Source organism: Protomyctophum parallelum, assembly GCF_964188405.1.
Source record: "Protomyctophum parallelum genome assembly, chromosome: 5".
In the NCBI taxonomy this organism is placed as follows: domain Eukaryota; kingdom Metazoa; phylum Chordata; class Actinopteri; order Myctophiformes; family Myctophidae; genus Protomyctophum; species Protomyctophum parallelum.
In genome coordinates this window covers 39009338-39069941 of record NC_139702.1, presented here as the reverse complement: position 1 = coordinate 39069941, position 60604 = coordinate 39009338, and the positions used below count along the sequence as shown (strand labels likewise).

The 60604-nt window shown below is 42.8% G+C and overlaps 5 protein-coding genes across 5 annotated transcripts in view; 4 read left to right on the top strand and 1 right to left on the bottom strand.

The window, feature by feature from the left end:
- Positions 1-1650: 1650 nt before the first annotated feature.
- On the top strand, positions 1651-2615 carry rhoh (ras homolog family member H; the record flags this gene model as incomplete). The annotated part of the gene is made up of 1 exon (XM_083765236.1): positions 1651-2615. The coding sequence occupies one exon, from the start codon at positions 1651-1653 to the stop codon at positions 2227-2229; it is 579 nt and encodes a 192-aa protein (XP_083621362.1). The 3' UTR covers positions 2230-2615.
- Positions 2616-10526: 7911 nt separating this feature from the next.
- Positions 10527-20997, top strand: chrna9a (cholinergic receptor, nicotinic, alpha 9a; the record flags this gene model as incomplete). The annotated part of the gene is made up of 8 exons (XM_083764471.1): positions 10527-10572; positions 10867-11012; positions 11519-11673; positions 14726-14906; positions 16746-17003; positions 17405-17498; positions 19574-20184; positions 20824-20997. 8 exons carry the CDS (start codon positions 10527-10529, stop codon positions 20995-20997), a joined length of 1665 nt encoding a protein of 554 aa, XP_083620597.1.
- Positions 20998-35693: 14696 nt separating this feature from the next.
- On the top strand, positions 35694-37106 carry LOC310858361 (D(1C) dopamine receptor-like; the record flags this gene model as incomplete). Its single annotated transcript, XM_083764470.1, has 2 exons — positions 35694-36398; positions 36531-37106. Exons 1-2 carry the CDS (start codon positions 35853-35855, stop codon positions 37104-37106), a joined length of 1122 nt encoding a protein of 373 aa, XP_083620596.1. The 5' UTR covers positions 35694-35852.
- Positions 37107-45563: 8457 nt separating this feature from the next.
- LOC310858360 (intelectin-like) lies at positions 45564-51193 on the top strand (the record flags this gene model as incomplete). Its single annotated transcript, XM_083764469.1, has 7 exons — positions 45564-45729; positions 48503-48655; positions 49039-49286; positions 49700-49858; positions 49975-50092; positions 50593-50696; positions 51050-51193. 7 exons carry the CDS (start codon positions 45564-45566, stop codon positions 51191-51193), a joined length of 1092 nt encoding a protein of 363 aa, XP_083620595.1.
- Positions 51194-56566: 5373 nt separating this feature from the next.
- slit2 (slit homolog 2) overlaps positions 56567-60604 on the bottom strand; it is a 100257-nt gene continuing 96219 nt past the window's right edge. Inside the window, exons 32-34 of the mRNA XM_083764468.1 lie at positions 60422-60604; positions 59751-59965; positions 56567-58715 (exon numbers count right to left, since the gene is read on the bottom strand). The exon at positions 60422-60604 is cut by the window's right edge and continues 142 nt beyond it. Of these exons, the coding sequence (XP_083620594.1) occupies positions 58441-58715; positions 59751-59965; positions 60422-60604 (673 nt within the window). The 3' untranslated portion in view covers positions 56567-58440. The remainder of the gene's footprint in view (positions 58716-59750; positions 59966-60421) is intronic.

The following is a 60604-nucleotide window of genomic DNA, read 5'->3' as shown; positions in this document are numbered from 1 at the left end:
GCAGGTGGTTTAGGGCAGTGGTTTTCAACCCTTTTCATATCAAGGCCCATTATTTGTCATTTGAGCCACGGCCCATGCACCATTTGATGACATTTAACCTCTCAAACCCAAAACTAAAGGATATAGTTGTCATAGGATAAGATTGTGGTACCATAGGAGAGATAACAGGCAAACATTGATCAAAATAATTATTTGGCATTCTCTAATTGTGTAGACTTCTTGAATTAAGTAATGCAGATGTTTAACATAAATGTAACTCTTACTCTTGAGAGCGTAAAACATTTTATACTCAAGAGTTAAAGATCTATAAGGGTCTATTTGGTTTCATTTTACATTCAAGAGTTAAAGATTTATAAGGGTCCATTTGGTTACCAGCTTTCCATCATTTTAGCTGGGGACCACGTGGAACCCTGTCAAGGACCACTGGTGGTCCCCGGACCACTGGTTAAAAACCACTGGTTTAGGTTTTTCACCATAAAGTGATTAAATTATATTTTTTATTTATTTTTCCTCAAATTCACCTTCTGTTCTTGTGATTACCGGTATATAGCTTGGGGAATCACATGTGATTTTCTGTCACAGTCATTGATTGAATACTTTATTTACAGTTTGCACAAAAAAAGCAGAGGAAAGTATTCAATAAAAGCTCTGCTAAGAGGATTTTAAACTCAAGAAAGCATATGGCTTGTTTCCATTTGGGTCCTTTTGTACTCTATTCATCAAATTCATAGATAAAGTTTTTTAAATTTATCGAATAGAGCTCTTTGTGAACTTCCGGATCAAATCTATACTTCATTATGGATTCAGCCCCGGCCCCCGGGTGGTGGGTGCCCTAACTCATTTTTGGATTCATGTCTTTGTGTTCCAACTTCTTTCAGAGAATTTAGTTACTTGGCAGTAAGTTGTGCAAAGTATCCATCTATATTATCTGATGACTACTTGAAAGTGAAAGGTATTTCTCAATTATAAAATAATCTTGTACAAACTAAGCGATGATGCAGTCTTCTTCCTCAATATGAGTTGTTTGGCAAACTGGTGAGGTGAGAGATGTAGGCCTAAGCAGAGTCTTGTTAAGTTTCTGGTCTGTACTCTGAAATAAATAAATCACCGTAAATACTATTTGTTATCTTCTCATCACTGTTGTGGGTCTCTTCTGTCTTCTCAGCAGATACTCGTCATCCAGCCTTGATGGGTCAGATATGACTCAACAAGACCAATCATATTTAAGGTAATCGCTGCCAAGACCAAAACCAATCGTCACAACAAGAGTCCGGCCCGAAACAAGGCGAGGGGAGACAAGGAAAGGAGAGGTTAAAACCTTTACGAAGCCGTGCTCGTCAATGTCAACTTCCTCAGTATATTTGAAATGAGCAATTGACTCAGAGGAGAGACTTAAACACAGTCTACATGGCTCAGTAGTACGTACCACAGAAGTAGATTGACCACTACATCTCTAGTCATGTCATTACCACATGGCTAAAAATCAACAGCTACAAAAAGGACCCCACACACACTCCACATCTCATAATCACATATGCACTGACCACCACAATGTAATGCCTCACGACTCCCTGAGCTGTATCCTATAGGAGAACTACACTGCAAGTATCACAAACCCAGCACAACCAAGACGAGAAGCAGCCAGCGACCATGAACGAACTGGAAGCGACTTCAGTGAAATGTGTGCTAGTGGGGGACAGCGCGGTGGGCAAGACATCCCTCTTGGTGCGATTCACGTCAGATACCTTCCCCGAAAACTACAAGCCCACGGTGTACGAGAACACAGGGGTCGACGTTTATATGGACGGGGTTCTGATCAGCCTGGGGCTGTGGGACACGGCGGGCGACGACACGTTCCGACAGATCAGACCTCTGTCCTACCAGCAGGCCGACGTGGTGCTCATCTGCTACTCGGTGGCCAACCCCAACTCCCTGGCCAGCGTGACACGCAAGTGGATCGGCGAGGTCCGGGAGAACCTGCCGTCACACACGCCGGTGCTGGTCGTGGCGATGCAGACGGACCTGCGCGAGACGGGACCACACCGTGCCACGTGCATCTCGGCGGAACAAGGGAAACGCGTGGCCCGAGACGTGCGGGCCAAAGGCTACGTGGAGTGCTCCTCCCTAAGTAACCGTGGCGTGCAGGAGGTGTTCGAGTCTGCTGTCCGGGCGGCCGTAAACCAGGCCAGGAAACGGGAAAGGAGGATTCATCAGTGTAACATGTTTTGACCAAGGACTTAAAAATGACTGGTGGATATGGGTTCTAATGGAATATTCACCAGAGTGATTTGTACAATAACGTTAACAAGTCCACATTCTGCATGGAGGTGGAGTGGTATAGTGTCAATGTTTAAAGGGATCCAGACGAAAGTTAATGGAAGATTTGCCACAGGTCATATTAGGCTGGCATGATCAAAGTGATTATAAAGTGGATCATCCATGTATCTCTGCTGGGTTGGACAGAAAAATATTGACATGCTTGTTAATAAGTTATTTAAGTTATTAACTGCCCTAAAAGGGATATAAAAAATGATAAAACAGACAATACAGCCAGAGACATAAACAATAGGCTAGGGTGTTACCACAGTTACCTCCACAACGTATAATATGGTCCAGCTAGCTCACACAAAGGTATTTATATGTCCATATTGTGTCATAACATTTATGACACAATATGGACATATAAAATACCTTTGTCTATAGTGCAAATAGATATAGCTGGATATCTCGGTGACTTCAGTCATTGACATAATGTTGGGGGAGAAGATTTTTTAATTTCAGTTGAACCATGCATTCATTGTCTTGCTTGTTAAAGGAGCATTCAGTCGTGATTTGAAAAAACCCCGGTCCGCCCCGGTAACAAGATGTGCACATGCACGAACAACAGTGGGGGGACACGCGACAGGCCAACTGCACACACACCAAGCCCCCCCCCCCCCCCCTCATGATTGGCGGAAGGACACTCTCTATCCTGATTGGATGAAGGCTGGGCCACCTGGACAAAAACGAAACCTACGTTTTTTGACCCCCAGGGGTTAACTGGGGACAGGGAGGAACTCTTTATATGGTCAGCACACTCTATATTAGGGAGGATTATCACAACAAAACAAAACAAATGTATTATTTGAATTAAGTGAAATCACTGAATATACCTTTAAATAATATATATGAGTTGTTTATTGATTAGTAGTAGAAACTATATGAAAAGAAAATCAATAAAATAGTAACTACTGTATTGTTTCATAATATATATTTTTGTCTGATACATAATATGAATGTCTCATAGGGAGTCAAGTGGAAAGTTTGTGCGTGTGTGGCCTTGCTCTGGATAGGACCCATTATAAATTGATAAAATAAATAAATCATATAGATATTATAGTAAACGTGAGGCATGAACAATAATTGAGCTACTCACCACGCCTTTAAAACAAAAGGTGTAGACTAGAGCCTCACCTTTACCTTTAGGTCCTACAGCAAGCTCTAGTTTGATGCGTGCATGTAGTAATTCATTGTCCAGAGTTGTTGTATCTTTTTGGATATGTCAGTCCTTATATTCACATTGAAGCCATTCACATGAATGTAAAACTCACTTGATATTACGTTGAACACTGCAGCAGTACACAGCATAATGGCACATGTGGCTTCTCCCATTGCACACCTGCAAGCCATCACACCCTGCCAGGTATAAGTGGTAACCATAGTAACCAACCACCCTGTCAATCAGTCCCATTCTAACTGATTGTTGACACATGACATAATTATTTAGGTAGGCAAAACACTATACAATAAACAAAACAAAATAAAACAGGAAGGCAATTTGGCTCCAAAAAAAGGTGTAAAAGTTCTGCTATAACTTATTTTTCATCTCTGTTGGTTGGAAAAAACCTCATATGTCCAAAACTTCATTCAAATAAAAAAATAGCAAAAGTAGCAGATCTACAAGCTCGAAACGCATGCTTCGTGCCTCATTTCTAAGCTTGTATGTATATCTTCTATTTTTGATACTTTTGTTTGACACTGTACAGTATGATACAAAAAAAACACAAAAATGTATGGCCAAGAGGTTTCTGCCCAACAGCAATGATATTTAATTGATCACTGCAGGTTCATATGTAGGCCTACCCGATTTATCTAATCTCTATTGACTTTCTGAATAAAGAATGCCAAATATCTTAAAAGTCAGAAGAAAGTGTGACTTCATCAGCAAATGGATCCCAGTCCAAACCATGCAAATATATATAAATAATATGAAACATCCAGACTTTCTTTATATAATTTTATTTTAGTAATTTCGTGAAGAAATCAAAGAAAAATCAATAAATTCCATGAATCAGAAAACAATATGTTTAAGAAGTAGTGAAAATAGCCCATCTCTTGTGAGCCAGTAGATCTGCTATATTTTCACTAGTTTGGGTCCCGGGAGAATGTTTAATTTCTCTTTTATTTTAACAGTTTGGCTCAGCACCAAGGATGGATGGAGGATGTGCGTTACATATACAGTATATATATTATTTTAAATGTCTCTTTTGGGTCACGGGCAAAAATGTTTGGGAACCACTACTCTAATGTTAGACAACTGGAAGCATTGGACCCATTACTGCCGGTATCCATGTGGTAGTGGAACAATACGAGTACTACTAGTTGGAGACATTTAAATAAATGATAAGATATAATTATAATTTAAATAAATTATAATTAAGAGTTACTTAGTTTTTATTGTTGGCTGCGACTGAAGGTAATATTGCTTACATACTGTAATTTGTTATTTTCTTTATTAACTGTTTAAACAAAATGTTTGTACATTATGGCCATGGAATTATGTATTTCTTCTTACAAATTTCTTACAAATGTAAAGAATGTAAATCAAGTGCAAATCGTCCAGGACAAAACCAAGTAAGTTTCCTATTATTATTTGAATTATTGGGGTTTCATTCATATCTTCATACGCCTTTCTAAAACATAGTTTTATGTTTAAAAATGGCTAAATCAACAGGAATCAACAGGATCAATGTATAATCGCTTAAATTGTACAATGAAAAGAACAAAAGAAGCTGAAACAAACAGCAGCTGGACAGTGGTGTTGCCTTTAGGTTGATTGGACTTTCAAATGATGACCTTTATACATTTCAAAGTAACGGCAATGTTTCTGTGCTTGCCTTGTACAGAAGTATTGGCATTAAATGTACTTAAAGTACCAAAAGTAGAAATTACCCATTGCAGAATGTCCCATTTCATGTTTTTAAGTGTATAAAAATCTTTTGAAAATAGCTGATCTTCAAAAAGAAACTAGTAACTAAAGTTTTCAAATAAATATAGTACAAAAAAGTACAATATTTGGATCCGTGTAGAGTAGAAGCAAAAGTATTGGAAATTGGAAATACTCCAGCAAAGTAAAAGTACCTCAATGCTGCTTAAGTACAGTATACGTAAGTAAATGTACTTAGTTACCTTTTACCCCTGCATATTGCTGATAACACACATTGTGGTCAGCGCTCTTGTCTCTAGTGTTACACTTCTAACAGTTGTAACCCACACTGACAGTATAGTACCTGCCTGTGTGTCTCTTCCTCTTTAGCCCACTCCCTCTGAACACCCACAACCCCCATCTCTCTCCCTCTTTGTCGTCTTTAACACTAAGCACCAGCAGAACACGCACGCACGCACGCACGCACACACACACACACACACACACACACACACACACACACACACACACACACACACACACACACACACACACACACACACACACAGGAAACACCTGTGAAGCTCAATACCACAGAAAGTTAGTGACACACTAAAGTCTCATTCACATTGCACAATACCTAAAAACACACGTCTCATTGTCATTGTTCGATAGAAAGGAAAGTTGACTGAATTGAATTTACTACAACTATTGGAAAATTGAATGTACAGACTAAATTCCATTAGAAAACTGTAGAAAAACACTCGTAATACAATTTAGCAAATGCTCTTCCCGGTAATCCAGAGCGATTTACAGTAAGCAAGAATACCAGTACCACATGATATTGTGGGGGGGGGGGGGGGGGTTGCTTTGTAGGCCAGCTTCAGTGTTTTGCACTCTGTGCGGGCACCGGGAGCCAATGGAGGGAGCGGAGAGAGTGAGAATTTTGGCTTGTTGAAGACCAAGCGTGCTGCCACATTCTGGATCAATTGGAGAGGCTTAACAGTATATACTGGTAGGCCAGTGAGGAGAGATTACAGTAGTCAAGTTTTGATATGACTGATGACATGCATAAGGAGCTGGGCCGACTCCTGGGTGAGGAAGGGTCTAATCTAGGTGATAGTAGACACCTTTTTGAACACATTTGTGAAGAAAGCTATTGGTAAGATTATTTTGCAGATTTATGACACATTTCGGCAACTTTCCCTAACAAACTGTGTGGGTACATTGTTTCCATTAAAACCCACCTCAGGTTCGCACACAATGTGAGGAACCCCCAGGAGCGAATCCTCCTTAAGAACCTGGCTGACGGAAGGTGAAGTTAAATCATGGTGGTGTCTTTGGCGGGTCTTTGCGCAACCACTGAGATATAGGGCTCCATTTTCGTTACCGCTAAACCCCTTATGCCTAAACTTCTTTGCCTTTTTTTTTTAGTAGTTAATAGTTCAACTAGCCAATCTACATTGACACGTTGTGAGCTTGTAGACTGGCCATTTTAACTATTCAAAAATGTTCTGCAAAATAGTAAAAAAAAAAAAAAAAAAGGCAAAGAAGTTTAGGGATAAGGGGTTTCTAACCTGACGAGTCTTGAGCTCCATTTACAATGCAGCTCATGAAGCGCATAAAAAGGCACAGAAGAAGGCTTGTGTTGCTCAATTCATCTTCACTTTATTGTGCAGGTGCAGGGAGCGGCTATTCTGTCTGGAGCCGGGGTGTGAAGAAGGGGATGAACGGCTGGACCATGACCACATGGTTTCGCACCATGGCTACCTGTTGGGCGTAAGTTGAAAAAACACACATTGTGGGAGTTCGTTTTATAGACATTTGTTTATTTTTCTATCTTTTGAGTCAACCGCCACAAGAGCCATGTTGTAAGTGTAAAGCCCTAACCACACCAAAGGGTCGACTCGAGACGGTTTTAGCGTTGTCCCAGCGGTGTGATATGTCCTGTTGCATGTCGTCCCAAGTTGTCCCAAGTGATTTGACGCATGGAATTCAATGGCCCAAACCACACCAAAGGGTCACCATGCAACCGTTTGGACCCAAGGAGTTGCATGGCATGAATGAATGAATGAATGAATGAATGAATGAATGAATGAAGAATGAATGCATGAATGAATGAATGAATGAATGAATGAATGAATGAATGAATGAATGAATGAATGAATGAATGAATGAATGGATGAATGGATGAATGGATGAATGAATGAATGAATGACTTTATTTAAGTGTCATGCCACGTCGTGGTCCATCCCTCATGGGATTATATGACACCTTTTCATACAGTTAAAATTATTCCGATTTTTGTATTAATCTCAAATGTCACTTTCTCTGATCCTCTCAGTATTGGGCAGTTGTCTCTCCTGATCATATACTGTAGTAGGCCTACAGCAAAATCCGGATTAAACTCTGAAACCTGTTAAGGGTACATTCCCATGAATATTTCCCCTCATTCTGTCGTGGGGTCAGCCATGCTCATTTTCCTGAGCGATGAGAGGCCTGAGAGGCCTGCCACGATCAATGCTCTCACAAAAGGTCCTGCTCTGCCTTCTTCTGGGCTATTTTAAGCACTGGCAGCATTAGTGCTGTATCTCCACGGCCACCACTGGCCTAAATTTAAGCTTCATACCAATCAGCCATTCTACTTAATCCGGGTTGTACAATATCACAAATCTTTTTTCTTTGTGGGAAAACTGTGGGGTCAGGAAAAACCCTAATTCCAAATATTCTGCAGTCTGTTTTGTCCGCCCGCTTCGAATGCCATCAATGCACTGAAAGGAACAAAATCACGTTTAATCAGAGCATTCAATGGTCTCAGTAACCGTCTACTGACCTATCAAGATCTCAGTAGCTCCATTCTGTGCATTGATCACAGATCATGGTTATGGTTTTTACAGCGCCGACGTGTGTTGTCCGACTTAACCTCAGTCTTAACCGGCCATGTACGTCCCATAACCTCATATCAGTCTTAACCGGCCACGTAAGTCAGTTTCGTTGCTGTCAAAACAGTAGCCGTGATCAACGCACAGAATGCAGCTATAGGTAGGTCAGTAGACAGCTATTGAGACCAAGACCATTCAATTCTCCGATTAGAATTATACATGTTTGTAGGTCTGCTATTCTTGAAAAATCGTTAAATGTGCCTCAAATCTTTCAGAAATCTTTCATGATTTAGAAGTTTTTTTTTTTAATTTCGACGTCAGGCCTGAATTGCAAACTCCTCAAGCAGCACCACGCAACTTTCCTCTTCCACGACGGATTTTAAAACGGTTTCCTGCGCAATTAAGTGCTGAAATGTTTACCATAGAGCCGGCCTCATAGAGCAGGGGGATACATTTACATGTAGGACACGCTCCAGTGATCGACAGTGGCCGACACCAAAGGTCCCCAAAGTAAACGCATAGCTGGAGAAAACAGCCTCCAGCTTTAATACCCCAAACACGTTTTAGTTGGAATGACCTACAGCTTAAAGATCTGTTCTTCCATAACATACGATCAGTTTCATAACATATGTTTGTTTTTGTTGTTTCAGCATTGACGTGAATATTGGTTTGAAAACTATGATGTATCTCAACGACACTGCAAACGAGGGCAACCTCAAAGTCTTTCGAGAATAAATAAAGGTTTAAATGAATGAACATTGAATCTTGACCAATTCAGGTCAGATCCTGTGTCAAGGTGACCTTTGACATGACCTTTGACACGATATAAATGTCTCAGGGAAACTAAATACAACCACCCCAATTGTATAAGTTATATTGTATTTCACAATTATATAAGTTATATTGTATTTCACTGCATAGTGCATATTGGACAACATTACATTTTATTCATAAAAACAGTTACATAGTGAGGCTTAATGTATCCATTTGTAGATTCAAATAAAATCTTAACCACTTAAGCCCTAATATTTTCTTATTTCATACTGTCGTAAAATGGTGTTTCACAGCAAAATTGTCAATCTACAACCTTACGGCGCGTCGCTTTACAACATTATTTTTGTCATTAAATGTGACATTCTTTCCGCCTATAAAGACCCGTAAACCCCCGAAATGCATAGAGAACCATGTCGTCATATCAGTTTATCTATATCTTCTCCTTCTTTGACCAACAGTAACCAAATTTCCATCAGCACCCTGTCGGTTAACAGCACTGATGGCAAACGGTGTTGCAGGTGGCTCTAAATGTCTCTTCAGATGCTGCTCACCCAATCAGAAATGATAAATGGTACAGATACTTTTGTGGTATTTTTTATATTTGCTAAAAAGACATTCCCCATAACGTTTGATTGGGTGGGCAGGACACAATTTTGGGTGGGCTAATAGTCCCCAATAGTCACACCGACAAAACAAATACAGATACCTTGTATCTATGTATTTTATATCAGCAATAACAGGTTTCCCTGTATTTCTTTTACAGTGTAGTGCAGGACATCCGGTTGAAAGTTGTTAAATGAAGCGTGATGATTTAACAATGCACGGCGGCTGACTCGATGGACCCGTAGGTTTACCGTCTGCTTGGCCTTGCTCTCTGGTTACTGACCTCTTATAAAACCAACAGACATGCAGTGACATGGAATGAAATCCACTCCAGGCACAGCATGGTCCACAGTCACAATAAGGCCCTTATTACCGCTACTGACCTTACCGCAAGCGTCCCTATTTACAGTGCAGAATCTGATTCTGAATCAGTGTGTATTTTGTTTCTGGCTGTGTAGCATGCATGTTCAGTGACACGCGTGCTGTTGCTAGCCTTGTTGACCTGCGTGAACCAAGGTTCACAGGCTCACAGCCCGCCTTTGGATATGTGACTGACAGCCGTCTAGTGGCTGTGTAACACAGTAAGGTGCTGTGTGTACTGTATGTGTGTGTGTGTGTGTGTGTGTGTGTGTGTGTGTGTGTGTGTGTGTGTGTGTGTGTGTGTGTGTGTGTGTGTGTGTATGTGCGTGTGTGAGTGCTTTTTATACTGTTAGTTCTAGTCATGTATACTGGGCTGCAGGAATCAAATTTCATCCAGCCCCTATATGTGTTATGTGATACTGAAGTGTACCTGTGTGTGTGCGCGTGCGTGTGTGTGTGTGTGTGTGTCTCAGGTCCAGTTCCAGGGCAGTGATCACACAGACAGTGACGGAGGGGAGCGGCGACTTAACGGCTACCGAGCGCTGTGTGTGACAGGATGTTAGTTTTGTAGAATCCTCCGCGGTCGTGGTAGCACGCAAAGTCCCCGGAGAACACGATGGGCCTCAGAGTGAAGTGACAGTGTGGATCGGTGACCCGGGGGCCGTCTTTCTTGGCTGGTTTATTGAATAATTGATCCGTGAGCTTGTGACGGCGGGTTGACAATGAGGAAGGCTGCTCTGATGCTGTGGATCAGCCTGTTTGTACAAGGTCAGTTCTCCATGTTGGATAGATTTGATGTGTAACTTATGTTATGTGAGCTGGCCTTTGAACGCCAACGCTGTCCTGGACTGACCCCTGACTTGCCTGTTTCCTATCGTACCTCTTGACTGATGTAATTCAACTTTCTCCACGGTTCCTGTCTAACAATTTTGATACTGATCGTCCCTCCCCCTTCCTTGTTATTTGTTATCTCTCCCCTCTCCTCTCTTTGATTTTCTTATCTACACTGCTCATTTTCTCTCCGTCTATCTGTCTCTCTCTTTCTTTCTGTCTCTCTCTCAGTGTCGCATGGTGCCAAGGGTCATTATGCCCATAAACTTTTGAGTGATCTGATGGATGGCTACGCTTCTGCTCTGAGACCTGTAGAAGACACAGACAAAACCCTGAACGTCACGCTGCAGATCACACTGTCACAGATCAAAGACATGGTGAGTAGAAGAGGACATCATTATGCAAACACTACATGTCCTGAGTGCCACTGAATGTCACAGACACAAAGGCCTAGAACGACAAAAGAGATACTGTGTATAGATAGTGAGTATCACAAGTAGCCCCATATAAAATACTGTTCTGAAAAGGTCAAATGATTTGTGCAGCCAACAGTAGGCAGTTAAGTTCCCCTTAAGACCACTAGAGGTCGCTGACGTCGCTGTAGATTTGAGGAAACAAGACTAAGAAGGATTTCCATTTGTAGGTCAGCATCAGTGTGCAACAGTTCCCAACCTTAGTTATGCAACTGGCAGGGAGCTGACTTGTGAATTTATTACACACACATGCACACCACACACACACACACACACACACACACACACACACACACACACACACACACACACACACACACACACACACACACACACACACGATATTTAAGATAGCAGCTGAGTCTGGACATGACACCATGTTGACCATATGTTTCTTTGTTGTGTGTTAGGATGAGAGGAACCAAGTGCTGACCACCTATCTGTGGATTAGACAGGTGTGGTACGATGCCTACCTGAGTTGGGACAAGGAGGAATATGACGGACTAGAGGTGATCCGCATCCCCAGTGAGATGGTCTGGAGGCCAGACATCGTCCTGTACAACAAGTCAGTAACAGAAAGACTGAGCAAGAGAGAGAAAGAACGTGTTAACTAGGCTAATACTGTTACCCTGGCGTCCCTATTGTGGGGACAAAAATTGTGTGACACCATTGGACGAGGTATCAAGTGATTAACCGCTTAAAACCCATTATGCTTCACTGACCCGAGTCCCTCAATGGAATACACTAGGCTGCAGGCATCATCCTTTTCCCCCTCTACACCAAATATCTTTGCAGAAAATAGTGGATCTACAAGTTCACAATACAATGCGATTCCAAGCACTGTTACCTTGTACATCAGCTAATTTAATTTGATGCAGCAGGCCACAGAGGCAGGACAGAATAGTGTACAAATGAAGAACCTATGTATACAACTCAAACATGAAGCAACTTAAATGGAGAGTCAACCTCTCCCCATGGCAGCTTACACTCCTACTAACCTCGCGTCACCAGGCTCTCCACCTCGGAGGAAAGCCTGGTCTGTGTTACTAAATGGCATATGAAGGAATGCTTCCCACAAGTCCCCAGGCTACATTCCTAGTTCTACTGAGCTGTATACTCTGCAGGTTCCACCCTTTGATTTCTAATCAACCAACCACAGAACAACAGCAACCCACCCATGGTGCACCCCATGTTCTAATCAATCAGCAAACTATACACAGCTAGTCTTCAACAGGCTGTTTCCCCGTAACCGATAAAAAAAAAACATATTAAAGAGATTCCAGTCATAACAGAATGTGCACCTTCTGTAGGACTGGGACTCTACGTAATCAAAGTTAAGCATGATAAGATGCATTTCAATTTGAAAGTGTTGGTTTAACTAGAATTAGGCTGTAAGAGGCTGCTCTGTGACACAATTGTCTTTATTATTAAAAAATCGCACCCGTGTGAAGTGAGTGGTGCAACTCTGTGTGGGTGTCTCCGGGGGGGCCCCGGAACATCCAGATCCCCAGGAACGCGCCCAGGGTGCCAGCCCAGTTCCGGTGAGCCACTCCGTGTCCGAAACAGTCGAGAAATGACATAGTTAGCGTGAGAGTGCCCAGGGGGTCGGGCTGGTTCCGGCGAGCCCCCCCGTGTCCGAAATGGTTTAGAAATGACAGAGTTAGAAATGACAGAGGTCAAAATCAATATTTAGACCCATAGCTATATGTGACAAAGTTTTGAGATACTAGATCTCGTTGTCTGACCCCCCCCCCCCCCCCCCCCCCCCCCCCTCCTCTTCTAGGGACCTAAACAAGGAAACAAGGATGATTGGCCTCTAGTACAAAATGAGCAGCAACTGGATATGTGTCATTGTTGCACCTTATTAAGGTGCTGCGGTGCTCAGCAATGCAGTGTAATTACACCCTTAATCAGGATCAGACGCTAGTATGCCGCAGGGACCAATTACCATTGGTGATGTGTGTTAATTTGCGTTGAGGGCATATAGCAGGAGGTGGTAAATCAGACCTAACCAGGTAGGTGGTATCTGTCTGTACTGTCTCAGGTTCTGACCGCGTGAGAATACACAAGGGGGGTTCCCAGGAGGCTTTGTGGGGTGACTGATCACACCTGAGAATATGCCAGTGTTTGTTCAGAATATGTTTACATTTTTCAGCAACAGGTGGAAAAGATAACTGGAGACCGACCCTTATTATCTGACCGTCAACAGAATAGCTCTGCTAAATACCTAAATTGTAAATGTCGTTGTGGTTCGTGGTTTTGAATTGATACATTGTACCCCCGTTCTTTAAATTTATGCTGCATGTCCAACAAGGTGACGGTTAAAGTCAGCTGGTTAGAGGGAGAGGGTACGGGTCGGTATAAAGGCTGTTATCATCAACTCATGGTTATCAACAAATTCGAAACGTTTGGAGAATGCAAGTCAAAGCTCATAGTAAATGTCAGGTGGTCTGAACATGTATTGACAAACAAGAAGATAACTGCAGTGTGTGTCTGTATATTTCCCTACCACTTACTTCTCATATGTGCACTTTTTACCATTACTACTTTGTAGTAATATATAATAGTAATTATATTATGTTGTAATTATGTTGACTGCTGGCATTTTATGTAAAAAAAATACCTTAGGTAGACTGACATAATAAATAATTTAAGAAATAAATGTTTAAAAAAAGTAGCAGTAATAGTCAAATGAATACATGTCTCCACATGTATGTTGCTGTGTGTTGTGTACAGAACCGATGAAGAGGCATCATGTATGTTGCTGTGTGTGTTGTGTACAGAGCAGATGAAGAGGCATCATGTACGTATGTTGCTGTGTGTTGTGTACAGAGCAGATGAAGAGGCATCATGTACGTATGTTGCTGTGTGTTGTGTACAGAACCGATGAAGAGGCATCATGTATGTTGCTGTGTGTGTTGTGTACAGAGCAGATGAAGAGGCATCATGTATGTTGCTGTGTGTTGTGTACAGAGCAGATGAAGAGGCATCATGTACGTATGTTGCTGTGTGTTGTGTACAGAGCAGATGAAGAGGCATCATGTATGTTGCTGTGTGTTGTGTACAGAGCAGATGAAGAGGCATCATGTACGTATGTTGCTGTGTGTTGTGTACAGAGCAGATGAAGAGGCATCATGTATGTTGCTGTGTGTTGTGTACAGAGCAGATGAAGAGGCATCATGTACGTATGTTGCTGTGTGTTGTGTACAGAGCAGATGAAGAGGCATCATGTATGTTGCTGTGTGTTGTGTACAGAGCAGATGAAGAGGCATCATGTATGTTGCTGTGTGTTGTGTACAGAGCAGATGAAGAGGCATCATGTATGTTGCTGTGTGTTGTGTACAGAGCAGATGAAGAGGCATCATGTATGTTGCTGTGTGTTGTGTACAGAGCAGATGAAGAGGCATCATGTATGTTGCTGTGTGTTGTGTACAGAGCAGATGAAGAGGCATCATGTATGTTGCTGTGTGTTGTGTACAGAGCAGATGAAGAGGCATCATGTATGTTGCTGTGTGTGTTGTGTACAGAGCAGATGAAGAGGCATCATGTATGTTGCTGTGTGTTGTGTACAGAGCCGATGAAGAGGCATCATGTATGTTGCTGTGTGTCGTGTACAGAGCTGATGAAGAGGCATCGGGGCCTGCCGAAACCAACGTGGTGCTGCGTTACAACGGGGAGATCACCTGGGACTCTCCAGCCATCACCAAAAGCTCCTGCGTGGTGGACGTGTCTTACTTCCCCTTTGACTATCAGTCGTGTAACCTCACCTTTGGCTCCTGGACTTACAACGGCAATCAGGTATGCGTATGCCAAGGACAATCTGGTGTTGCCATTATTGTGGGGTCGCTGCAAGCGACACCACTGTAATATCTTAAGACAGTTTCACTTAGAAACTCCATTCAAACTTACAGCTTACTGTGGAATCGTGTTGAATTTTGTTATTTTTCTCATTTGTACATTATGGTGTTAGTATTTGTTTGTTATGTTGATGAATTGAATACACTAGATCGGTGTCCATTGGAGCCTCTACGTCTACGGCAGTGCCCGTTCATGGGCACTGGCCTACTTGGAACGATGCAAGTTGGAAATGTATGAATGCCCCACCCAGATATTATGTCTGTCTCCCTTTTATGGGGATGCCCAAATATGGAGTCTATGCAGACTTCAGAATGATGTCAGTCAGTCAGTCAGTCAGTGACACACACACACACACACACACACACACACACACACACACACACACACACACACACACACACACACACACACACACACACACACACACACACACACACACACACACACACACACACACACACACACACACACACACACACACACACACACACACTCACTCACTCACCTGTGGAAGAGGAGTCGTACTCATTTCGATAGTAGCTGCCGGGTTCATTACAACACCACTTCCTGATTATCTGTCCCAAATGGACTCAATTATCCTGTTGGCAGCACACCTCGTGCCTGCCAGATAACGCTGAACGGCAGCCCAGTGCCCAGTTTGTTTTCCTGCCTGTGTGTCTGCCTGTTTGTTTGTTGTACTACTCCCCGGTCAACCGGGCTTACCTTTTGATTTGTCTTCTTACCTACATAAAGACTCTTTATGTCTGAAATGACCTTTTGTCTGTCGGCGACTGCCCATAAGTCCGACCTACATGGCCGGTTAAGACTGAGGTTAGTGCTAGCAACCTACGTGGCCGGTTAAGATTGAGGCCTGGCCGGTTAAGACTGAGGTTAGGGTTAGCGACCTGTACGTGGCCGGTTAAGACTGAGGTTAGGGTTAGCGACCTACGTGGCCGGTTAAGACTGAGGTTAGGGTTAGCGACCTACGTGGCCAGTTAAGACTGGGGTTAGGGCTAGGGTTTGGGATAGTGTTAGTAATCAAACAATGACATGTTGTCTGTCTGTCTGTCTGTCTGTCTGTGTCTCCCAATCAGTTAGTTCGTTTGCATTTGTTTACTAGTTTATCTTGTATGTTATCCTTAGTCCTTCTGTTGATCTGTTTTTGTGTGCTCTTGCCCCTTGTCTGTTATTGTCAGTCCTGTTGTTGGTGTGCCCCTGTCCTGCTTGTGCTCCTTGGGTTTTGTTTGGTCCTTCCCTGTCAGTTCTTAGTCTCGTCTCTCGTGCCCCTTGTCCTAAAGACATTTCACGAGTAACCTCTGCATCGTGATGCATTTGTGAGTGAATCAGGAAAGGCAGGCGGGACATAACCTTAGGAGGAATTTTATTTGAACGCTGAAAAGTGGATGTCATAGGAACATGGAGAATTATAATTAAAATTTGAAGATGGATGGCTGTTATATTATTGGTTGAAATTTGTTGGGTCAGGCCATGTTACATTTCTTTACATTATTATACAACATTATATGTTTTACATGTTTTAAATACTTAAAGGGCCACTTCACCCCTTTTGCAACCAGATCTTATTTTAATGATGTTTAGGCTTAAATGTCTTAATCTTGCTGCTTTATCGCACATTTATATATATATATTTATATGCGCCATCGTTTACTGCACGCGCGCGATGCATACACGACGTGGCGAGAATGCATCCGGGCGTGTCCCATTAGTACATTACGATATATCCCAGCATGCCGTTCTGCACGTCTCCGTGTCCCCCAGGTAGACATCTTGATGGACACCAACGAGGCCGACCTGTCCAGCTTCGTGGATAACGTGGAGTGGGAGTGCCTCGGCATGCCGGCGGTCAAGAACGTCATCATGTACGGCTGCTGCTCCGACCCGTACCCGGACATCACCTACACGCTGCTCCTGAAGCGCCGCTCCGCCTTCTACATCTTCAACCTGCTGCTGCCCTGCTTCCTCATCTCCTTCCTGGCGCCGCTGGGCTTCTACCTGCCGGCCAACTCCGGCGAGAAGGTGCACGGATTACAGTACACACACATCGCTCGCGGCAGGAGTCTCTCCGTGGTTTTTAGACAGCTGGTGGATGTAAATGAAGCTCCACCCATGTGGCAAAATTCTGCGTCGGGACAGAAAACCGGAAACGCTTTGCCCACGCGGCAAAATGCAGCGTGGGTGGAGTTTCATTTCATTTCCGAAAATAGCCGATCTACAAGCTTGTAGATCGGCTATTTTCGATTATTAGTTATTTTAAGATGAGAAGAGTATTTGAAGTGATCAAACTAGCAATAGAATACAAGTTTCTTCCAGAAACATGAATGGTCTCAGAAATGTCCTGATTTCTTCAGCTAGGCGGGCCTAAAACGTCATCATTCCATTTTCAGTCTTGAGAATTTATTTTGCTTTATTCCATGAAGGTGTCCCTGGGGGTGACCGTGCTGCTGGCCCTCACCGTGTTCCAGCTGATGGTGGCTGAGAGCATGCCGCCCTCCGAGAACGTGCCCTACATAGGTGAGCACCGTGAGCCAGTGGTGGAAAGAGTACTCAAATGTTTTACTCAAGTAAAAGTATAATGCTGCATTCACATGGAATCAGGCAAGCGGTAGACGGCAAACGGCAAAACCTGCTGGACGGCAGGGAACGGTAAAAAGATTAAATATTTTAACATTGATACCGTCTGCCGTTACCCTCGCCGGTTCTGGCTGCCGTCCTGTTCCGTTTACCGTCCTGCTCCCGTCCACTAAAATGACTTCCGGTTTGCCGTCTACCACTTGCCTGATTCCATGTGAATGCACCATAAGTATCAATATTGCAATGTATAAATTGCGGCGGTGGCTCAGGGGTAGAGTGCCTGGATGGTAACCGTAAGGTTGCCAGTTCGAACCCGGGCTCCCCCAGAGTTACTGTCGAAGTGTCCTTGAGCAAGACACTAAACCCCTAATTGCTCCCGATGTGCTAGTTGGTGCCTTGCATGGTTTCCGCTGCCATCGGTGTATGAATGTGTGTGTGAATGGGTGAATGTAATGCACAATCTCTGTAAAGCGCCTTGGATAAAGGCGCTATATAAATGCACCATTTACCATTTATAAATGCTTTTGTTACAAGTAAAAGTATACCGGAATTCAAAATGTACTCGAGGAAAAGTATTAGCATCAACATGTACAAGTACCAAAAGTAAAAGTACTAGTTTACAAATGTATACAAATCTTTTGAAAATAGCAGATCTTGTATATAGGGCTGAAGAGGTTCATGTATGTTTTGTAACAAATAATCAAAATCTATAAAGTAACTAGTAACTAAAGTTTTCAAATAGGCTAATTGTAGTGGAGTAAAAGTATAATATTTAGATCTGAGGTTTAGTGGAGTAGAAGTAAAAGTACTGACAATTGGAAATACTCCGGTAAAGTAATAATACCTCAAGATTTTACTTAAATAAATGTACAGTAAATGTACTTACCGGTAGGTAATTTTTCCACCACTGGTGATCACAAGCACCTTGTATCCTTCGGTAGGACTGCAATGATTATTTTCTTAGCAAGAAGTGTGTACTTAAAAGTTTGTTTTTACCAACGAATCGACTTCGAATTAGAATAGATGTTTTATATTCATATATATATATCGACTAAAGTGAGCCCTATTTCATACTTTGTACAACGCTGTTGTACAAACGTTGCAGAAATAGCAGATCTACAAGCTCAGCGACAAAAGAAGCTTGTGACTGTGAGCCTGTTTTTGAAAATATTTATTTATATAATCCATTAAATTGATTTGTTCCACTTACTGTTACACACCTTCTATGAATGTTGGTAATTTTAGAACAAGACGAAAAGAATACAATATTGCCTTGAAGAAATGGTGGCCTAAATCTTTGGAAATGTTTGGAGTTTATTGCAAGGAAACCTTACTGTGGCCGTGTGAATATACAGTATAGTATATGACGTTTACAGAGATGGACATGGTTATGTTTTCACCCCATTCTGTTTTTCTGTTCGCAAAATAACATGACCTTTTCAAGGGGACACGTCACATGCGTCAGTGTAATGTACAAGGATAAAATGACACAATCCGTCATACCTCAAGAAGAAACTTCTTGACAGTTGCATATTGTATAGTGTTGGTCATAGATACAGTATGCACTGAGTGCAATCTTTTTACTTTTTCCAATGACTCAAATATAAGGCAAATATAAGTATGTGTATGTACTGCATTTGATGCCCTATATCTCTGCTGTCGGGAAGAAACCACCTGAAGAAAACCTTATATTTTGAAAACAAATAATAGTGCCTCATCAAAGTTGGTCACTTTATATATTGTCAATTACTTGCATGAGAGGGGGAGAGGTGGTGGAGTTAGCTGTTTTAGCGGAGTTTGAGGGTCCAATGGAGTTAAGAGGTTTTGACTACTTTTCATTGGGTCAATATTTTTGAAACAACACACAGATGTAAAGGGTGTTCAATAGGACTGCCACTGATTTATGCAACAACAAAATATGTAAAACCTCAAAAATGTTGTTAGGTGGTTTCCTCCCGACAGCAACAAATGATCCATGTCCAGTATGTGACTCTTATCTTTCATCTGTGCTTCAGGGAAATATTACATCGCCACCATGACTATGATCACTGCCTCCACCTCTCTCACCATCTTCATCATGAACATCCATTTCTGTGGCGCCGAGGCCAAGCCGGTTCCTCACTGGGCCAAGGTCATCATCATAGGCTACCTGTCCAAGATCCTCCTTGTGTACGAGGTGGGGGAGAACTGCACCACGCCGGAGAGCGAGAAAGAGCCTCTCTACTGCGACGAGCCCATGGGTGTCAACAACGCTTATCATCACGCAGGCTTCCAGGACAACCTCTACCCTCAGGACAGCGACACGTACCAGTACAGCAACGGCCACGGCCCGCATCACCACCACGGAAACAAGCACAAGCACAATCACGACAACCGCCGCCAGGCAAACGGCCACGCTTACAGCGGCCAACACTACAACAACCACAACAACATCGGCACCGCCAGCGCTGAGGGCGGCGAGGAGAAGCACGAACCCCCGCGGAATTACCACCACAACATCGTACACGATGAGCTGACCTACCAGGCCCTGAAACTTCAGCACCTGAAGGAGCAGATGATGTATACGCCCGAGAAACAATACGTGCCTTCCTGCCCCTGCAGCTGCCCCTGCCCGCAACACAAAAAGGTTGAGTCCCCACTATTTGCTATATTCATCTTGCTAATTTATTCGTACAATATTCCTTTGACCACTTTCAACCTGGACACCCGATTTTGGGCATGTCATTGTGAGAATATCTGCAGGCTACGCTACTGTACAACAAATGATAAAATAGGGCTTACTGTAAGTGGTTAAGGCATTTTCTCACTTTGTCTTGGATCTGCTAGAGCAGTGGTGCGTGCCTAAACTAATGAAAATAGCAGATCTACAAGCTCACTTTGCACTGCATTGTGAGCTTGTAGATCGGCTATTTTCACTACTACTTAAACATTTGTTTTTCTAATTCATGAAATTATTTTGAAGAATCATTGAATTTGTTTTCAATTCCTGAAAAGGGTTGCATTCTTGGGGATTTCTCGTGAGCCATCAAAATGTGTCCACGACCCACTGTTTGGGAAACAGGGTTCTAGAGTCTAGATAGAACATTGTGCATTTTGCCTATAACCGTGACCAGAAATGAGTATTACACCCCTGTTCTAGGACCCAAAAGCTTGGCCAACAGTTTTTGAGGGCATGAGGGAGGGAGAAAAGCTACTGGTATTTAACTATAGTTGTCGTCTCAGCATTCACCAGAGCCTGTCATCTGTGTTTTTGTGTGCGCCACAGGTTGTGCAGAACATTCAGTACATCACCAACTGCTTCCGCGAACAGAGATCAACCAATGCCAAGAGTGCGGAGTGGAAGAAAGTTGCCAAGGTGATGGACAGGTTCTTCATGTGGATTTTCTTCTTCATGGTGTTCCTCATGAGCATCCTTATTATCGGCAAGGCAGTGGTCTGAGAGCCTTTGCAATGCCCTGATTTCCATGACAATGAGTCAATGGCAATATTGACATCATCACCTTTGTAATTGCCGTCAACATGCTCATAACCACCATCATCATCCTTACTAACACTGTTGTCACTTGGTGGGCTGCTATGTTACAACGATGACTTCACCAGCAGACCTTTTTACTACATAAAGACTCCATTCCAATGTGCTGTAATGTCACACAATCTTTGTATGTACAGCATAATGATGAATCTGAATAATCAAAGCGTTATGTACAAAGATTATCATTATTATTTATTTTGCCATTGCCAGAGTTTTACACTTGTGTGTGCACGTGGATGTGGAATATCTCAAAGCCTTTTGGAAATAATTTGTTAAATTGTTAATGTCAGGTGTTCCTTGAGCAGTAAGACAATCCTTATACATACATAGACTCAATTATTAACGGACCAACAGCCAGACATCCAGCTATAAGGATTACATTACAATGTATTTTAGGCATTTAACTAATGCACTCAGTTACAGTTAGATTATTTGATTTGCAAATATAAATTTGCCCCAAGAATACTTGTGTATAGTGTTTGGTAAAGCATTTGTTACTATTCGACCATAAAAACCTCACAAGACAATTCTGTTCAGGTTTTAGAATGTAATGGATCATTCCCAAACGTTATCATGTCAAGTACCCCCAAATTGACACTAATTAGCCCGCGGACCCCCATTTGAAAAGGTATGCCAGGGACCCCCATATAAGAGAAGAGTTTTACGGCTCTAGTAGTGATTGTCAACCCATTTAATTTCAAGGACCCCCAGTTTAACATGCATTAGTCTACGAACCCCCATTTAATGGCATTTCTATCTCTGGAACCCAGATTTATATTGTAAAATCAATGTTAATTTAACTCCGAGAGTGTACAAATGGAACCAAATGGACCCATCTGGTCCATTTGGTTCCATTTGTACACTCTCAGAGTTACAGACCCATAAGGGTCCATTTGGTTCCAAACTATGATGTAGCTGGGGACCCCCTGGAACTCCCTCAAGGACCCCTGGGCGTCCCAGGACCCCACTTTGGGAACATTTAAGGAAACACAACACTTGTACTACACTTGTAGTTTGGATCAGTGTTCGATCCGTGTTCGTTTACACGAGTGGTGCTTATCTAGGTTCTGATTAACTCAGTGTGATTGCAGCTGTGTGTTGTGTTGATGCAAACAGGTATGCAGTGGTGGAAAAGTAACTAATAAGTACAATTACTTAAGTACTGTACTTCAGTACAAATTTGGTGTTTTTATTTCCAATAATTTATACTTCTACTCTTCTACTCCACTACATCTGGGATCCAAATATTGTACATTTACTCCACTACATTTATTTGATAACTTTAGTTACTAGTTAACGGTACTTTGTAGATTTGTATTATTATTACAAAACATACAGTAACCACTAAGCTCACAATGCGTCTCAATGAAGGTTTGAATATAACTTGTGAAATGGGACACTCTGCATAATGAGTACTTTTGCTTTTGGTAAATTTTGATACCTTTACTTTTGTACTTTCACTCAAGTACATTTTGAATTCTGGACTTTCATATCTACATTGCAGTATTGATACTTTTACATAAGAAAAAAAAAGTGAATTATTTTTCCACCAGTGCAAGTATGAGGAAAATGTTATTTATTTATTTTGTTTTCTTTTTTTGTACAGAAATCGATCACTTTTGCTTTAAACAGACTTTTAGTCACTCACTAATGATGATTGGTTTATCTGCAAATATATGCAGGCCTGCCGTCTGTCTCATTGATCAGCTGATAAGATCACTCTGAACAACAATTACACTTCAGCACACAGCAATAAAAGGAATGGACCTTGATCACGACGACAATTCAGAACTGACTTTCCTCATTATTTGCCTGATAAGCTTTTTGTTCCCTCCACTGGACCACTGACCATCGCTCCATGGTGTGTACTCATGATAGGACAATGGCGCTGAGAGTTTGAGAGACCAGATTATTGGACAACTGTTTTTCCAGACTGATGTTGAACACAGTGATGATGTCGACATCATCAAGGTCAGAGTTCAGGAAAGGAGGGCCTCCCGGACTGCAAACAGTCACTCCCACAACTCTTGAAGAGAGATATACACTGTGTTTTAACCTCAGAAGAGACTATAGCAAGGAGAAGCAATATGTCTTCCCTCAGCAGGCAGTCTTCAGTCACCTCTATAGCTGAAGGTCAGTCACGTTATTTTTCCTTTTCTTTCCTTCACTCGTGTTTTTATGTGCGGTACACTCATTTTGTTTATTCTGTCCATCAGGTAGGAAGGAGCCTTCCTCCGTCTCTTCCAGTGAAGTCAGGTTGGTGCTGCTGGGCAAGACGACGACCGGGAAAAGCTCCGCCGCCAACTCCATCCTTGGTCGCAGGGCCTTCAAGTCAAAGTCCAGCGGTTTCTCTGTCAACCAACAGTGCCGTAGAGCGTGCAGCGATTTCCATGGCAGACACATCTGTCTCATGGACACGCCGTCCTCGGTGGACAGACAGCAGACCTCCAGGGAGGTGCAGAGGGAGCTGAGGAGGTGCGTCACTCTCCTCTTTCCGGGCGTGCACGCCTTCCTCCTGGTGCTCCAGATTGGGAGGTTCACCCAGGAGGAGAGGGACGCGGTGAGGCTTATTCAACAGGCACTGGGACCCCGGGCTCTGGAGTACTCCGTGGTGGTGTTCACCCCTGGAGACGGCCCGGACGAGGGGACGTCTGCGAGGGATTGCCCTGTGCAGCGCTGTGAGGGCCTGTCTGAGTTGGTGGACAAGTGTGGAGGGAGGTACTGCACCTTCAGCAACCACACCTCAAAGACCAATAAGGACCAGGTGGCAGTGCTCCTCCACCTGGTGGACAGCATATCGGAGGCCAACGGAGGAAGACTCTACACCTGCAAAACGCTCCGAGAGCTGTGCGACGACGAGGCAGAAGAGGCCCAAGTGGCACAGCAGGAAAGGAGGCTGCAAAGGGCGAAAGAAGAGCTTCAGAAGGGGGAAGGGGAAATGAAGGAGGCAATGAGAGAGTGGTACCAAAGAGAACTGGAGAAGATTCAGCAGCAGAGCACCAGGCAGATGGAGGATCTGAAGAGAAAGCAACAGATGGAACGTGAGATGGAGAGACAACTGTGCAGAGAGAGGGAGGAGGCAGCCGGAAGAGAGAGGATGGAAGACGATGACAAGATGGAAAAGGAGCGTCAGATCCGGGATATGGCGAGAGTCACGGAGATAAGGAAGGAGGAGGAGACAAAGAGGGAGGCATTGCAAGAGCGACTTGAAGGAGTCATCAAAACACTCCAAGAGCAGCGAGACATGGAGGGGAGCATGAGGAGAGAGGTGGGGAATATCATCCAGAGACACAGAGTAGAAAATGAAAAGAAAGAGAGACAATGGCAAGTTCAGCAGCTCGAGAGGGAGCAGACCATCAGGCAGGGAGAGGAGACGAAGAGAGAAGCTCTGCAAAATGAACTGGATCGACTCACCCAGCTCATCGAGGAGCAGAGCAGCAGGGAGGAGAAGAGTGCGAGGCAAAGGCAGGAGCTGATCAGGAGCGAAAGTGAGAAGAGCCAAAGGGAGAAGGAGAGGGCGCTGGAAAACCAGAAAGAGGAGATGAAGAAAAGGGAGAGCCTTCAGCAGCACTTCAGGCTCGTCACCATGAAGGCGGAGGCCCTCCAGCGTCAGCTGAGGACGTCCACGCTGAAGGTGGAGGAACACAAAGCAAAGGAAGCGACGTTGAAGAGAGAGCTGAAGGAGAGCAGAATGCAGAGGGAGAGATGGGTGTGTGAAATGTGCGCGCTGAGGGAAGAGCGCAACGGAGGCCGTTCAGAGCACTTTGACGAGGTCATCCTAAAGTGGCCCGTGGTGGAAGGTAGCAGCGTAGAAGCATTTGTCAGACCTGTCTCCGGGTATCCCAGGGAGATGGGACTGGTTGTGCTGAATGCAGCTCTGGCGACCATTGGTGCTCCCTGCTGTATACAGTGACTAATTAAATGACACCTTACTGACATTCGGTATTTTTTGCACTGTATAATGTGTGTCAGGACTCAAGATAAACACAGTAATACAAATGAAGAAGTAGCCAGCACACAAAGAATGTCCTTTTCACATGAGTGTTGCGGGCCTTCTGCAGATATCTATTTTACGTAAGACAAACACAATAGCCTACAACTGAAAACTCAATTTGTGTGACACGTCTAGTCGTCTACCCTCAAACTAAAAATACACAATCTTGTTTATATAGTGACTTGATGTGCTGATATTTGGAGATTATTTTTACATTTTGATTATTATTATTTTTAATGGAAATAATTGCAATGTGCCCTAAATAAGCCAATGAATGCGCAGTAAAAGTTCTAAAAATAAATAATGTAATATATGGGATAATCTGACTAATGTATGTTCCTCTGCCCCTCACCCAAACGTTACTGTCCTAATAAAGACGATCAAGTGTTATTAAAGAGCATTCCAGTGTTTTTCCACTGATACTGTGAGTCTGTGACCTCAGCTCTGCCCTAAAGCCAAATGCGGCCTTTATCCACAGCTGTAGCCATTTGATCTGAAGAACGGGGCCCACTGTGGTTGATTATGAAAATCAGAGTGGATTGGCATTGGAGTTAAAAGATCAGACTGGCTGATATTCCCAGAGGCTAGCAGGTAGTGCAGAACAGCGAGTGTAATAAAGAGAATCTAAACGCAAAGGATTAGTTTTACTGTGGGAATAATCCCTTCATTTTGAGTAATGTAAGGAATCAAGGATATAGGAATAATCATTTTCAAGGTAGACCAGCTACACATGTTTTTGTCATGTCTTGGAGTGAATACACCAAAATACAAGTACTCTCTCATATCTGTGTTCTGTTTTAAAAGCACTCACATTTTGTAGGCTACTTGAGTAAAGTTATCAATACTGCAATATAGAAATACTCTGTTGACTGTTACAAGTAAAAGTCCGGAATTCAAAATTTACAAAAAAAAGTACCCAAAGTAGAAAGTACTATTTATGCAGAATACCTCATTTCAAGTTTTCAAATGTATACAAATATTTTGAAAATAGCCAATCTACATCGGCTACTTTCAAATGGCCAAAATGTATAGGGCTGAATTGGTTAATGTACGTTTTGTAATATAATCAAAATCTACAAAGTAACTGGTAACTAAAGCTGTCAAATAAATGTAGTGGAGTAAAAGTAGCTCTGATTCATACCCTTCCTGATACGATTCTGCGAATTTCTGCCCTCCAGTAAGGCTATGGGGCAAATGGGGTTAAATCTCAAATCGAAATCAGACCAGCCTGTCCTCTTTAGTGGAAATCTCACGAACGTTTGACCTACTCACCAATACAAACACGGGTTGTGTCAATAGAAAGCCTATTTTCCTTAGTGGAAGCACTCTGAGCCCCCCACCACACGTATAAACGGTACTTTTTGGCCAGAAAGGGATTTCTTTCCACCGGAGGAAAAATATTCTCTATGAGGCAGTTCTCTGGGCAATATCAGTAGAGGGCGCAGCGGAGTAACTAATTTTTTTTTTTTTTTCCGGTGGAAACAAAATCCCCTTTTGGCCAAAAAGTACAGTTTATACGTGTGGTGGGGGGCTCAGAGTGCGTCCACTAAGGAAAGTAGGCTTTCTATTGACACAACCCGTGTTTGTATTGGTGAGTAGGTCAAACGTTTGTGAGATTTCCACTAAAGAGGAGAGGCTGGTCTGATTTCGATTTGAGATTTAACCCCGTTTGCCCCATAGCCTTACTGGAGGGCAGAAATTTGCAGAATCGTATCAGGAAGGGTATGAATCAGAGCTAGAGTAAAAGTACAATATTGGATCTGAGATGTAGTGGAGTAGAAGTAAAAGTGTTGGATATTGGAAATACTCAAGTAAAGTACAAATACCTCAAAACTGTAATACTTAAGTAAACATACTACCGGTAGTTATTTTCGAACCACTGCTATCTGCTTTGTCTGCAAGCCTTGGATATTCACGGTGGCCATGCCCATGCAGGCAGCACTATCTGTCTCTTCCTGGAGACAGCTAATATATACTGTATTCCAGGTGACCTACATTTGGATTGATGCTACATTTGAAAATAGTCATGGCCGAAAGAATAAGGTCTCGAATACAAAATGAGTTTTCTTCGACGGGTGGCTGGCATCTCCCTTAGAGATAGGGTGAGAAGTTCAGTCACGCGAGAGAGACTCAGAGTAGAGTCACTGCTTCTTCGCCTGGAAAGGAGCCAGCTTAGGTGGTTCGGGCATCTGGTTAGGATGCCTCTCGGGCGTCTCCCTAGGGAGGTCCTCGAGGCACGTCCCACTGGGAGGAGACCCCGGGGCAGACCAAGGCGCTGTTGGAGGAAACACATCGACTCACTGGCCTTGGAACGTCTCGGGATGGATGGATGGGTGGATTTGAAAATAGTCAATCTTGTGTTCTGGAATAATCTGGGGGTCCCCGGCACAAAATATTGATCAATTTGGTTGTCCTTGACATGAAAACGTTTGATACCACTGGTGAAAACACTACACAATCAAAGGGCTGTGCTTGTTCCAGGCATACCGTGTGCCTGGAGTGTCCTCCGCCTTCCACGGAGGTCGAGCGACGGGACCAGTAAGAGTGGGCATATGGAAAATGGTCTCAACTCTTTCTGTGCCTTATTTAAACAGTTTTTTCCACCTACCTTTGAAAAATCACAGAATACTTTGCGTTGCTCCATTCCGCACACGGAATCATGGTCGATATAAGTGTCAATCCGTTTATAATATTGGCTGTGATTGAGGGCCTACTCTAGTCAGCGCGCAGTTGTCCCATTGGAATAAATTATAGTGGTGTTTTTGACCGATTCCCCATGTGATCAACGTGTTTCGAAGGCTCACAAGAATCATCGAAACCATGGATGTGTCAGGTTAGCGCACAGCGCCCTCCAGTGGAAAACACGTATAGGGCACAGAATTAAGTAATGTGAAGTATACATGATTAGAACATGATTGAACATTTGACAATTAAGGTCTAATATTTCTACAATTGCTACGAAACCTGTACATCATTTGGAGCATAAAGAAGTTGAAAAGGGGCCTGGGTGGCTGGCGTAGCCGTCAGGCTGGTAAGCCTGACAGCATGTCATGGGTTCGACTCCCGATCCCGACGACCTTTGCTGCGTGTCACCCCCCATCTCTCTCCCCATTTCCTGTCAGCCAGCTTTCAATCTATCAATACTTATCAGTCCAATGCAATCGAGCCAGCAGGCTCGCCTGAGCCGACTAGCTTTGATTAGGAAACGCGGAGGTGTCCGACATTGGTTGTCTGACTATTACTAACCCATAACCCTAACTCTAACCCTAACCCTAACCTCAGTTTTAACCGGCCCGTAAGTCCCCTAACCTCATATCAGTCTTAACCAATGTAAGTCAGTTTCACAATGTTTTAGCTTCAGTGGCAGTAATTTAATTTCCGTGCAGTAGCCTTCGCTCCAGGGGAGCCTACTGGCTCAATTGTATTCGAATGATAAGTAACCTACTGGTGATTGTCGGTTGATAACATTCAAAGCGGGTGGAAATAGGCCCCCCCAAAATAAAATAAATAAATAAAAAGCACCGTTCGACACGGCAACTCGCGTGATTTTGTGGTGTCTCTCATGGCTCAAGTTTGCTAGAGCTGACTCTGCCCCGTATGAGTTGCAACCCGAATAGTACAGAATAGTACATTATTACCCCCCCAAGGCAATGCCAACACCGAGCAATATTCCCCACAACGGAGCACAGCCAGGCAGTGCTGTCCTCCTGGAATAGAGGCACAGAAGGGGAGTTGCCCCTCACTGGTGAAATTTCCGGGAGATAAAGCGGGGGTCGCGTTAGGGAGAGGACCAATGGGCCAAAGTCCAATATACAGTAGCTGCTGACTGCTGTGCATAGAGCCTATTTGATTCACATTGAAAATTGCATAGCCTACTTACCAACCACACTGAAACATGGGGTGTCAGCAAGTGGGGCAGTCATCTGTACCACGGCTGGTGTACTGCAATCCTTAAAAAAGCACAGCAAACGGATTAGGTGTTATACCTTATGCATGCTGATTGACAATGAACTTGAATCTTTGAATAATGTGAAAGAAAGAAAGCACATGTCTAACTATATTGTTTAATTAACACATATACTGTAACAACTTGTATGATGTTTGAAGCACTCACACGACAATTGCTACTACTACTAATAATAATAGATTGCATTTTTATAGCACTTGCACAGAGTGCATACTCAAAGCACTTACAATGGTCCATTCATTCATACATTGGCAGGTGAAGCGGCCAACAGTCAACGCCTCACTTCCCACATTCATACTCACACCAATGGTGGCAACTTGCAAGCGAGCATGCAGGGCACCGGCCGACTCATTGGGCCAATTTGGAGGCAATGTGGTGTTCAGTTAGCCTAGCCCCAGCCCTGAATCGCGAGGGTCAGGCTAGGGTCAGGCTAGGGTTCAGTGTCTTGCCCATGGACACCTCCTCCACAGGAGGAGCCGGGATTCAAACCGCAGACCACGGCCACACCCACAGACTATCTCCCGAGCTACAGCCTACCTCCTGTACAATATTAACAGTGAATTTAGAGCAAGGCTAAAGGCCTATTCAAGTATTCATGTCATTGTCCAGTTTTCGGTGAAGAGGTGACCACCAAAAACTGCAACATGACGTCACGCCGCAGTGGTCAATGGTCACTGCTCACACAACACATCTCTCTGTTTTACTAACCACCGTTTCGGTTGTCACCTCTTCACCAAAAACTGGACCATGAATATAGCCTTAAGCCTATGGAACAGCTTTAGGGACAACAGTGATTATTTTTGCAATTGTGGAAAACACAAAACACTAATAGGTTAGAATTACTACATTAGTGTAGTGTAGATACATTGTACATTGTCTTAAGTCGCAACAGCAGCAACAGTGTTGCTGACATACTAATTCTAGTCAGCTAGAAAGCAAATATGAAGCATTTCCTTGACATGGTTGATACTTCAGGCGCTGCATAGCTAATAAAAATGGAGATTGTCATGTACAGTATACTGTATTATTTACACAGAATAATACTGTCCAGATTTTGCTGTACAGCACAGATTTACAGAGCACTCTTCATTTAATGCTGTGTAAAAAAAGACACCAGAAAAACACCTTTTTGTCTAATAAAAAGTATCATTCACAGTCGATTCAAAGGTGCAGTAAATTATATTATTTTGTTTGTTAAATAGCTCTATATTATATTCTGATCATTGCTATAGTGTGTTTGTTCAGTAACAGGTCATGGTGGTGTCTCCTTGACTCTCCAGGTCAGGATAATATTAATTATATGATATACTACATTTAATAAATACCCTTTATATAGCGGTTTTCTTTTTTTTTCTTTCTTCACAGAATCAAAGGTGTTCACCAGGATCCTGGGTAGCTGGATTCTAGGCTTAAAATAATTTATATAAATTGTTGTTTTTGGGGGGAAAATGAATTTTCAGTGGGTCTACTGTATGCTCTATAATATTGAAGCCGATACATTTGCACTCTCAGAGCTGGAGAGATAGGGAGACCCCTGCTATAAAAAACAAACACTAGCTGTTATTATCAAATTCAGAATATAGAGCCTTAACCTGTTTGTCATGGTTTGAGGACTTTGTAATTATTTTTGGGACTTTTTGGTTACTCTCTGGTGGCCATTTTGGACATTCTTTTGCCTTTCATGTTTGTATTGTTTTCACTGCCTCCTTGTTACCCTCCACACACCCTTGTTAACCACCTCAAATGACATTTCTAATTGTAAGACCAGTGGCATCAATGCTGAGGCAAAACCCTCCTGCTGTACCCATTTCACAGTGGAACACCTGGCATGTATCAAAAAAAAATGTACAGATATCTGCAGTGATGGTGAGCTTTAAAATAGAAAAAGTAAGGGATGTCCGCACACTGAATTGTAGCTCCCAGGATTTTATTTTATTTGTAACAACGTTTCGACCACTGTGGGTCTTCGTCAGGTACCTGACGAAACGTTGTTATAAATAAATAATTTTCCTGGGAGTGGGAGCTACAATTCAGTGTGCGGACATCCCTTCCTTTTTCATTGTAAGTTTTTTTGACCAGCACCTGTAGAATTTCTGGAGATGTGCGTGCTTCCTGTCGTATCCGTGCTTTAAAATAGGACAATACAATTGCCAAAACTGTCCAGAGATGATAAATCCTATAACCATCTGCTACTCCAAGCAGGCTGAAACAGATCAACAGTGATCAGCAACGTCTGGCAAAAAAAAAACACAATTATAAAAAAGAAAATACTGACATTCTAGAATGTTATAATTATAGTATCAACATCTCCGATATAATTAATAATGGCATGAATGTGTTTCATTTCATGCTTGACTTGCACAAGTCCACATGATTTGCTGGGATTAAAAGATTACCATGCATGCCTAAATGCATGATGGTGTGGTATTATCCTTTGATTCCCACTGTGACCTGGCTCCCTATCACCGTTGAGTATACCTGATCGGTGGGAGCTCCAAGGGTGTCGCTGAGAAGGACTGCACGGAGGACCACTGGTGGAAGCCAGCTACATTCTGCATCATGTGGCGACTTGTTGAGGAGTCGTTGCCAGCCAACTTTAGCGACGAGAAGTCAAAGGGGAACTGAGGAAAGTACACATGAACGTACGCATGCACGCTGCACTCTCTCCCTTCTTGGCAGTTACATATCATGTGCTTGACGCACATAGTAGCACTCATGCTGAGGGCTTATAAACAGTGAAATTCAGCCCCGTTCCTTGAGGGAGCTACAGATCCACACGGTGGCATGCCGCATGGACACCATATGTCGCCTCCTCGCCGGGCACTTATACAGCCTCCAGTATACATTCCCATAGCAGCAGTGGCCATTGTGACGTCAGCGAAGCTAGAGGGCCTGTTTGTACTTGAAGGACAGACATCCTGCTGTCATCTGTGACCCCTGTGCTGTGATGATGGCAGTGGCTGAAACTTGCCTTCAGGGAATCACTGGGGAAGGTGACAGGGACAGCATGAGACGAGAGGCCAGGGTTATAGCATTGCCACATATATTTGATTGCATGCAGCCTAGCATCTGCTTGACTTCATCTGTATTGAATCTCTTGAACATTGTTACCTAATAATACTGGGTCAAAATGAGCCTTAAAAAAACTCCCTTCTCTCTTTTTCCAATCAGGAAAACAATATTTTGCCTCAATTGCCTGTCAAAGTGGCATGTTTTGTGTAGTTAGTCTTTACGTTTTTTATTATTATAATTATTACCTATGCTGCTGCATTGTCTGATGGAAGTCGAACAAAAATAAGTTTTACTGTGTACCTGTACACAAGATATCACAATAAAGCACAACCTTGAACCTTCATCCAACTCAATGAAAGGCTGTCACTTTATAAATGCTCTTCTGTTTCAATAGTATACTCCTTTTTGCTTCAATTGATAGCCTACTATATATGGCATGAAGAGAGCCAAAAATAAAATAAATCTGTACTGTTGGCTATACAGTATATACTGGAGATATATTTTTCCAAACTAGCTTTATTCAGTACACATAGACGGAATGTAGGTCTATCTAATTGCACATTCCATTCTATTATGATGACCTATATTCCCCATCTTACACAAAGACATACAGTACACAGAGATAGAAACAGGAAAAAGACTCTTTGGATTATGTATTTTCTTTTGTGATGGGTTTCTTCTCTTGATTCAAACATATTTATGTACTTCGGTGAAACACTCTCACAAATTCCATTTGCATGAAAGCACTTCAGTAAGAGAATATACATGTGAGCTGTTGGCCTGGTGCTGCCAAAAATATGAATCTTATTACGTGAAAGCTTGGGACATTGAAGATGTGAGACTCTTGCTCACAGTTGCTAAAACAAGCATTATTTACTTAATACATACATACATAAACATGTTTGGCCCAATACAAGGCCATTCATCGCCAGAATGTAAAGTGTCTGAGTGGACAGACGATAGTGTATCCTCTGGGTAAGGTAGGCAAGACATTCAGGCACTTAGGATATCTTGCAATAGTTCTTGCAGTGCAGTTTTTTCGCCCCAGTAGTCAATAGTCACACAATCCATTTCAAGTGAAGGCTGGCATAAACTAAAGATAATAAATTTTAAATGTCAAACTGCATAGGGCTATCCTTGTCTAATCTAAGGCTCTTTTCAACAAAGAAACTGGCATGGCTGTCTGCTAAGGCCTTATCCAATCTATTCACTGACCTTGCTATAGCTCCTCAAAAAAATTGAATATTGTGCAAAAGATCATTTTCTTCTGTAATATAGTTCAAAAAGTGAACTGACAGTGAAAACTTCACACTGAAGTCAACACAGCCATCTATCAGGATATTTTAGAGCACTTTGTGCTTTAGTATGTTGACAAGCTTTGTGGAGATGTTGACTTTCCTTTCCAGTTGGATTTGGCTCCTGCCCACAGAGGCAAAACTACTAGTAATAGATGTACTGGCCATGGGTTTACTGTGCTTAACTGATCAGGCACCTGACCTATATATTGTATTGTCAAGAGGAAGGTGTGAGACATTAAGACTCAACAATACCAGTAAGACGCCCTGAGGGCTAGAAGCGACCTTGCCCGTGACGGCAGACTGCTGGGCGAGTGCTGGCGCTTTGGTATGGGGGGTCAGATCAACATATGGAATGAATTCTGTACTGGCCATATATGGCGTGTGTCTTGAGTGTACAGGGTTTGATGAGGTCAGATCAATATCAAATCATATGGACTGTCAGAACAGGAAGGACGGGTGGGGAAGGATCAACATTATGGAAGCATCAGAATCAGAATCACTTCATTTGTCATTTTCCCCATGTACTTGCATACATAAAGATAATAAAATCCCGTTTCTCCACAGTTACTTGCAGTGGAACATAAAACATAGAACCTATTTAATAAACATACAAGCTATATATGGAGATTTAAGGGTTTGAGGTCAGATGTAGAGTTGCTGGCAGGCTCCATATGCAGATATGGAGATCTAAGGGTCTCCATGATCATGTCACAAGATGTCACAAAGCATGACCTATATAGAGGCATGAATCGCATGATGCCACGAGGCGTGACCATATATGGAGACGTGATGTGACAGGCTTGACCATATATGGAGGCGTGGGTGACTAACTAACTAACGGGAGATGCAGGTTTTCATAGTAAATGCGACCGACGGTCGCAACAAATGAATTTACGGCTGTTATCAAAGCAAACCTGGGCTTCCATAACACCTCAACACACTGATGAAATGTTCAAAAGTAGCCCAGACCAAGTATTGACTGCATACATTAATACACTTTTCAGATGGTCGACATTTCTTTATTTTGTTTGTAATTTGTAATATTCTAATATTATGAACTGTATGGCATAATGATCGAGATTAAAACAAAAAAAGTTTTAAATACTTCACTTTATGCAAAATAAATCGAGAATATATATAAAGTTTCATTTTTTGAATTATATTACTGATGAAAATGAACTTTTGCACAATATTCAGTTATTTTAAGGAGCTGTATAGGTTCCTTAATAAATAATAATAATAACAATAATCCTTTGTAAATAATAATAATAAAAGATATCTACTGTATATTTAAATATAATAATTGCTATAGACTCTTGTATTTCAGTTAAAACAAAAAAAATCAGGTAATTGGGATACGCATTTTATCCATTCAGGAGAGAACTGTACAAACACTTGAAATGGGAAGAGATTAAAAAAGAAAAAATGTTTTAACTGAAACTCTATCAAATTGAAGGATGTTCTTGTGGGGCTTCTCCTGATTGGATTATTGGATACAACTGGTATCAGCTGGGACCTGTGGCCTATATCTGTGTGTTTCCTAAAAGAGCTTAGAGAGCTAACTCCTTTTATTTCTGTCGATTAATCCGAATACAGCAGGGTACAAGCTTTAGTCTGACACTGTGCATAACAGAACACAGAATGAGAATCATGGACAAACTCGGTTAAAAGCCTAGCTATTCTTTCATCTGTGATGCGTTTTTTCCTCGTTTCAATTAGCCATGTATGATGTATAAAAGGTCCCTGCACTGCACACTGCTGCGTTTTTCGAAAAAACGCGTCCAGTCTAGCAATTTACTCCGTAAAATAACTCAACTCTCAGAATCCAATTGGATGCAATGCAATCACAATTTACGAACAAAATATGACCTGATTTGACGTGGATTGTCAATCAACTTGAACTATCTATATACCCTCCTCATCATCACCAACCTCTTTCTTTCCCCAGATGGTTGTGAGAGACTAGAGAGCCTCGGAGCAGTTCTTTGGCAGCAGTGGACCAGCTGCTGGTGCAGCACGTGGTCTCCAGACTCCAGTGAACAGCTGTTCGCTCAGAAGAGCATCACAGATTAGTTTAACCACAGGACGACACAACACGCACAGCGACGCGAGATCTGCATGCATGGCCGCCCGGGCGACACATTATTGGCCACCGATTTTACGCACGACTGGGAGCTTGCCTCTTTTTTTGTTTTGTTGATAATAATGAATGGAATGCTTAAGTTTACGCCTCTAGTTTTGAGATGATGGCCGTACAAAAGAGCGGGCAATGAATAATAACACGACCATCTCTGCAGGGAGTGGAATCGAGGAGCACTCGGCGACACGCGCTCTCATAGGGTCCATCCTCAGCCTGCTCATTGTCTGGACGCTACTCGGCAACCTGACGGTGTGCGTGGCCGTATTCAGGTACAGGCACCTGCGGCACAAGGTGACCAACATCTTCATCGTGTCCCTCGCCCTGTCGGACCTGCTCGTCGCCGTGCTGGTGATGCCGTGGCGGGCCGTGACGGAGGTCGCCGGCTTCTGGCCGTTCGGCGCGTTCTGCAACACCTGGGTGGCGTGCGACATCATGTGCTCCACGGCGTCCATCCTGAACCTGTGCATGATCAGCGTGGACCGCTACTGGGCCATCTCGAGCCCCTTCAGCTACGAGAGGAGCATGAACCGGAGGGTGGCCGCGATCATGATCGCCGTGACGTGGACGGTGTCCGTGGTCATCTCCTTTGTCCCCGTGCAGCTCAACTGGCACCGGCGGGCGGACATCATACGAGACCTGACGGGTCATCACAATAATAACCTGACACTCGATGATGATGATGATGGCGACCTGATGCTGCTCGTGAACTGTGATACGAGACTGAGTCGAACGTACGCCATCTCCTCCTCCCTGGTCAGCTTCTACATTCCCGTGGCGATCATGATCGTCACGTACACGCGGATCTACGGGATAGCCCAGCTGCAGATTCGGAGGATCTCGTCCCTGGAGCGCGCCGCGGAACACGCACAGAACTGCCGCTCGGGCTCGGACGCATCGGCACGCTCCCCCGATGACCTGCTGTCCCCACCACCACAACTCAATGCAAATAATCATCATCACCACCACCATCATCATCCTCGACATCGCTCTCATTCTCACCCACACTCCTACCCCCACCCCACCCCGCAGTCCCACCGCGCTCTGAAAGTCTCCATCAGGAAAGAGACAAAAGTTTTAAAGACCCTGAGCATCATCATGGGTGTGTTCGTGTTCTGCTGGTTCCCTTTCTTCGTGCTCAACTGCGCCCTGCCGTTCTGTCCCGGCGAGGAGTCGCCCGACGACGCGCAACGCGCCGCCGGACCCCACTGCGTCAGCGAGACGACCTTCGACATTTTCATGTGGTTCGGCTGGAGCAACTCCTCGCTCAACCCCATCATTTACGCGTTCAACGCGGACTTCCGCGACGCGTTCCTGCGCCTGCTGGGCTGCCGTAGGGGGGGCAAAGGGGCGCGCTGGGTGAGCGGCGCGGCTGCGGAGGGGGGGACCGCGGTGGCAAGCAACGATAAACATCACAACGGCTCACTGCACAGTACGGATCCCAGTGGCGTGGCTTGCTGTGTCAACACCAGAGGGAGCAGGGGCAGCAGTGGAACCATCACAGTCTCTTTGTTTTATAACAACAGCAGAGATCAGGTGATGATGGACACAGTGGACAAAGCTAACGGGACTGGCACAGACAAGCAGACAGAGTTACCCGTATCATGAACAAACGGAACAAATCAAGGATGTAACCTCATTATTGAGGGGGGAAAAGCACAAGAGATTCAGCAGGCAGGGCCTGCATGGATGGAACGGATATATAAAAAACTGAAATAACAAAACACTGCATGCTAGGGCCTTAATTACTTTTATTTCGAGCTCTATGGATTACTTTTTAACTCTCTTCATTCCGAAATCCATTCCAAAAGCATTATTATAATAGAGATGATAACATCATTTAGGATTAGTCAGGTTTTTCGGGGGAATGGGATTATATAACTGCACTGGCCGCCCTTTCTTTTTGAGCGCCTCATCTTTTGAACGCTCTATATAGGCCCTCATTTCTCCCTGCACCTCCTGGGAAGAAAAAAAATAAAACATTAATAATTTGTGTAGGAGTTCATGTGGAAGATGCCCCGGCCTGATTTTGTGCATGCCAGTGTGAGAAACAACAGTTCTTCTTTCCAGTATGCTTACCCTAGCCAACAAAAATGGTGGTGTCGTGGACTAGTGCTGTCTGGTCAGAGTGGTAATGAGGTTGATGCATTACTGGGGTCGAAGAATAGTTCAAGGCATGCAGTTTCACAAATCCCATATTTTGCCTGTGCTGTGAGTGTTCCGTGTCCCTGTGCCTCAAATCTATGACTGAAACAAACCACAGCAGGTGAAAAGGAGGGAGGGAGACGAGGATTTCTTTCCCCCTGCTATTTCCGTCACCACATCTGGTCACAGAGTCATCAATAATAATAATGCATTTTTGTTTACCGAGATGATAAATATGTAAGACTATAATCCTAATGGATGTGGGCCTTAATGGACCTATAGTGGTGTAAGTCTTCCCTACAGCGTAATACTACATTTGTTCCATTTTACACAGTTTTATCACTTGGTCATGAAAAGTACTACACTGTATACAAAATATATCATATCATATCATATAATTGTTAAATGATGAAATGAGATCAATCGGTCAAAATGAATCGTCCGAGTAAAGATGCGACAGGGCTGTGCGTGTTTTGTGTCCTGTGGGTCTAAAATGAAAATGTAGATCGATGTGAACAAGTTTGTCATTTGCATACAATTACACATTTTTACTAATACAATCAGCAGTATATCCAATGTCATCTCCAAGTGATAAAACGCATCAATGTGTCCATTAATTATTGAGGTCTGTGAAGCACATTGTACGTAATGTACTGTACTGTAACTGTGCTTACCAAAGGAGAAGTACATGTGGTTTGGAGTCGACAGCCTTATGGCGTTCATTGTGTAATGGGCTTTTAACCTACATACCACCCACATGTGCTGGGGGCCTATCCCACTGTATGTAAAAATAGTCACAATGCCAAAGAGGATTAATAAAACAAATGTCAAATGAATAAAATAAAATAAACATATGGTCCTATAGTAACTTACATTACATGTGAGTTAATTTACTCACCACATTTGGTTACCCATTTAAATTAAGAAATTATTTGCTTACTTGACAGCTTTCCTAGATATATAGAACTGGAATCAAACGTATAATATTTGTCTTTGAGATACAGTGGAGTGTCAAGTACAGAATTACTTAAAAATGTACAGTATTCAAGTGAATTACTACATTGCGGTGTCCACCACTGTATCACAATTAGAATATCCCCAAATCCCAGACAACATATCTATATATTTAACCACTTTAATCCTATTGTATTCTTGAGCTATTCAAAAGTAGCACTCTACCAGCTTGTAGATCGGCTCGAAACATTTGGAAAAAATCTTGAAGAATTGTGAAACGTTGGGAATAAATTAGAACATGTGTAACAACACAAATAGTCTCTCACAGGGTCAATATTCTTTTAAGAAGGGGGTTGTGGCCATGTACATTGAAATTTGGGGGTCCTTCACATGAAAATGTTTGAGAACCACTGCTTTATACCATATGTAAATGCTGTACAACATCTGTATCTAATATTTTAGTACAGAGAAATAAGATGCTTTCTCTCAGGAATTATTAAAAATGATTACAACTATAAATATTGACAGACTAACAACTGCCCATATTTTATGTCTTGATTCAATCCTCACCCAAATGACTTCACACCATTACTGTGTTTCTCCCCTGACCAGGAAAACTATTAAGGCCTTAAGGCTACAGACAGTACAGACATAATAATAATAATAATAATACAACTTTATTTGTATAGCACCTTTCATGACATGAAATGCAGCTCAAAGTGCTTTACAGAACAATGGAGAATAAAAGAAAAGCAAGGCAACGACAGTAATGCAATACAGTGAGGACATGAATAACAAAAACTAAAATAAAAACAACTAAAAGATAAATTAAAAGCAATGTTGTAGAAGTGGGTCTTGAGCTGAGCTTTAAAAATGTCTACAGAGGCTGCCTGACGAAGGTACAGAGGGAGCTTGTTCCATGCCGACGGCCCGTAGAAGCAAAAAGCTGCTTCCCCATATTTTTTTGTTGCCATTTTTTTAGGCAAAGCGAGCAGGCCAGCAGTGGAAGACCTTAGCGGGCGGTTTGGGACATATTTAGGCAGGCAGTCATGTAGGTAGGAAGGTGCGAGACCATTGAGAGCTTTATAGACAAGTAAAATAATTTTAAAATCAATCCTAAAAACAACTGGAAGCCAGTGCAGTGATGCCACATAGATGCAGAGGGAACTGTTAATCAATTTGTGTGCTTGAGGCGAGTGACCTGATCTTATGGGATTGCTTGCTAAATAGAAAAGTAAGTACTGAGCTGAGAATCACGCCACAGTGTTGGTATAAACTCAATATTGTCCTGCAGGTTTGGGTAAAGATATTTTGCTCATCTTTTTAAATGTATGTTACTTTGTGGATGTATAATTTATGTTCATTATGCATCTGTTTTTTACATGCCATTAGCCACGCAAGGCATTTACAGCAACTTAAACGTGTCAATTGTGCAACAAAGTATAAATTGCGTGTTACACTTGAGTTTGGGAATGTATGTACACATTATTGTTGAGTAAAGCAGCGCTGTTCCCTCTAATCCGATATGTGAACTGATATTATCCAGTAAGACGTTATAATCCCCTTTCGGTCCTTTGGTAATGCTACAGTAGTTATATCCCTACATTGTATTCTCAATAATCTATAGAACCCAGGGGGAGGGGGGGTCTTTCATGTCAGTGATATTACAGATGGATATACACAGGAAAATCCTTAAGTGTTAATTTAAGAGGGGGGAGGGGGGGGGGGGGGGGTTGAGTAAACAACAGAATGTGTTTGCATTTGTGGGGCTGACTGGAGCCATTAAGGCTGACTGGAGCCAGTACAACTTAATTAGAACGATTTATATAAGCAGTGCCAAACATGATTAAGATGAAAGTAGGGGCTGAAAGTAGTGGCTCATGGGGAGAGAGAGAGGTTGGTGAAAAGGGTACTGCTATACAACTTGGGGATAAGTATAGTGTATTTGAATATGAGGAAAAGGGAGAGTGCGCAGAAAAGGGAGGGGTAAGGAAGAGAGCAACTGCATTGTTACAGTCACATCCATTTGATTCCTGAAATGAGTTATCATCTTAACATGAATATTTCCAGAGGAGGCAGGCAGGCTGTCACCACTAGTCGGAGCAGTGGTGCACACCAAATGGGTTGCCAGTTCTAATTGCTGCTGCTGAATGAAGCAGTTAATTATTAGTGCCAGCCACCACTGAAAAACCTGCCACCGCTACTCCCACAATGTCCCAACAACAAACTAAAAATAGATGGGTCATGGAACTCAGAGCAGCACAGCAGAGGGAGATAAATTTAACATCATGAAGAGAGATGGAGAAATAAGATGTTGCATTTGGCTTTGTTTGTGCAAGTGTGTGGTGCTGGTGCAAATTTTTAGTTTTGTTTGTGTTAGTGTCTGTAGCCTATAAGTGAGCCACTTTAAATCAAAGCTCAAATAATTTTCAAAATCCTTTTGCAAAAGTGTTTCAGCGAAAACTGTTGTGAGCTTGTAGTAGATCTGCTGTTTTTGATGTGAGAGACAATCTGCAACCAGATGTTGCAATCTGAAACTTCAAATTTACCCTGCTCTGTAACCAACAAAAGCGTGTTCTTACATCCTCCATTTCAGCACTCGGTGAGTAATTGCTGAATGTTGATATGAAAGTTTTCTTTCACATTCTGCACTGCAGCACATGTGATGCTGCTGCAGTGAGCTTGTATACAGTAGATACATATTTGGCTAAAGTAACGTATAGAACGGTTAGAACCGTGACAAATGGTCCAAATTATGGAACCGATTTTCACCAGAAAACCGGCCATGGCTGATAAAGCCTAGTTTCGCCACTGACTGAATTATACCATGAACCATAGACATATATAGGCCTACAGGCATATTGATGGAAATAACAAGCATGCACGTTAGCTATAACAATCAGAACCATAAAATTGTATGTATGTATGAGTTATATTATAACAAATTATTATTATTATTATATATAAGAACTAATACCTGTACCTAATAATTTATACTGTAACTAGCAGCAATTTGCAACACTAGTGGTGGGTTTTTATGAAACAAATGCTTTGCAGATTGAAAGAGCATAGTTCAATGTCAATGGAGGGTATTGCAACTCTAGACTGTATTGCAGACCAAAATGAAAACACAAAGCTGTTACTTTTGAAATTAATTAATTGCAATATTTTCATCTGATTTAAACTTGATCAAACAAAACAATAATTCAATTCAATTGAATCATTAGGTTTCAAAATACAAATTAAATGTTCAAACATGATGGTCCTTTAAATGTCTCCAATGAATAAAGTTCACAAAAAGTAATCCAAAAGTAATCAAACCAATATTTGTAGATCTTCTATTTTCCAAAAATCAAGTAGTCCAATGTCAGAAAATAAAAAAGCAATGCATTGCTCAAAAAGGGGAAAAAGTATATTTCAACCAACCTTAAAGTCAGGAGGCCAGAGGGTTCCCCTTTGTCCAAAAGGCATTTTGGGCGGAAAACCCTTTTGGTGTTTTAAGCATTAGGTTATACTTTAGCTAAGTAGCAGATCTACAAGGTCATAGCACGGTTAGACAGGCTGAGGAATATATCCCACCCTTTTCACATTGGCCTGTTATAGCGCCACCAACAGGTGGATCTTTTAGCAAAACACATTTTTGGAACAAAATGCCTCAAATCATCCAATTATCATCCAAGGCTAAGAAGAAATGGCATCCTTTTCACATTGGCTTATCATAGGACCACCAGGAGGCTACAACCTGACCTGTCCTGGTGGAGACATGGGGCACTTTTTCTAGTTCCGATTCTGGTTTAGTATTGTCTTAAAAGAGTCACCGCCACCAAACCCTCCTTTTGATGCCTAAAATGTAACTCCCAGTCGCCTCACTTCCTGGTACCTCCTGGAACTATTGCTAACATGTTCTTTTCCCCACAGCTCCCCCTACAGTATGAACAAACCTTGTCAACAGAAAATGAATGACCATCAACTACACAAAACAATGTTTTTGTCCGTACACTACATTTCGTGGTTAAATATTCAACCATATTTTAACCAATATATTCCCTTATTATCACCCAGTAGGTTATGTTTCAATGTCATTCAATACTTCTACTAGGACAGGAGAATGTAGTTAATTTCAGTGAAGAGAGACTGGCTCACGAGGCTAGGTAGGTAATTAGGTTTCATCCTAAAGTGGACTGTGTTGATGGGAGTGCAGCTCTCCTCTAGCATGACACCCTGCAGGGCACAAGTGGTCACTGAATAGCTCACCCCATTGTTTAGGTTCAAGAAGTCTTTCATTCACCCATCAAATCAAATCATCTCAAATGTATTTATAAAGCACATTTAAAAACAACTCCCTCGTTGACCAAAGTGCTGTACAGAACAAGGGGTAAAGATAAAGTGCCAATCGGCACAGGTCTCCACCAGGATTCTTCCTCAGCCTAGTGGGAATATGCATGCACTGTTTCATTGCAATCGGACGCTGCGTTGAGGAGTTGTGGCCATTTGCTACTCCTGAAAACTGTAGGAGCCAATCGTGGCCAATCAGGATGGAATATGAGAAATCAAACAAACCTGTCTTGATCACATGACTATGGAGATGATGTGTACCGATTTGCGTGAAATTTGGATAAAATCTGAAGGAGTAATAATAGAAAATGTGTTTTACATATGTCGGCCTCCTGGTGGTGCTATAAAGAGCAGATGTGAAAAATTCCAGACAAAGGTTTTTCCTTGGCCTCTAGGGAGTTGGCATACAAAGTTATCCACAGATCCGTGCAGTTAGAGGTAAAAACACTTTTTGGCCAGTTATAGCGCCACCTTGAGGCTGAGTTGAAATTGTTCATGTGGCATTTTGTCCTCGGCCTAGTGGGAATGTGGGTGCACAATTTCACGGAAATCATGTGTTCAATGTGTTCATGATTTGCAGCATTTTGTTTGAAACGGAGCACTCCTGTGAACTTTGGAAGCCAATCTTAACCAATCAGGATGGAGTGTGAGAAATCTGAAAGACCGGTTTCGTTGAATGGCTGTAGAGAGACTGTGTACCAATTTGCGTGATGTTTGGACAAAATCTGTAGGTGTACTGTGCAAAAACTTGTTTTGCACAAAGCGGCCTCCTGGTGGCGCTATAACAGGCCGTTCTGGAAAGTTTGGGGCAGAGGTTCATCGTTGGCATCCAGGGAGTGTGTGTGCAAAATGTGGCATCGACGGGGTTAACGGTGGCCGAGATTAGCTGCTAACGGACGGACGGACGGACGGACGGACACACGGACGGACGGACGGAGTGCAAAACATACTCTCCCCACATGCCTTCGGCCTGGTGGAGACAATAACCATAAACAAGACAAGACCTACAATGCAGAGGTACAAAAAAAATCAAACAATCAGCAATAAAACACATATAAACCATTGTAAAAATATAAATAAATATGTTTTGCAAAAGTCGGTCTCATGGTGGCGCTATAACTATTAGCTGGCAACGGACGGACACAGCCTTCGGCCTTGTGGAGACAAAAAAAAATCAAAATGAACCAGGGGGACAGGGGGATTCAAATGTTAGTGAATTATAGAGGGGTTTAAGCAAATTAAGCCTGTATGATTCAATGGAGGGCCCAGATATGATAGGGAGGGGAGGGCTGTGACAGCCAGCGGTCAGCCGGTCACTGCTGGAACTGCTATAGAGGGCTGTGACAGCCAGAGGTCAGCCGGTCACTGTTGGAACTGCTAGTAGCCCCAATTCAGCTGACATGACCTGGCTGGAAGGAGAGAGATTATATAAGGTCAGCTTTATGACACATCGATTCTGACACTATTAATTATGTTTTTTTAATTGCCGTGTAGATAATAGCGCTTTCACCCACTTGGACCACTTGAGTAGAGTAAATCATCGCGGAGTAATGAGTATTGGCAGAACAACAGACTCCCACAACACCTCATTGTGAATTCATAGTCACGTGCTTACTTGGTTTTGTTGTTTGTCTCCAGTGCTCAAATATTTTACTGCAATATAGAAATACTTTGTTACAAGTAAAAGTCTGGAATTCAAAATGTACGTAAGTAAAAGTACAAAAGTATTAGCATCGAAATGTACGGTACTTTAAGTACCAAAAGTAGAAAGTATATAGGTCTTTAAAGTAACTAACGTTTTCAAATAAATGAAGTAAAAGCACAATATTTGGATCTGAGATGTAGTGGAGTAGAACTTGGAAATTGGAAATACTCAGGTAAAGTATACAAATACCTCATACAGTAAGTACAGACAGTACTTAAGTAAACTCCCTGTGCTCAGAGCTTTGTCTTCTCTTCCACTCACACGCACACACGCAGCCTCGTGAGCCTGCTCAAACATAACTTATGATTTGTTTGATTCTTTTCTTCTTTTTCAGAGAAGGCATTCCCTGTTGTAAACTCTAAGTACTGGACCCTCGTCTGGTTTGACAGACAGGTAGTGTGTGCAGGCTGGGTGGTGTGTGATAATCCGGTTGAAGTATTCCTTCGTTAACCCATTGATGCCTGAGGCCGAATCTGGGAACGCCTTCTAGGGCCTGACCTAAGGTTTCTGAAAACCTTCAAATTCTGATGATTTTCTTTTAAATAGTTATGTTGCTACATGTATAGCAATAGCTGATGAGACACAGAGAGCGCGCCGGCATCAAGGGTAGAACAACGTATACGTTGCACCAGGCGTCAATGGGTTAAGGCGACTGCGGCGGCGGGCCCGGGAGAACAATAACGTGACACGAGACAGTATCACGCAAAAGGTTCACAAAGTTTAAGGAACATATATAGTGCTGGATCCTAATGACGTGTCAACAAGATTATGAGACATAATAACGTGCCTACTGCAGCAAGGCTGACCTTGCTGTCTGAGATGTCTCTCATAGCCTAACTAAAGTATGCTACAGTTCAGGCAGTAGGCCTACACAATACATATAAGTACACTGTGTCTCACGTTCAAGTACACAGACATGGGCGATCATGATTGTAACATTCCCTACAGGAGTTTCGAGGGATGCAGACGAGATATTCTCAACATCCGATGGGACAAACTTTGAACTTCTTGTGAAGATTAGGAACAGGGTGAGATATTTTGCCAGAAGTTTTAAGGAGCGCAATGAGTATGACAGATGTGATCAACAGGAAGGTAAGGGACTGTACATGAGACATGATAAAAAAGAAGATACTTCACCTCAATATACAGGCAACAGAACAGTATATACTTAAAAATGTACTCAAAAGACAGGATGTTCATCATAAATCGAAACACGATTTAGCATACCGGTATAGTAGGTCTACGTTAACAACTTGTCTATTGTTTAGTCCTTCTATATCTGTGTGAATGACCTACAGCTGTGTTTCTCGATGGGGACTACCACACCATTGCTCCGATCCGCATCAAACTTACCACAAACACTGTTCGGGGGTCTGCCATGACAATAGCCGCACCATGTAGCCCCAAAGGGCCATGGCCCAACCATTGCTCCAATCCGCACTAAACTTGGCACAAACACTGTTCAGGGGACTGACATGAGAATAGTCTAGAATAGAGATGACCTAAAACTGCATGAAAGTGAAAGTGAGGTGCGGTTTGTGATGGCCATTCCGTGTCGAGTGCATGGATGTATGTTTGAATGGACTTTTGTACAAGTAGAAGAATGTCTAGGACAGCTAATGTATACTCTGCACGTCTGCAGTACGCCGGTGTCGCCAAAAAGAACACATCTACAAGCTATCTATGTGACAAGATGCAACAACTTGTGTTGGCTTATATGGGAACAATCGATCTCGACAGCAAATGCACTGTGTTTGAAGTGTTATTGTTGATTTTGTGTTTCTGATTTAAGAATACGACCAACAGTTCACAGACAATCCCTTCACACCCGTGTGAAGGGCTCGGATCAATTATTGACCATACCAACCTTGAAACATACCTTAGTTACGTCACCAAGAATGGTGGTCTTTTATTGGCCAAGGGTTTCCACCGACATAACGACAGCTCCTATAAACAGCCTGTTTATAGGCCTGTTTTAGGGGTGCTAGCCCCTCCTATAAACAGCCTGTTTATAGGAGGGGCTAGCACCCCTAAAAAAAAAGGTCATACCCAGGATGGATTATTTTTCTCCAATGTTTCTGTCCATGTTGGAACAAAATGTATCCAGCAATGAATGCATAATGAATACTTTTACTTTTGGTACTTTAAGTACAATTTTGATACCAATACCTTTGCAGTTTTACTCAAGTACATTATGAATTCCGATACCTTTAAGTAAGTAAAACATGCAAGTAGCCTACTTTTTCCAAACCTCATGAAATCAGTAAACATTTCTCTGCACTAGAAATGTGATCAAGAACTATTTTTCTATTCCATTCTTAATTGGCTACGATAGCTTCCAAAGTTAAAAACAAATTTGTGCCCGATTCCCACAAAATGTCATAATCATAAACAGTAAACAGCATCACATTGCTGTGAACTGCCACGATACATTTTAAATCGGCCTCATGGTGGCACTATAACAGTTTTGCAAGTTGCAACACTGCTCTGGGTAGGCAACCTGGCCTGGCAGGGATCTGGTTCTGAGGAGAACACATTTCTAGTTTCAATGGTAATGGAAGGGGTCTTCTCCAGGATGACAATGTCTCCACCTGCAGGACACACACGTAGCCTACACCCTGGGCCAGAACAGGGCCTCGGATCACTCCCTTCACAGAAATGTATGTCAGTGCCAAATGTATGTCAGTGCCACAACCAGAGCTGAGAGCCAACCTATACCAACCTTTGACATGCTCTCGCATACCACACGTTGAATGTGCACACACTCTACGCAACTGTCTATTTGGAAACCATAGGAAACCAACACAATGTAGAATTGATATGCCTGAAGAGCTAAACAGCTCTCAAAGGATTTACAAAACTCAAATCATTTGCAATGGGATTACCCTTATATGGCTTATGGAATAATGAAAAACACACTAATGTAAAGGACCATCTCACCTTATTGTAAAGGGCAAAATGTCTTCAACAAGCATGCAGTATAAAACGTCTTGTAAATTCAGAAATTGGTTAGGCTCTGTAACAGTCTGCACAATTTTATAGAGGTGCCCACCTGGCCTCTGGACCCCTGGACCATTCTTAATTGGCTACGATAGCTTCCAAAGTTAAAAACAAATTTGTGCCCGATTCCCACAAAATGTCATAATCATAATCATAATCATAATCATAATCATAATCATCAGCTTGCATCATTGACTTTTGGACTTTGACCCACTTGGACCACTTATATAAAGTAAATTATTGCTGAGTACTGACAGTGACAGAACAGCCCTGAAGACTCCACAAAACTTGCAACTTAAAATCGGGTACAGGTAATATTGAATTATATTTTTTACTCTTTCACTTGCCATCAGACTACAAAACCTTATTATATTGTATTGCTGTCTGTGTAATGCATTGTCTGTATGTGTAAAAGAAAAAAACACTGAATATAGTAGATAAGTAGTATAGCTACTGTGTACATATAGCCTACTGTAGGCCTACAGACCTATACTGTATACTTTTATTTCTTTCCACAGAGATGTATAATTTCCTTCTGCTGATGATCCCTTTGGCATTGGGTAGCCATGTGTCTTCTGAAGTGGTTGCACAGTCTCCCTCAGGTGATACTGTATATTCAACTCTATTCTCAAAGCTACAATGTATTCTTCTACTGCCTACGCTGAGCCCCCCCCCCCCCCCCCCACACACACACACACACACACACACACACACACACACACACACACACACACACACACACACACACACACACACACACACACACACACACACACACACACACACACACACACACACACACACACACACACACACACACACACACACATGCATTATGATGATGAATTTATTCCTACTTTTTCAGAGGAGGAATTCCCTACAGTAGTTACCAGGGATGCAGAGATATACTCAAAATCCAACGAGACGAACTTTGAACAACTGTCGATGTTGAACAACAGGGTGACATTGGTTGCCAGGAGCTGTAAGGAGCTCAGGGACAGATATGAGCAACATGAAGGTAAGGGACTGTACATGAGCTTACTGACATGATTTAAAAAAAAAAAAGATTTATACTTCACCCCCCACACACACACACTCTTACAATCTCACAAGCATTACAAACATAAACAATCATAACATAAACTAACCTGCCTAAAATATACTATAATCACTTGTCAATTGTTTAGTCCTTCTATAGCTGTGTGAATCATCTACTGTAGAGAATAAAATCTGTATTTCATTTCTGGTGGTGAAGCTACCCTCTTTTGCTAACGTTTGTTTCACTGAATTGGTCTTTAACTACCTTAAAAAAATCATATTCTTGACATCCATATAACCTTTTAAAAAGAGAGAAAGTAGACAAGACAGTTTGTGACCTTCTTGTGATTTTCTCTTTTTCAGATGGTCTATATTACTTGACCACTACTCATGGCACAACGTACCAGACCTTCTGTGACATGACGACTGCAGGTGGTGGCTGGACACTGGTAGCCAGTGTTCACGAGAACAACATGCACGGTAAATGTACGGTGGGTGACCGCTGGTCCTCACAGCAGGGCAACAACCCCAACGTACCAGATGGAGATGGCAACTGGGCCAACAGAAACACTTTTGGAACAGTAGAGGGAGCCACCTCTGATGATTTCAAGGTATATTCAAGAATAAACACTATACAGTAGTAGGCATGCTACTGTAGTCACTAGTAGCATATGTGGTTCCCAAACGTTTTAAACCCGTTACCCAGAAGGAAAATTAAATATTAGATGTTTGCCCGGGACCCAAACTAGTGAAAATAGACTATCTACAAGCTTGTAGATCGGCTATTTTCTCCACTTCTTAAAAATGTTTTGTTTACATTTTCAACTTTTTCAACTTTCTTTGATTTTTCTTATTCATGAAATTACTTTGGAAAAAATAAGTTCCTTTGTTTTTTGGATTGGATTTTTGAGATTATAATAAAATAAAAATGGTAGGAAACAAGAAAATGTGTTCGCCACCCACAAAAGTGTTTGTGAACCAGTGCACTACGGTAACTTAAATTTTGATATCTTTCTCCATCCAGAATCCCGGCTACTATGACATAGTGGCAGAGGACATGTCTGTATGGCATGTCCCCAACAACTCTCCACTAGAACACTGGAACCTGGCCTCCATCCTCCGCTACCACACAGAGAGACGCTTCTTCACTCTGTATGGTGGGAACCTCCATCAGCTCTTTAAGGTCAAACACTGAATGAATGAATAAATAATTAAATGAGCAGCCTGGCCACTAAATAATAAATGCATCATTTAAGATTTACTATATAATTCTAGTGTATTTTTGCATGTGTCCCACAGAATTACCCTGTGAGATACAATGTAGGGTCATGCAGCGACAAAGGGCCTTCTATTCCAATTCTATATGACTTTGGAGACAAAGAGACAACTAAATCCTTGTATGGACCAAACCCAAGAAGTAAGGAGCAAGAGAATAGAATGAAGAAATGTCTTTGGAACATTTAACATGGATAATCTTCTTTTCCTTTGGGCTTTTCCCTTCAGGGGTCACCACAGCGAATCAACTGCATGACTGCATCTCCATCTCACCCTGTCCTCTGCCTCCTCTTCTCTCACACCAACTACTGTAACTTCATGTCCTCTTTCACTACACCCATAAATCTTCTCTTTGGTCTTCCTCCTGCCTGGCAGTTCCAACCTCAACATTCTTCTACCGATATACTCCCCATCCCCCCTCTGTACGTGTCCAAACCATCTCAGTCTGGCCTCTCTAGCTTTATCTCCAAAACATCCGACATAATACTGCCCCTCTGATCCTGATCCTTCACGTCTACTCCCTGTAACCTCAGTATTCCACATGGGTTCAAAATCTGTTTACTGTTGTCATGACATGTGATACAAGTTTAGATGACTGTAGATAAATATTATGAAATATGAATACATACTTTATCTTTACAGTGGAGTTTGAACCAGGCTTCATCACATTTAGAGCAATAAATCATGAAAGGGCAGCCATGGCTATCTGCTCTGGGATGAAGCCTACTGGATGCAATACTGAACATGTAAGTCCTGATTATTAAAAATGTGTGGTAGTTAAATAAATAAGCACTGTACAGGTGGTGTATGTGTATGTGTATGTGTGTGTGTGTGTGTGTGTGTGTGTGTGTGTGTGTGTGTGTGTGTGTGTGTGTGTGTGTGTGTGTGTGTGTGTGTGTGTGTGTGTGTGTGTGTGTGTGTGTGTGTGTATGTGTGTGTGTGTGTGTCTTCTACAACAATTGTAGCCTTATCTCCTGCCGTATCCGAATGTCCAACGTAAATAGAAAATCAGGCACCCAATCAGTGTGGTGACTTCACTGGGTTGGATGGTGTTGCTGAGATAATGATTTAGTGTGTTTTATAATGCGTTTGTTTGCAGTATTGTATTGGAGGAGGTGGATACTTCGCTGAGGCCAATCCCGAACAGTGTGGTGACTTCCCTAGTTTTGATTGGAGACACAATACAGCGTGGAAAGCTTCTAAGGAGGTGTCTGAGGCTGCTGTCCTTCTCTTCTATCGCTAAGTTCCATAATGTTGTATGAACACCGATAGATAATACAATAATAATAAAAGTGCAGATATATCGCTTTTCTAAGTACCCAATTTGCTTTACCTAAAGAAGAGGAAGGAACCAACTTTATTAAGGCAAAAAGCGATCTCATCCATCTATGCTATTGTTTATTTATAATAAAGTATGGTTTATAATCAATTATAAATGGTCTGATTCAATTCACCTTATTCCTGGCCACACCAGGGTATGGTCCGGCTACTTAAACGATGTAAACTTGTAAAGTGGTAAAACTTAGAATAGTTGCTCCATCTGTGTGTGTGTGTGTGTGTGTGTGTGTGTGTGTGTGTGTGTGTGTGTGTGTGTGTGTGTGTGTGTGTGTGAAAGAGAGCGCCTACAGACATTCTTTGCCACCACCATGCCAGTCATGAACCAATACAGCCACCCTGTCACAACTCACACCGAACCTCAGCAGCCACAACACACATAACATACTATCATAGTATGATAATCATACTGTTAGTATCATAACATACTATCAGTGTTCAATTGAAAATTATCATTTGTCTGCTGTTATAAAGCCCAAAACTTCTAGCTCGATAGAACCACAAGGAAATGGCAAATTGACTCAGGATTATTGAAGTGATCAAGAGCCACATAGCCTACATACTGTACTGTTCCCCATTACAACTGACAACCTTCAATTAATGGTGGATACAACACAACATACAAACTGTATAGATTCACATCAGCATTCAATTCGAGAGCCAGAAACAGTTGCTGAACGTTTCATTGCCACCCAGTCATTGGGTCCCAAAATGACAGTAATAGTACAACAACTTGAATCACACTAAAATGCACACAACATACAACACAAGCAGCAGCGAAGAAGCTAAATAGAAAGTTCCTACCTTGAGCCGTTTTCTACTTGACTTCAGTTGTGTAAGTGATCAAACTCTGGAACCCATGGATAGAGAGATAGAGCCTCCGGCTCTCTCTCGAGTTCATGAGGAGCCCTCAAGCAGCGTCTCCAGTCATCTCCATCCTCCACACATCTGACTAGCTGGCCAGTGCTTTCCTCCCAGTATCAATGGCACTGACCAGGCCCATTCTCTTGGCTGCCATCTTCTCACTCAGCCTTGGATGTTTAGTACTGCACATATGTAGCATTCAGTGGTCAGGGACTTAGGGCAGGCATTCACAGCATATCACAGGAGATTGGACTCAGGGCTGAGAAGAAGCTGAGCTTGGTTGGGAGTATGGGGTCATCACTCATCACCATGGCTTGTGTTCTGTACCTGTGGAGCAGGTTGAGAGAGACATGCACCATAAGCTTTGAGTATAAGTAAGTAAGGTAGAAAGAAAGAAAGTGAGCCAGCCAAGACCCACATACTGTACACTGTACCCTCTCACAACTCACTACCAACAGCGGACAAACAAAACACAGCCTTAATTAGCTCATAACATGTCTACGGTCGATGTTCACGAAACAAACACTTTGCAGATAGAAAGAGGATAATTCAAGCTTGTCCTACAGGCTACGACAGCTGCATGTTGGTGAGTTCAACGTTGTTTAATACAAGCAGATCAGAAATGTCTATTTGGATCAATGGGCTGTCAATGAAGATTATTGCAACTCTAGATTCATCTATTATAAAAAAATAAAAATAAAACTAGTGTTGGAAATTGCGGCTAGGTTTAGGCATAGTTGCAAAAACGAGAACTGTCACAGCGACTACTGGCCAATCACATCAGGGCTTTCCTAGAACTGTGGTGCATGGGAGCGATTGGTGCAGGCAATGAGGAGCTACGGCTCTGACACACACACAGACAGACAGACAGACATTTGCTGAATTATAGTATGATTATAGTATGATGATGATTATGATGATAGTATGATTATAGTATGATGATGACATATGCTATGCATGGTATTTTCCAAACCAATCCAACTTGGATTAACTTGTGATAAACCAGACAGACGACATGCGGTAGTGCTTCCCAAAGGCTATTACTGTTTAGATAATGGCGTTTTGATCTAGTTTTGACCCACTTAATTGCACCACTTATCAGACTCCAGCGACACTTCTTTGTAACTTCTGTAGCAGGGCTACATTATTAAATGACTACACCGTCCTCACAAATGCTCCTACAAACACATTAACCATAAATCTGTGCTGGACAATGTAACTGGACAAGGAAAAGTTCCTCAATTTGGTACGGGTTCAGAATGAAGGCTGATGTAACAAGTGTCATGTTAATTTTATTCAACCTGTAGAAAAATATATTCAGGTTAAAGAAGGGAAGAGGGGTTATTATATCTGGGAAATCATGATCCTAAAAGTGGGACTAATCCCAATGGCAGCTGATATAGGAAAATATAACAATATACAATATAAATACACAAAACCAATATAACAATATACAATATAAATACACAAAACCAAAAGCAAATAAAGTAAATAAAGTAATTAAAGTAATCATATAGCAAACAAAATCCAAACCATGCAATATTATAATGAATGCAGAGAAGAGAAGGGAGAGAAAGCTCCCTTGACTCAAATACACCAGAGTAAGGCCAAGTGTGGACAAGGACGGATGCATGCACACCACACAGACGAACAGTATGGTGAGACGTAGGTGGACCCTAGGTAGGAGGAAAACAGCTGTTGCCAAACAGACAGGTGCAGCCGTTTTCTGTTGTCTGGGCGTGTCTTTTTCCGGGTTTTTAGACAGCTGCATGGATGGAAATTAAGCTCCACCCATGCGGCTGACTGCCGCGGGGGCCAACGTTTCCGGGAATCTGGCCGTCGTGGCATTCAACCGCGTGGGTGGAGCTTCTTTTCCATCCACCAGCTGTCTAAAAACCCGGAAAAGATGCTGGCCGACAGCAGAACACGGCTTGGTTGTCTGCTCAGGTGTGGAAACAGTGAACCATAATCCTAGAGACCTCAGTGCCTGCTATCCCACAAGAACACACAAGGCAGAGAGAGCCTCCTGTTGGCTCTGGTGTGAGAGAAAGGACAATGGGCGGGTCCACAGGGGGGTGGCCATGGGCGCAGCGGTTGCTGGGGTGTGGTCGGTGCTGGTTGGCTGCACCTGGCCGGCAGGACACCACCTTCCCTGTTGGCTGGGTGTGGTTGATGCTGTGGCTTGTGTTGGTTGCATCTCGGCGATGGCTGCGCCCGGGGCACCCCTCTGTGTATTTGTCTATAGCTGGAAGCCTGGATGAGAGGGGCAGTGATTTGGCCAATCACTGCTGACCAGCGTGTAGTGGTTGAGGGTTGAAACACTAAGCAGTTTGGGGACCACCTGATGACCTCTTCTAGGCAAAATGACCTCTCTTCTAGGCCAAGGCTTTATCCATTAGAAATGGATTATAATCACATCTTTGATGCATTTACAAACAAAATGGCCCTATATACACCTATGTCCTCAACACCACTATGGCACATGGCCCAACAAACAATCTGACAAAACCCAGTCTCAAATACAACATGACACGGTGGGGAAAACAGTGAAAGGTTGTAGGTTTAGTTGTCCTCCTACAATAGATAACATAATACACCTCGTTACCCCTCAATACAAATTCATTACATTATACAAAATATAGAAAAACTACTAAACAAAATACCAAAACATACCCAGTCAATATACTCAATGTGGTTAAACCAGGAAAGGACCTGGAGGCTCTGGAAATAAAGAGGATAAATAATGTATCAGGTTTTCTTATGCTGCTGTACACCTCATGCCTCCAGCCAGGTCCCCAACAAACACTCAAATCAGGCTTCTGGACAAACAGCAGGCCGCAACCCTGGCCACCCCTTTTATGCACTACCCTTAAAGGGGCAGTGCTACACTTCATAGAGTCAGCCCTATACCATGTCTATGGCCTATACAATCTATTCTACACATTATATTTCTTTGTAGATATACTGTAGTGTTGCTTACAGTTGATTCGACAAATGTCAAAGCAATCTTCAGCCTCAACATAAGAACATATTAATATACAATCTATCTATAAATGCACCAAGTTTCTGTATGTATGTATGTATGTCTGTAGTCCACGTAAATCAAGAACCGTTCGCCCCACCGACTTCAAATTCGACTGCCTGATGCAGACACACACACACACACACACACACACACACACACACACACACACACACACACACACACACACACACACACACACACACACACACACACACACACACACATTATGATTAGTTTATTCTTCTCTTCTATTTTTCAGAGGAGGGATTCCCAACAGTGACAATAATTCTCTGCATTCTTCTTTAGATACAATAAAGTTGTAAATGTGTAATATCTGATTAGATTCTTTTGAGTGTTTATACTCCACATGGTATAAGGTGCAGTATAGGCTGCTACCACCTTGACCTGCACAAGGCCTAGCCCTGGTCCAGTGCTTACAGCGAGTCTCTCTCTGTCTGAGAGAGACTCGCTGTAAGCACTGGACCAGGGCTACACAAGGCCTATCCCTCTGAGTTCTTCTTGCCATTTGTATTCATTACACCTTATCAGACAGGTAACAAGTATAATAACCAGAAAAGGTAGTGCTATATCTATGCATATGTGAGCAATCAAGACAAATGTAATATTTTCAATCATATCAGAACAAATCTGAAATGTCTAGCCTCACAGACTTGTTTTACCTGCAGATGTCGCTATTGAGCTATACAACAAAGAGTAGACCACGTTTTGCTGCTAAATGCGCATTGTCTCCTTTCACCAGAGCCTGGTTTCTTTTTTCCTGTGGAAGAATGAAAGAATGAAAGATTATCAAGGACCTATCCATATACTCCATATATCTCAATTACAGTCATGCAAGTCTGTGTTATCTAGCAGCTGTCGGCTGTCACATAGAGTGGTGTTAATGGAAAAAACACAGTAATTTAGGTGTGTAAACTGTTGGAGAAATTAACACAAATAAATTAGAAAAAGGGGTACTGATATAGACTACAGTATTTAGCCTACTATACCATTAATTTTACCCCCTAACTTACAGAGGTGATGAGCACAAACATAGCCTACAGCACAGTTTTCAATAAGGTACAATATATTGTGTACCTAATTTCTTCTATAAACATTAACTATCAAAAGATTTTATATTATTGTGGGGAGAGTTTGCAATTACTGTGTCTGTTTCCTATGAATTGAATATGAAGGACCCCAATGGAAACAAGCCACAGGCTTTCATGGGTTTTAAATCCTCTTAGCAGACCTAGTATTGGACTGTACTTTTTTCCGCAAACTGTTAATAACGTATTCAATCAATCAATCAATCAATCAATCAATCAATCAAGATTATATGTGATTATACGACTGCTGTTGGTGAGATATTAAAAAAGGCAAATGTAAAAAGAATGAGGTAAATATTGTGTTTAATAAACAAACATCAGTCAGGGAACTGACATTAGTCTGAAGATGGGGGCGGGGAAGGGGGGGATAAAGCACAACGCACATGGGGGAAAGTTGGGGGGACATATTTATCTGTTACACAAGGCACCCCCTTACAGTAGGGGCAGGAAGTTCTATAGAACATATACAGATCAGGATCCCAGTCTACGGTACAAAAACTTAGCAGCAACATGTTAACATCGGAGACCAAGGGGCTAACAAAGTAGTTTCATTTAGAAAAAGTCACAGTATTCTTTAAGCATAAATTTGTTAAAAAGGTAAAAACAGTTCTAAGCATCCTCTAGGGTCATTGCTACTCACATGATTTCTGTGTGAAATACATAGGTAGGGAAATTATCTATACATGTATACTCTAATATAAAGACCTTCTCATCATAATGGCACAGTACAAACTTTCAGGAAACGCGACAAAAATATACAATGTCTTCACGTCACATTTGCAGATTAAAATGCAACTACGTTTTCTGGCAAACACAACAGTTTTTCAGTGGTCAAAAAAAAAAAACCCAACGACTTCTGTTTTTAAACAAAAATAAAGAACACCATCATGTTAGTTCACCTATCTCAACTGATTATGTCTTTAATACAAAAATAAGAGGACAAATATAAATTAATATATATTAAAAGAATCAGATCGATAAATGCGGGGACCTACTGAATAAGTACAGGTATTTATGATACAATAAATACTTGTCATTTATGAATGGACATCATGGGCAGATAATCAGGAAGTGGTGTTGTAATGAACCCGGCAGCTACTATCTAAATGAGTACGACTCCTCTTCCACAGGTGAGCATGTGCATTCGGTTGTGGTTGTGGTTGTGTGTGTGTGTGTGTGTGTGTGTGTGTGTGTGTGTGTGTGTGTGTGTGTGTGTGTGTGTGTGCGTGCGTGCATGCGCGCGTGTATTTGCGTGCGTGCGTGCAGCGCTCAGTAGCTGAGTATGACGGGGTGTGTACTGTATGTAGTCTATGTACAGGTCTGTGGGTGTTTGTTTGTGTGCACGAGCTCGTGCACATGTCTGCACACAGTCTCAGAGGGTTCACGGCGAGGCGCGTCACGGCCGGGAGGCCGCGGGGTGACTGCGTGCGTGTGGCTTCACTCGTGTCAGTGGATGAACAGAGGTTATAACTGCTGCCCCATCCCTGCAGCACCCCCTACTGGTGAGTCTGTGCTATTACTGTCAGTCAGGGGAACTCCTAAAAACACAGGACAGGACGCGCGGGGCAGGAGGAAGCAGGTAGTCTACACAGGAAGAGTTCATCCGTTTAGGAGACCTGTCGTCGTCGTCAGTCCTCCATGGTAAAAGAATAACGGTGGCGTACTGTTTGAGTCATCGTTGAGGCGAACATAAGCAGATGGAAGGAAAAAAAGTAAACTCTTGTTGTTTTTTTTGTCTTTTGTCTCCACTTCATAATAAAAAATAAGTCAGTTTTTTTTTCTTCTTTTGTGTACTTTACAATATAATTCAACATCCCCACTGAGGAAGCATTGATCATCAGTCCAGCACTGACAGGAAAAGGAACTTTTTTTTTTTTTTTAATAGCTGTTTCTTCTGTTTTTGACCTTTTTTTTCTTCTTTTTTTCTATGTTTTTACAAAAACATGGGGGATGACTCAGCGGGGAGAGAGTGTTTCTCAGGAAGGATCAGGAATCAGACGGTCTGGTGGGCTTGGACGGGGTCAAAGGTCAAAGTAAAGGGCCATGGGGTGGAGGGGTGGGGGGGTCAGGAAACACAAAACACACTCGGAGAGCTTTGAACTCTCTCTACTCGCGGGCGCTGTCTGTTTGTTTTTGTTTTTTTGTTTGTTTTTTTAACATTTACGATGAGGAGGGACACTTTGTACAGCCGCACTTGACCACCTTCTCCACTTCCTGGACAAAGGAGGAGCCGTCGGTGCACTGGAAGGTGTATTTCCTGCGCTTGCTGCGGAGCGGGGTGCAGCAGGTGCCCTGTGGCCCCCCGGCCCCGGCCCGGCCCCCCTGGCAGCTGCCCCGGCACTCTAGGCGGGAGACCTTCTCCTGGGTTTGGCACGCCGCGTAGCCTTGCTGTCTCTGGTAGACATCTCGGACCCGTTCCCCTCGGCAGGCCACCTCTGCACGCACACGGAGAGGAGAGAGGCTTGAGTCAGTGTGAGCGAGGTTATTATAGTCCCCTAAGGCTAGCCAAATAACCAAAAAAAACACAAGTTAACACAAACTAAATAAAAACTATAATAAAAATAACTAACTGAATTGTGTGTTTACAAAACTAACTAAAACTAACTGAAATTACAGACGAAAGGCTGTTTTTTTCCTGTATCTTTTGTTGAGTTTTTATTACACAATAGGCCTACTTACTCTGACCTTTTTGATTCCCGCACCTGACAAATAAGCCAAAGTATGGAGAAAAACCCCCCCTAAAACTAAGCAAACCCGCTCCGTCATACGACGGTGTCGTGAAACAAATAGCAGCTCTACAAGCTTGAGTTTGTGCTAGCGCTGCATTTTGTTTCTGGGGTGGATGGTGGACGGGGTCGTGTATGGATAGATTGATGGACTGGAGAGAGAGAGAGAATATGAACCAACAAAGGAGATGCCGTGTAAAGCTGTGAGGAGACGGAAGCTGAGCAGCAGGGGAAGGAGCATGTGGTGTGGCTTCAAAAGAACAGCGGCGGAGGAGATTATTATTATTATTATTATTATATTTTGTAATGGACTGAAGGACAGTGGTGGGGAAAGAGAAATGAGAAGTGAGCGGACAGTCTCACCTGTGTGACCCCGGCGGGGCTCAGAGGAAGCTCAGAAGATGCTGAGTTGAAAGGCAACGAGTTAGAAGAAGCGTTAATGCAGAGACACTGAACACTGTTAGACATGCACACGCACGCACGCACGCACGCACGCATGCACACACACACATAGACATTAGTCTGAAGATGGGGGAGGGAAAGAGGGGGCTAAAGTGCGCACACACACACACACACACACACACACACACAGGTCCTAGTGCAGAAAACCATGGTCACCAGGAAGGAACGGTTGGTTTTAAGAAGAAGGTATAAAGCTTCTTTCTCTTTGTCACTCTCACACACACACACACACACACGCACACACATGCACACACGCGCGCTCGCCATGACTCCGTCTCTCACCTTTGTCACAGGCCTCTCCTGTGTATCCACTGGTGCACTCGCAGTAGGCCTTGCCCAGACCCGACAGTCTACACTTGCCATGCTTACAGCGGGCGAGGCTGCACGGGTTCACGGCCTCCTGGTCCTGCTCGTCACAGAGCACGCCGGCGAAGCCCGGCTGGCAGCGGCACGAATACGAGTAGGAGTTAATGGGCATGCAGGTGCCGTGGATACACCTACAAGACATGGTGGAGGTTAGAGTTAATGTGTTGCTCACTGCAGATAACCTACAAGACATGGTGGAGGTTAGAGTTAATGTGTTGCTCACTGCAGATAACATACCGCTATTTGTTTCAAGTTAGTGAAAATGTTTACAATGTATCAAGTATACACTTAGGTTTCAGATGTAAAGTAATGGATCATTTCATTTGGCCACTTCATGATTTCAAAACGGATTTCACAACTCTAACAACGCAGTTAAATTAACAACATAATTTTTTCCCCTTATTGTGTATGAAGTTCTATGAAGATTTTTAAAGGACTGAGGACTCCACTGTGTAGCACAATCATCCCATCTCTAAACACAGACACACAGGCACACACGCACACACGCAGGCACGCACGCACGAACGGGCGTGCTCATCTAACCGGACAACTGGAGCGCACAGCCTCATTCAACACCACACACTCACTTGTTGCCATCGCAGGGGTTGTTGACCTGCTGGTCGCACTGCGTCCCGGTCCACCCGGGGTGGCAGGTGCAGGTGAAGCCGCTGTGCCCCGTGGGGTGGCAGTCGCCCTGGACGCAGGCTTCCCTTCTCTGGCAGGGCTGGCAGCCTGGCTCCACTCCGGAGGAGGTGCCCTGTCCAGACCCC